Raw genomic sequence first — 72,089 nt, forward strand, 5'->3', positions numbered from 1 at the left:
ATTTCTGCCATTGAATACTCAAGTTTCCAGGATGCAGATCATTGTACAAGTACTGCTAAGTATTGAAATTACTAATAGCAATAAAAATATAACAGAATTTGTGCCAAATTCTGCATCGATTCCTTGCTGTAGTTAAAAAAAAAAAAAAGATTAATGGTATAGAAAGTGAAACCATTTTAGAATCCAAAATTGTCACATCTGCAGACCCCATAAATTACAGAAATACAGATCATGCTTTGTGAAATGATTTTCCTTCGAATGGTGCAAATTATTAGATTGAAGGAAGGCCAACTGATTGTCAACATCACAATGGATCATTTGAAAATTTGTGTCTAAAATTTCTGAATGCTAAACAAGGTTCTGTAGCCAGAATATATTTCTACGGTGCAAGGCTAATGAACATTATGAGAGGGAATGGCTATTATATTCTCCATCAGTTGGCTCTGTATATTGTTTTTTCCAAAGTATTCAGTCCTAAATCATTTAATTCTCGATTTGGTACAATCGATTTAACAATTAGCAAAACTCGAAAAGGATTGATAAACATGAAAACAGTTGAATTCACAGAGATTGTAGGTTGTCATATTTAAACTGAAGACCTGGTCTTGACTTAACTCATGAACTGGAAATACAAATTAATGAAGAATGTCAATATTGGAAAGCCGTTTTGCAATGTGTTGTCGCCGTCATTATAACAATCGCTGAATGGACCCTCTGAGAAAGAAATGAAGTGTTTGGGTCCCCACAAAATGGAAAATTTTTAGATCTACTTGAACTTGTTGCTCAATTTGATCCATTTTTAACATATCTCAAAATATGGTAATGCAAGAAAGGGCAACCCATCGTAAATGTCAAAAACAACACATGAAGAATTAATAAACTTAAGCGATAAAGTTAGATCAATTATTTCCAGTGAAATAAGTAAATATAGCTTGATATTTCACTTTGTAGATTCCACTCCTGATCTCATACAGATCAGTGAAGTGTTGTTTTAAGACTTCTATCTCCAACAGATGGAAAACCTGTCAAGTGTCTTACCACGTTTACTAGCTTAAAAAGTCATACCAGTGAAGAAATTGCAAATCAAGTACTTCACTATTTATATGAAGTCTGCAAATGACAATGCTGCCAATATTCCAGGGCGTCATAAATGCATGCAACAGAAATTTTAAAACATAATGAATATGCCATTTTCATACCTTGTGCTGTGCGTTCACTTAATCTTATAGGATGTAGCACAGTATGTTGTTGTCCAGCTGATCTTTTTTTCTACTATTCAATTACTCCACAAATTTTTCACTGCCTCTAATCATCAATGGGCAATTTTTAAAATATACTTAGACAATGATCAAGTACTAAATGTCTTTCTAATACACGTTGTGAAGCATATGCTGTAGCCACAAGTATAATCCAGGAATTGTATACTCAGATTCTAGATGCCTTAGAAAATATTGCTGAAAACATTGCCAGCAAAACACAAACAGCACAGTATATATCTACGCTGGTTGTGTAGAATAATATATTGCAGCATTTTCATCAGATGAGTCAAGCTGTCCAAGATTCAGAAGTAGATTAAAGACACGTACAGATCTCTACCAGTTATTAATAGGGTATTCACGTAATTTAAGAGATTTTGAAAATGCAACAAAACAAATACAGCCAAATACTGATTATCAAGCAGCTCACCATTGCAGATGCATTAGAAAGAAGAAGTAGATGACGGAAGTGTTCCAGAAGTATTGCTGAGTGCCAGAAATCAATTTCATGTAATCACATAAAAAAAAAAAAAAAGAAGAAGTAGATGACGGAAGTGTTCCAGAAGTATCACTGAGTACCAGAAATCAATTTCATGTAATCACATACTACACCATTATTGACACACATGAGTTTTGCATGAAAAGAAGGGCAAATGTATATGAAGTGCTTTCAACTAGGTTTTCCTTCTTAAACAATGTGAATATACATGATGAAGAATACATGAAGGCATCCAAAAACTTACTACAGGCTTATCCTGATGACTTAAATACAAACCTTTACAGGGAAGTACGACAATTTCATTCTTACATAAGAACTAAATTTACAGATTCAGGAAAGACAAATTTTACTCAGGTAGGCATGTGTCATTCCAAGGTAGCAGATACAATGCAATGTGTATTTTCCAATATTGAAATTGCGTTACACATATTCCTAATCTCATTGCTCACAAACTGCACAAAAAAAAAAAAAAAAAAACACTGATTTTCCTCCCTAAAGAGACTCAAAAACCCCGTGCATACAACAACGATTCAAGAACGACTTGACTCATTACCCTTATTATGTATGGAAGTAGATACTGTTCATCAGCTTAATTGCGATGAAATCATTAAAGAATTTGTAACAGCATAGAATAAAAAAAAGTTCCTAATATAATATGTTAGAGATGACTCTTCTGAAAATATAGTAATTTGTTATAATATTTGTTTTCTGATCATTAAATTTTATGACATCTTTTCATTCGTGCATTTATAACTATATCATTTTACAAACCAAGCATCAAAATTAAAGTATGAGCCATTTAAAGCAGAACTGGTGAAAGTCAATTTTTCACATGCAGAGATCAACAGAATTTTACATTGATTGTTGAAATAACTAAGTTTACTGACTGATTTTCTTTGTTGCAGAATATGTAGAATATTCTTTTTGTGGAAAATACAGTATATGGTAAAAATCTTTGTATCCTACAGGCACTAAAAATTTTATAATCCGATTCATCTCATTCATTTAAAATGGCATACGCCACTTTTATGTTCAATCACTAATATTGTAGTCACATTCAAAAAGAAGTTAAATTATGGCTAGTTAAGACACTTGCATATATAAATACACACATCTGTATATATACCTCGCATATCCCATTCGAATGCATGAGTAAGCAGAGGAGGGGCACTACAGATTATGGGTGTTTAGGGCCCTCATGTGTCTTAATCCCGCCCTGCCCCAGGCACTACAAAATGAACTTGGAGGTAGAACAGAAGCACTAAACACAATATTAGGCCAGTTACCTAGGACATCCCATGAAGCCATCAAATTAACAACAGCAACTCGAAAGCCTAGATATGAAATTTAGGGGCAGTGAGTTTCTGTTAATGGTGGAGGAGAAATTTGGAAAAAAGATGAGAACGGTCGTAGGATTTGAAGAATGGAAGCAATGTCACTGAATTTTACATGTAGAAATTTTTGAATAGGTGTACTTTCTGCTGCTTATATTTTTAACAACAAAAAACGAGACAAATTATTTAAAATTTATTTATTTATTAATACAAGTTGCATTAGTTAGCACTGCGTTCCTGAGAAGCAATGAGCAAAGGTAGCGGAGAGCTTCAGGGCAAATTTTCCACGTGGTTAGAACTAGGCTGCAGTAAGGAAGAATCGATATTATGCTAGGGAGGAAGGGGGGAGCTGCATTTTGAAGTAAAGATATTGAATATATGTCAGAGGCTTTCTGTTACTTTGCTAATTTGTAACAAAAGATAACACAAATGGGGAAGGCCTCTTTATTTCAGATATTAACTAAACATTAATTAACTTCTCTGACTAGCTCATAAACAATGACTTACACATAAGCAATTGATTTGAGAACTTGGGGAAAGAAGACCTTATACGCTGATGGTGCAGTTTACAGGACAGACTTGAATGCCTGCTAGCAAATATAGGGCCTAGCACCATGATGGTCTGCAAAGGTCTCTTAGATAAGTCACTTACATTTTTGGGCTTATGAGTAAAATAAAACGGTAGGTACAGAATTTATACGTACTTTTGGCAAATGTTTCTCCACTGAAGATCTTTTTATTACGTTTTAAAAATGCATGTTTTATCTTTGCCTAGCAAATAAAGTGTACTTTAAATCAATATCTATCTTTCTCCATCCATATTTTTTCAAAAGCATGTGCATACATCATTTAGAACGCTTAATTATCATGAGATAGATAACCAGGCTTTCCATACTGAATTGATATAATTTCTTCCCTAAAATATAAAGATGCTATTTTATTTAACCCATGTAATGATGCTGAGATTCTCCTTAAGGCTTTTAAACATTCGGATAATGTGTCGTGGGGATTTCATTTACTTTATTGGATTTTCATGAAGGTTAATGAACAGTTGCAAATTTTGTAAACATTTAAACACAGTCACTGAAACCAATAAGAATTTTCAATGTTGGAAATTTTGCTAACACCATCATTATCATCATTACCGCTATCATCATCGTTTATCATTTTTCTCTAGTTCTGTCTCATGCACACCTAGACATAGAATGGGTTTCACATAACTATACAGACTGCTTTGTCTTTCCTAGGAACGGATCAGCTTTCCTGAACTGCTCCATAGGGTTTCCAAGGAGCAGCCGGTAGACTCGAACTGCCAACCTTTTGGTTAACAGCCGAGCTCTTAACCATTGTGCCTCCAGGGCTCCACTTTCTACGTTTAGTGGATGTCAACTTCCTTAAGACTAAGCTAAAAGAGTCATCCCCTTTGAATAATGTTACCCTGGACCTCCTGGATGCTCTCTGTATGCTCTGATTTTTTGTTTTTGTATCTTTCAATGATTTAGTGCTGGAAATATATGTTGAGCATTAATCCTTTCATGGACCAGAGGAGATATATGACCGTGTTACATTTTGCCACCCCTAGAGGTTTATTGGCAGGCATTTGAGCCACTTCAGTACGTTTTGGCATCCTGGTGGATACTGGCACAACTGCCTAAAAACCAAGGAAGTTGGTTTGTGCCATGTTTGAGTGCTGAGAGCCATTTGTATAAGGGGATGCTTCCCAGAGGAGTGATTGTATGAAATTTTTGTGTCTTTTGGCTTCTGTACAGAGAGATAAGGATTACAAGCATGTTAACTATTTCTTTTGTGTTGTTGGGAAGGTACAGTTACTAGCATTCAGAGATACTCAAGTAAATGAGTTATTTTGGGAGTGAAAACAGTTTGTGATACATTTTCTGGGCCATAAGACCAATATGTCACAAGAGTGGACTTTATGGAACGTAGTACTGACATGGCCTCACTCTAAATCAAACTGTTAACAATTAAGTGCAGCAAGTTTGCAATGTTTATTTAGTATTTTGTGTGTATTTTTGGAAAGTTAAGTAAGATATTGTATGGCTCAAGTGTAACCAGAAAGCGCGATGTGCCATAGAACTGGTATGTCCAGCGTGTGTAACGTACTTCATGGAGCGTGGGACTGATATGTCCTGATTGCAATTGGCACCCTATTTTTTCAAATAAAAAAAAAAAACTACAAACAATGATTCAGCATCCATTCCATCTAACCCCCCCCCAAAAAAAAAAATCACCCGTGAAGGGGTTAACTAAGCGTCAACCTTTTGCTAGGGGCTGACACAACAGGCATACCACCACAATCATATAGATAATTTGCAAGAGTTTATAATTCCACATGAGTATCTCATGTGCTTGAGTGGCCTGTTGGTCCCCAAATTATCTGTTCACACAACTGGAATGGATGTTCAGTTTTGGATTAGAACATTGCTTGTTTTCTCCGTACCCTTTCATCTCCCGCTGCATTTGCCATTAGGAGATGCTCAGAAATGATTGTTTCATTGACGGAGGAATGAAAGACATGCTACTGCCTTTCCTTTATAATTTACAGTTGCTGTCTAGTCAGCTCCGAATCATGGTGATCCCATATGTGTCAGTGAGTAGAACTGTGTTGCATAGGGTTTTCAGTGCCTGATTTTTCAGAAGTAGGTTGTGTGGATTTGAACCTCTAATGTTTTAGTTAATGCCAAGGATGTTAACTGTTCTCACCTCCCAGAACCAAAAAACAAAACAAACCTGTTGCTGTCCATTCCCATTCACAGCGATTCTATAGGACAGAGTAGAACTGTCCCATAGGATTTCCAAGGAGCAGCTGGTGAATTCAAACTGCCCACCTTTTGATTAGCAGCCTAAGCTCTTAACCACTGCACCACCAAGACACCACACCACCCAGGGACTCCTTTATAAATATACTTTTACATAAAGAAAGTAGTTTCTTATACCTAAAGTGTCAGATCATTCCATGTCTCTCTTTTATATATCTGCTGGAAAGTAATATCCTGGGTATTTTTGCTGAATGTTTTTCCTCAGCACTTCACTAAAGAGGTTTTTGCCATTTGTTTCTATCTTCTATGCTTTCGCTTTTAAAAAGCACAACCTCTGGAGTCAGGCTTGAGATTTAGCAGGGACTCCTTGTTCAACTTTTGATTGTGAAATGCAGGCTTTGTCTCCAAACTTGCCTCATCTGATTTCCTCCTGTGCTTTTTCCTCCTGGCTTTTTAAATTAAAGTGCTAGTCCCTGGGGTTGCTTCTCTTGCCTGAAGCTGTCATCCTGTCTGGAAAAAACAACACTGTATTTACCATGGCAAAAAAGAGAAAATAACTGAGAATGAGAGAATGTTTGACTATTAGTGATAGTGTCTTTTCATTATAAAATAATAGATTGCTTATCTGATAGATAGTGCGAGAGATTACAGAGTTTATAAACCCATTTCCACACGTACGCTTATAGTTTATTCCACTTTGGCTTCAATAATAAAGGGCACTTTAATCAACACAAGTGATTAACTTCTGCTTAAAATGGAAGTTTCATAATAACCTACAAAATTCCAAGTATGATTGGATCTATATCTTTAAAAGAAATAGCTCTGGGGAGGGAAGACAGATTGCAAAATGGATGTTTTATTTTTTGAGTTCAGAGTTATCAAATCTCTAATAGATTTAATTAAAGGTATATTTTATTGAGACAGCCCCACCATATTGTATTAAAAATCCTATTTTCTTTGCTTGGCTTCCTCCCCCCCAGCTTTGCATTCAAATTCTGCTTTTACGTAAACCCCCTTGCACCTGTGTAGCATGATTAAAAATGGTGCTGACGTAATTTATATGAACTCCCTACTTGTACCCTCTTTAAAAGTAACTGGCCTGCCTGCCTTTGGCAAGCAGTCTTGGCGGCAGCAGCTCCAACTGACTTCCTTCCCTAGTACAATTTTCCTGTTCTCCCACCTCTGTCTCTCTTTTACCAGCCAATATGAGTCATGTCAAGCACGAACCTGGGGTTTCCACCAGGTAGCATTTCTGGTGAGCCAGCCAGGAGCCATCTCCTCAGTTCCTGAGGTGGATCAGAAAACAGACTGGCCCCGATGTCTGGCACCACCAGGAGATTTCTCCTGAAGACCTTGGAGTAGCTCTGAAAGCCAACCCCTCCTGAGACCTAACCTGTGGCTCTGTGAGAGAGACAAAACTTGCCTGGGTTGTTTGGTAAGTGCCTAGGTAAGGCCTTAAAGAGTCCCAAGAAGCAGGAGAAATTGACCACTGAGGGCATTAGGAATTTGAGGTTATTTGGTAAATAACAGGGTAATTTCTAGGTAAGGCCTTAGAACAGTCCCAAGAAGCAGATGGAATTGACTGCTGAGGGCATAAAAGGCTCAGGTACCTGTCGAATTGGTGCACCAGATTAGGTTGTGTGAGTGTGTAAGTGTGTGTATCCAGAGAATGGGGAACATTCAAGGGATCCCAGAACGTGGCCCACTAAGATGCATCCTTATGAACTGGGAACAGAGAAACTTGAACAGACATGACCTCTGGCAGTGTGCTTCTTCCTTTCCTACTTTTGCTGCTTTAAATATATGCCAAATAAAGCTTTCTTTTTGCTTTACTAAACTTCATGGTGTTTTCACCCTACAAGAGTTAATGGTGTAGTTGTTGCAGGGATTCTAAAACCATGAATCCAGTCGACATTGAGGAGACCTGGACCGTGGAGTAGAAGCCATCAAAAAGAGAGGTCCTATCTTCTGGACATAGAGGTCCTATCTTCTGGACCCAAGCATTTGCACTCCATGTCCTTTCATCACTAATGGGATTAGTGCTCTGGGAAAATGAGATTTTGCTTATTCCTTTTTGTTATTTTTCTCATGTTTTCTTAAGTATTATTTGGCATATTTGTTTGAAAAACTGGTTGTTTAAGGAGAATCTTTCCTACATTTTTGCTTAATTTTTTAAGAATTATATCTAGTAACTCTTGGTGAACTGCAGTTTAGGTCTCAATTCAGGTATTTGAAACATTAAAGATGTAATCCTATCTTCAAAGAGCTCTGAGCCACTATAAGCTGCAAAAAATTGGGCATGGGTCAACCAGTAAAACCAGTTAGGGTGTTTGCTAGCAGTCATCATGGGCATTAAAGACTCCTGTGGTCAGGAGACAAGCTAAAGCACTAGGCTGCCTGCCACCCACAAGTAAACTCTAGAGCAACAAAGATATGTATTGGTCTAAGAGAAACATTATCAAAACCCCATGGCATTCCTCATTAGGTTTGTGTGTGTGTGTGTGTCTCAGAGAAAACCTGGAAAATAGTGCTCTGTTTTGCCAAATTTGCAGAGGGAAGTGGCAGCTTCTGACTTGTTTTATAAAATTCTCAGGGAGACGTGGTAGCTCCATACCTGTTTTATGATACAGTTTCTCAGTAAAGAATCACAATAATATTCCTCCATCTGCCACTTTGGCAAGTTAATAAGTTTTATTTAAAACCTGTTATTTCCACTGAATTGAGTTGATCTTACCGAAAATTGATATACACGCTTTAAAGACCTAGAATCCCCACATTCTTGTGTCATGGATTGAATTGTGTCCCCCCAAAATATGTGTCAACTTGGTTAGGCCATGATTCCCGGTATTGTGTGTCTTTCATTTTGTGATTGATATAATTTTCCTATATGTTGTAAATCCTAATCTCTGCCTGTGTTTAATGAGGCAAGATTGGATTATGTTGAAGAGTATTAGGGTGGAATGTAACACCCTTGCTCAGGTCTCATCCCTGATCCAATGTAAAAGGAGTTTCCCTGGGGTATGGCCTGCACCCTGTTACAAGAGATAAAAAGAAACGGAAGAGAGCAGAGAGAGGGGAACATCCTACCACCGAGAAAGCAGCACTGGGAGCAGAGTGCATCATTTAGACTGGGGTCCCTGTACCTGAGAAGCTCCTTGACCTGGGGAAGATTGATGAGAAGGACCTTCCTCCAGAGCCAACAGAGAAAGAAAGCCTTCTGCTGTGGCCGATGCCCTAAATTTGGACTTATAGCCTACTAGACTGTGAGAGAATAAATTTCTCTTTGTTAAAGCCATACACTTGAGGTATTTCTGTTACAGCAGCACTAGATGACTAAGACATCCTGTTTTGTATAGTGTTATTTGGTTTGTTTATGTGGTCTTTCTGTCCTGTTTTGTTCTGAGAGCTTGCTTCTGGTTTAGAGCGTCATCTCTAAGTTTCTGTCTTGTATCAAGTTGGAGGTTATGGCTGAAAATTGCTGTTTTTTGTAAGGCTGTCTTAGAACCTCAGTTCTTTCCTCATCCAAGAAAAACTGTCTTCTGTCTGTCTTATGATTTAGATTTTTAGTAGCTACACTGAAAAACTTTATGTTTAAGTCAATCTTAAAAGCAAAACCTTTCTAAGTAATTTAAACTAGACGTTATATGAAATGTGTTTTAATTAAGGAAAAAGAATAATTTTGTCTTAAAATAAAACCAGTAGTTCCAGAGTGGGTTAAAAAAAAAGAGAGAGAGACATAGGACAAGTCTGAGGTGCGGGTGGAAGGAGGCTACCCAAGAATTGATGGATTCATTTACAAAATTGCTAAAGAGCTTTGGTATTTACTGGGTAGATAGCTTTAAGAATTCCTAGGACAATTTAAACATATGTAAATGAATTGGAGTGGCCTAATCTTGTGTTCTACCATGAGTCAAAAATAGGGAGAGTGGGGCAACATCAAGCCTCCCCGGCGCCAGTCTCCAAGGTCATATAGCTTCAGGAAGCTTACTATAATTACCGAAAATTGAGTGGATTCCAATCATAAAAGAACTATAAACAAGTTCTCTCTATTGTAGGGGAACTTTGAGAAACCAAAAAAAAAAAAAAAAGAAAATCACAATGGGACACATCTGAAATGGCCTGGAAAAAGAATTGGTCAGTTGAGCAGAGACTTTGTGATTTCCAAAGCCAGCTGATAATATCTTTAAGAGCTAAAATCAGATTGGAAACATAAGAGAAATAGTAAAAGTTGAATGAAAACTTGGAATGTTTAAACAGACTTTCTTTCAACAACAGTTATGTTTTAAGGTATACAGGCTTAAAATAATTTCTAAGACCTTTTAGGTAATTTATTGATGTTAAATTGAGTTAGTAGATATTTGTCATAATTTAAGCTTACATACTTTTGCTTTTTATGCCACAAGAGGAAGGATATTTATGTATGTATATTTAAACCTGCTAATGGATATATTCTTCCCTGCCATTTTAAAGGAATGTACTATAAAAAGAGATATGCAACAAAAATATTTAAAAGTTTTATTAAAAAGAAATATATTTGATATGGTTAAATATTTTATCTAACTAAAGTTTAATGGTTTAATTTGTTAGATTTTTAGGAGATTTAACATTAAATACAATATAAAACAAAGAATTGGGTTTCTTGCTGTTAAAGTAACAAAATTTTCTTTGATTTCTGAGTTAAAGGATTAATTTTTTTTCTTTGTATAATCTGCCTAGAAGACAAAGTTTCAGTCTCTCATTACAATAAGATTTCTGAGTTGAAATCTTAGTCACATGGCTTCAGGGAAAAAAAAAAAAAAAAACTAAGGTTTTTACCTTTATGATTTTTGGTTAAATAACTTAAGTATTGTTTCTCAGTGACCTATAATAAACTCTTGACAACTTTGAAACTTCATAGAAAGCCACAAAAACAAAATTATAAAGAAAATGTGCTAAAATATTTTATTTAATAAATTACATGAAGCATGTTGTCAACATCAAGAGAAATGCCTGATGCTCTTTGGTTTAAAATTTGTCTGTTATTATTTCCTCTTATGTTTAATATTATGTCATAATTTTATTATTATTTCTTAATTGCTAACTTGGTTTCAACTTTATCAAAGCCAACAGTTTGGGGAATTCGCATCATTTACCTATGAAGTTCTCTTTCTTTTTTTTCTTTTTTGTTACTATTCAAATATGTAGAGATTTGGTAATCTTCGTATATTCTTAGTATATCATGACTATATGGTATTATGTCTTAAAAGTATTCTGTATTATATCTGAAGGTCTTTATAAATATGTTTAATGGTTATATTTAGAGATAATTTTATCTAAAGTTTTTTTTTTTAACAGATTTTATTTGGCCTTTATAACTTAATCATGGTCATATTAAGTTTTGTCATCTGCAGATAAGTTTTTACTTTGCTGATTTACTGAAAACATTTGACCAAAATATCTGAACAAAAAGATGGACTATATTGGACTTGTGGAAAGGACTGTGACTAGACTGAATAAAATTTTCAGAACTCTTATGCAGCAGCTGACAGGTTCACAGACTGTGGCTGATCCAGAATCACGTGGAACAGAAATTAAATACATAAACTAAGGAAACAAAACAAAACAAAAAAAAACTATGGGTTTTATGTGGGAACACTGCTGATGTTTTAAGATCCTACTTTCTGGATATAAGAAGCTATTTTTCTTTCTCCTAAATTATCTAACTTGGGTTTAGATATTGTAACTCTTAAACTAGAAGTTCTTGTTGTTAAACTTGGCAAAGTTTTAAAAATCATGACTGGATAAGTGTCTAAAGTTTGAGCTAAGATTTTACAAAATGGCATATTAGATTTCCTATTAGTTCTCCTGAGGAGTTGCTGCGTTTATATTAATATTCCATCTGAGGTTTTGCAAACTGTAGTTGCTGCTGAGGCACACGAAGAGCCACTACTGATGTTGCCTATGTGTAAAAAACACCTCATGAGATTTCTTTCCAGGGTTCAAAGACCTTAGGGTCATGGTTTCATTGGTTATTTCAGACAATTGGCCTAATATTATTGTTAGTGTTTCTATTCTACCTCCTATTTCACTGTATGGTGCCTGGGATCTTAAAAGACAGATGGTGCCCAATTACCATTTATTGATCAAAGACTCTGTAACAAGATTATGATCCAAAAGAAAGAATGATAAGAGAGTTGTAATTCTCCTGGAATCCAGATTTCTGGCTTTCATGGAGGTTAGGGAAACCCACACAGGCCATTGCCTTCGGGTGTCCTTTTGAACCTTAAACTTCGAAGGAAAAAAAAAAAATCCTTAAGAACTTTATCAATCATTATGGGACAAATAACAGAGGAAGTTGCTAATGAGATGAAAATACAACAGTAATCTCTGACCTCATTAGCCAAGGTGACATGAGATAACAAAATAGCCTCAGATTTTTTTTATAAGCCCAAGATACTGTAGTCTCTGCTGTAACAAATATCTCTTGTTGCATTTGGATAAATAACACAAGAGAAGTAGAACAGGATATACATAGAATTAGACAGCAAGATACTTGATTACACATTGTAATGCCCTTATAAACATCAGGTTTATTTGGTTGGTTACAGTTAGGAATAAGCACATGGACTAGATCACTACTGCAAGGGGTAGTAATGTTCTTAGTCTGAGTCCTGATAGTATTGGAATAATAAAATTTATCTTCAATTGTCTTACACACTTAAAAAAGTCTCTGGCTTAAATGTTGATTTACGTTTAGTCTACTCACTTCGGCAATGGGATTGTTGCTCTTACTTAAGATCCTGGTGAAGAACCAGATGGTATCTGGAGTTTAAAGAGCCTGCCATGGCCACCATCTAAGGGCTTGACTAAGTCTAAGTATTAATATCTTCAATCTTCCATCAAAAGAAAAGAATGATTTAGTAGGTAATATTGGAGTTGTTATTCCCTGTCCTTGAGCATAAAGAATGTGACCCAGCTAGAGCTGGACTCATAAAGACATATCAGCTTGTCCCTGAGGTATAAAGACAATAGCTAAGACAATCTGAAAAAAAAAAAAAAAAAAGAGAGAGAATCTTTTAGGGAGATGTTCACATAAACAGGCATAAAAGCCATTCGTTTTCTTTTAATATTTAGTAAATGGTCAGTTATAAACCAACAAGAGATCAGTAGCCACAACAGAAGGCCTAGGACCAATATTTGCCCCTCCCAAAAATATCCCAAACAATTCTGAGCCAGGCTATAGTTCAAAATGTACACTGGTTTTGAATGACCAAAGTCCAAAAAAAAAAAAAAAATGGAAGGAGTGACATAGCCCTCATAGTATGGTACTAAAAATCCCATTGTGTTTGCTTGGCTCCTTCCTTCCCAGCTTTGCATCTGAATTCTGCTTTTATGTAAACCCCATTGCACCTGTGTAGTATGATTAAGAATGTGGCTGACTAATTTGTACGAACTCCCTACTTGTAAACCTCTTTAAAGCAAATGGCCTCCCAGCCCTTGGCCAGCAGTCTTGGCAGCAGTAGCTCCCACTGACTCCTTTCCTTGTACAATGAAACAAAGGTGCCTTTCCTGTTCTCCCACCTCAATCTCTCATTTATTGGCCAATACGAGTCATGCTGAGCATAACCTGGGGTCTCCACTGGTAACATTTTGAACTATGAAAATACATAGAAACTAATTGTAATTGTAGATGCTCAGAGGGTTAAAAAAAAAAAAAAAAACTAAATGAATACCCATATTTAGAAAATAAAATTCTACCAATTACATTTCTTTTTTTTTTTTTAATTGGGTCCAGAAATGTGTTAGGTGTATTTAGAAGTATTTTAATTGCAAACAAACTGCCAAAGACATTTCTACAGGTACTCATTTGATTTCTGCATGCTGCTTTTATTTAATTTCACATTCCAAATATTTTTGAATGCATAACAAGGCACACTGCCAAATGACAGGCTTAGAGGATGGAGCTATACTCTGTATAATGTATTAGAATGATAATGTCTAAGAATATATATTACAATTGAGATAATAAAAGCATAGGGATATACTATTAACAGGGCTGATTATGAAGAAAGAAAATTCACAAATAAACTAAAGGATATTATTTTGGCCTCCCTGAACCGAAGAAATAATTACAAAAGAATGCCTTCACTTGTCTCTGAAATGACACTCAACTCTGCTTTAATGTCTGCACTTTAACCAAGGTCAACACTGGGTGGTTAATCTTAACAATAGTCAGTGTACTGGGTACTTAGGATTTAAGACCATGGTTTAATTAGTCAACCAAACCAAGGCTCTTCTGAGAGTGAAAAGGTTCAGTATTGATAAAAGTATTAATAATTATGCAAAGACAAGGACAAAACCTGGAATATTCCAGGCAAAGAACAATGGTCCCACTAGGCTCTTGTGATAGCACAGAAATTAAAACTATCTCCAAAATTAGCAATAAATTAGCATTACCAGGGTCTAAGAAGCAGTATGTAAGTGATGCCTCTTTAAGCCTATTTAACGGACACAGTTTTAGTTGTTTGTCCTGACGTTTAACATTAGGCAAAAATACCTGGACAGTATTATCCTTGGTTAAAGATCGGACTTTAAAAAAAGACTACATAACAAAAAAATATAATAACATGAAGGGTGAGCGGTGTGTATGTGTGTGTGTATGTGTGTGTATTCCTGATACCTGAGTTGGGGAAGAATGGAAGAACATTATTTCTTCAACGTTAATTCATTACTAAATTAAGAATTATAGAAACTCATAGCTATTCTTCTTATTATTACCAAAAATAGCACCAGACTTGAAAACATTAGACTTTTTAAGCAGACATATTTAAACCTGACAATAGCACAGCTACCACCTCCATCACCACCACCAACATCTCCAACAATATCCACGATTCTACTATACTTATACCGTGGTGAAGCCTGCAGTAGTATGACACGTCATTCAAGACAATTCTGTGTCCCTCAGAAACTTGTCATTTCATGAAACAGTCATACTGGAAGTGTCAAGCAAAAGGAGGCTGTGAGCTAGGGCATCAGGGCTGGTGTCACATAAAATTTAGCTTTGAAGAAAGAGACCTGGTTTTCAGCCCTGGCTTTGTTCCATATTAGTTGTGCGAACTTAAGAAATCCGCTTAAGCTACTATGGTTATGGTAAAAAAAAAATGGTAGTTTCTATAAAATGGAATAATAGTAACAACTTACCTCACAAGACTGTTGTTAGATAACACGAAATAAACTATGAAACATACTTTCCCCTCCCACCCCCCCAAAAGAAAACCAAACCCATTACCGTTAAGTCAATTCCAGCACATAGAGACCCTATAGGACAGAGTAGAACTGCCCCATAGGGTTTCCTAGGTTGTAGTCTATATGCAAGCAGACTGCCACAACTTTCTCCTGCAGAGCAGCTGGTGGGTTCCAACCTCTGACCTTTCTAGTTAGCAGCCGGACACTTGATCACTGTGCCACCAGGACTCACACTAGATAATGTTAACACTGTTTTATTAGTGAGACTTACAGTCAGTTCAGACAGTGCCCATTGTCTTCTCCCTCACTTTATCCCCAACTTCACACATACACACACACACTCACACACACACACACACACATACACACGACAGAATGTCAGCACTTGAGGAAACCAGCTGGCACAGCAATGTGGAGGAACACCTGACTTGAAATCAGCAGCTGTGGATTTTAATCTTTATTAGACGCCCCTATAATGTATATACATCTGTCTCTCCCATCCCAGCCTTCTCAGGCACCCACATGAAGGCCAGCACCCAAGCAGAGCAAGCTCTAGGCAGCACAACCTTATCCATGACCTAAGTCTTATGCACCTTTGTCTCCTTCCAAGTTACATTTGAATTTTGCCTTGATGTTGAGTATCTAGACTTGGAATACTGTTGACTCCATCTTCCCCTCATAAATGAATGGGGTTGGCAAATATATCTGTAACATAAGGGTTAGTATCCTGGATGGAAATAACCAGGATACTGTACAAGGCCTTTCAAAGTTTATATCAAGTACTTTGAATCAATTTGGATATATGTACACTTCAAAGCCACATTCTATTATTTTCCCTGTCTCCAAAAGTGAGACAGTCAAGTTGAAAGTGCTAGGTGAAAAACTTCATTTAGGCCATGATGGTAGGAATGTGCTTGCTTTCTTGATTTCTCACTTGCTCAATCCAGTTTCAGTCAGTTGAGAGTGCCTCTCCCTTTTGCTCCCTCTCACCCTAATGACTAATACAATTAACGTGACAAATCAACCTTGCTCTACTCCTCCTAGGAAATCAGGAGGCAGACCTACCCTAGGCTTTTAGGAAAAACTCTTTCCCATCTTTGTCTTTTAGAATTAATATGGGCATTGCCTTAGGATGGATAGCTGTCTTGGTACATTGTCAGTCTTGTAGATTTTCTTCCAACCCCAGCCAAAGCCCTATTTGATTCTCCCCAAATCACTAGTTTATTATTTGAATTTTGTAGTAATTGTCCCAAAATATTATTTTGGTCTTGTCTCCTTAAATGCGTAGACTTAGGACTTTTATCAAACTATGTCTGATTTTTAGCTATGCCGTTTTATTTAACGACCACTCCCAATTGTTTAATATTTGTCAGTTATTAATGCAGGTGTTAGGATTTTCAAATTCTATAAGGCGTGGTCCCCCTGGTGGTATAGTGGTTAAGTGCTATGGTTGCTAACCAAAGGGTCGGCAGTTGAAGTCCGCCAGGTGCTCCTTGGAAACTCTATGGGGCAGCTCTACTCTGTCCTATAGGGTCACTATGAGTCGGAATCAACTCAATCGCACTGGGTTTTTGGGCTATAAGGCGTGGTTTCTGCCCTCAATGGGGTTAGCATGTAGTAGATTAAACAGAGAAATGAATAACTTTTTATTATTATGTTTTACAAAGGCTAAGATCCGTGCAAGGTATTATGGGAACACAGAGGTTGGACATCTAAATCACATCATACGATGGTAGTTAGGGATGACTTTTCCAAGAATTACTATTTGGAGGATACATAAAAAAGAACCTATAAGGACAATGGGTAGGAAAAAAAACTCATTCTAGGCACAGAGAATAGTGCTTCCTACCTTAATTACTTTAGGCATGTTTCCTAACTTCTCTGAGCTTCATTCACGTGCAAAATGGGAAACAGAATACCTAGTTCATACTATGTCACTCGAATTTAAGTGAAACACAAAGTTCTTGGTTCTGTGGCTAAAATCTGGGATTGAATAAAAAATACCAGATGCCTTCTCTCCTTTCATTTTGCAATAAATCATGCTTGTGCATAATGTCTTACCATCGATCATCACTAATTTCTATAACATGTACTTTAGACTCTGAAATTACATATGAGCATATTTTCCTAAGATAAGAAAGAGCCATTTAAAGCTAGAGTTAAGCAACTTTAACTGGAAATTAACTAAGAGTAATAGATGTAAGCCAAATGTCTGTTACAATTTCATTGCTGAGGTTTGGAATTTAACATGCTTGAAAATTTCTCAACAATGTCAAATAGCCAACATTTTCAGAGACAAATCCATTTTTTTACTTCTTTCTACATTCGATGAAAGCTCTGGCCTGCTACTTTCTTTAGATCATAATTTAGATGTCAATCTTTGCCACATTAAAATAGTGGCCCCGGAGTTTTAGCTCTACTTAAGACTCGCTTCCAAATATAATAAAAATAACTGTGAAATCAGAAACCTCTTAGTAATTCTACTGGCTCACAGCAGGACCACTTGAAAAGTCACTCAATATTGGAAAGAGATAAAATGTGCAAGGTACAGAAGATAGTGCCAAAATGAAGTAGAAATGGTTGGAAATATTGTTTTATATCACTTCAACCTTAACCCTTTCATAACATTTCAATGAAAAGTTATCTTTGAAGTTCCTAGTTGTATTCTCTAAAATATTGCAAGTAACATTCAGGATATTTCTTCTAAGTAAGTGACCTTCTGTTGATTCAGAGGCATAACCTAGAACAGAGAACTTTCCACCAAAGTGTGGCCAATTTGATGCTCTCTTTGAGCAATGTGGCTCATATTCCCAGAACATGGCCTTCCCACTGAACCTTGTGCTTTGGAAGATGATCTAGGTCCATGTCCACATTTTATCATAAAAAGGGGCAATGTGGCACATCCATCAAGACAATACTGTGTCCTGCACTATCCTATCATTTTCAGAAAGCAGTCGTGTTGAAAGTGAGGAGAAGAGAGAGGCCATGCAACAGGGTAGTGTGCGTACACCCAATGCCTACTGTGTTTGCAGGCAGAGGCTAAACACCTAGGAATAATAGTCCAGCACCTTTTTCCTTCACAATTAGATATTTTAACAATGTTAAACAGGAAATGCTAGTTGAGGTCTACATTAAATGCAGAATGTGCCTGTTTCATGATTATCTTTCATAATAAATTACTAATGCCAGACGCTCCTCGGAAACTCTATGAGGCAGTTCTACTTTGTCGTGTAGGGTCGCTATGAGATGGAATCAACCCGACGGCACTGGGTCTGGGTAATGGCCTTGCTGCATTTAAAAGTGATTATTTGTTTCAGGTAATTCTGAATTAGTTCATTGGCATTAAAATAATCTACTTTGTTATTTTTGGTGAAAAAAAGAGTCTAAAATCTATACCAGAATTCCTTAATTCCTTATATTTTATAAATGCAGAAGAAAAAATGCGGATTTTGGAATGAGAAAGTTGAGTAAAAGTCCAAGCTTCCAAACATAGCTAGTTCAGTGATCTTTGGCAAATCCCTAATTTCTCTCAATTTTATCTTTAAAATGTGTAGAGCAGAAATGACTATTTTCCAGAATTTTTGCTGATATTAATAAATAATAAATATTTTTAATAGAAGTATGTTGTGTATATTTTAATTATTATTATGACAGTTAATTATTACACTATGGTTTAGCAAGTTCATAGTATCAGAACACACTGAGGCATGGTGGTCAGTTTTCCCTGATATTATATAACTCCAAATAATATATGTCTACCTGTTTGTGGAAAACCCTGGTGGTGTAGTGGTTAAGAGCTACGGCTGCTAACCTAAAGGTCGGCAGCTCAAAACCACCAGACAGTACTTGGAAACAGTGTGGGGCTGTTCTACTCTGTCCTATAGGGTAGCTATGAGTCAGAATTGTTTGTAAGTGTCCCTGGGTGGCACCATGTGTGTGGTAAGGGCAATGAAATGTAGTCCGTCAGGAGTCAACGGATTAACATCATGGTGAGTGATGCAATGAAGGCTCAAACAGATTAAATTAGCAAGAGACATACTGTTTTAAAGTTTTGAATAAAAAGGGATGTATTTAGTTTTGACTTTGAGAACTTGTTGGGCACAGAGTATGGTCTGTTTTTTTTTTTTTCAATTTTTGTTTTAATTTTCTTTTTTGGAATTTATGAATACCTTTGTCTCACATGTCCTCTATATTAGCATCACTGAGTGAAGTTGCCACCCATCACCCTCTTGATGTATTAATGTAGGATTAGAGTCACTTTACCTATGGATGTTTGAGTCCTCAGTGGATCTGTCTGTCCCTTCATATTGCCCCAAAGGGCCTAATCTGCCTAGACAGAGTGACTGGATTTCATCCATTGGGGGACAGAGGAAGGACAATACGTTCACGACCAGTGGACCTTGAGCATAACAACACAAGAGCATTACTAAAGAAATTATGGAGGGTTTTCTTGGCATACTTATGTGAGTAATTACTTCAAGCATTCATGGCACACAAATATAGAAAATAAAATCAAAATTGGGTGGCCTGGTGTCGGGGTGGGGAAGGGTCAATGCCAAGTGTTATTTAAGATTTTGTTTCTATAAGTGACATGAGACTTTTTTTTTTCTCTCTCTCACACATCACTGCTTTTGAATGCAGCACTATTCCAACACAGTTGTTATGCATCCCTATATTCAGATTGAGTTTGGGTGGCAAAACAGTGATCTACACTTTTGGCAAGGGCTGAAGGTTACATTTTAGGGTATATTGGTGATGAGATATAATGGAGAAAGAACCCTAAGATAATAAAATTTAACTACTAGATTCACCATGCATTGCTGACATACTTTTAAAGATAGAAAATAAAAGCTGTAGCTATTAATACTAGCTAGATTGAAGTCACTCCAAGATAGAAATCAAATTTGTCAGCTGTAAGTGGTTCAGGTCATTATTGAAAGATTTTTTGAAGTTCATTAAAGTTACAATTTTAGGTACAGTTTATTGAATTATATGTTGTGCTTCCAGATGAAAACATCAAAGATTATATATATATATGCTTAAGACATGATAGTATCTACTTTGGACCCTGCTTTTAGAGGACACACGTAGCATACATACATACATGACACAATATCTGTCCTCAAACATTTCATTCAGGAGATGAGGCATAAACATGTGACATATTAAATAACAGTATCTAAACAAATCAAAGATGTCATAAGTCATTATTTGATAGGTTGCAAAAATACGTGATATACAGTAATGTCAAACAGAAGAATGTCATCTAAATCTAGAAGTGGATACAGTATAAACTGACTCTGACATGATATATGGATTTAAATATTTATAGGCTTCAGCTATCTGCAAATATGTCCTCAGAGATTTTAATATCATTTATCACACTCTGTTGTAATTGTCTGTTACTCCATTCATCTTCCTACTGGATTTTGGGCTCCTTGAGGGCAGAGACCACCACTCATCTGTCAGTTTGTCTTACTGTGGTGGCTTGCAAGTTGCTGTGATGCTGGAAACTATGCCTTTGGTATATCAAATACCAGCATGGCCACCCATGGTAGGCAGGTTTCAGCAGAGCTTCCAGACTAAGAAAGACTAGCAAGAGGGCCTGACAGTCTACTTCTAAAAGAATTGGCTGATAAAAACCTTATGAATAGCAATGGAACATTGTCCAATATAGTGCCAGAAGATAAGCCCTTCAGGTTGGAAGACACTCAGATGAGGACTGGGGAAGAGCTGCCTCCTCAGAGTAGAGTCAACCTTAATGATGTGGATGGAGACAAGCTTTTGGGCCTTCATTTGCTGTTGTGACATGACTCAAAATGAGAAGAGACAGCTGTAAACATCTATTAATAATTGGAACATGGAATGTAAGAAGTATGAATCCAAGAAAATTGGAAATTGTCAAAAATGAAATGGAATGCATAAACACCGATATTCCAGGAGTTATTGAGCTGAAATGAACTGGTATTGGTCATTTTGAATCAGACAACCATATGGTCTACTACGTCAGGAATGACAAACTGAAGAGGAATGGCATCATGTTCATCATCAAAAAGAACATTTCAAGATCTGTCCTGAAGTACAACACTGTCAGTGATAGGATCATATTCATAAGCCTACAAGGAAGGCTAGTTAATATGACTATATTCAAAATTATGCACCAACCACAAAGGCCTAAGGTGAAGAAATTAAAGATTTTTACCAACTTCTGCAGTCTGAAATTGATTGAAAATGCAACCAAAATGCATTGATAATTACTGGCGACTGGAATGTGAAAGTTGGAAATGAAGAAGGATCAGTAGATGGAAAATATGGCCTTGGTGAGAAAAAGAACACAGAGATCACATGATAGCATTTTGTAAGACCAACAGCTTAGTCATTGCAAATACCTTTTTTCAACAACATAAATGGCCACTATACACTTTGCCAGATGAAATCCACGGAATCAAATCCACTACATCTCTGGAAAGAGATGATGAAGCTCAATATAATAGGTCAGAACAAGGCCAGGGACTGTCTGCAGAATAGATAATCCATTGCTCTTATGCAAGTTCAAGTTGAAGCTGAAGAAAATTCAAACAAGTCCACCAGAGCCAAAGTACAACCTTGAGTATATCTCACCTAAATTTAAAGACCACCTCAATAATAGATTTGACTCATGGAACACTAATGACCAAAGACCTAACAAGTTGTGGATTGATACCAAGAACAGCATACATGAAGAAAGGAAAAGGCTTTTTAAAAGACAGGAAAGAAAGAAAAGACCAAAACAGATGCCAGAACAGACTCTGAAACTTGCTCTGGAATGTAAAGTGGTTAATGTGAGCAGAAGAAATGATGAAGTAAAAGAGCTGAACAGAAGATTTCAAAGGGTGACTTGAGAAGACACAATAAAGTATTATAATGAAACCTGCAAAGGCTTGGAGTTAGAAAACCAAAAGGGAAGAACACGTTTGGCATTTTTCAAGCTAAATAAACTGAAGAAAATAATCAAGCCTTGAGTTGCAATATAGAAGGATTTTATGGGGAAAATATTGAACAACACAGGAATAAATACACAGAGTCACGGTACCAAAAATAATTGGTCAACATTCAACCATTTCAGATGGTAGCACATGATCAAGAACAGACGTAGTGAAGGAAGAAATTCAAGCTGCACTGAAGGCATTGGCAAAAAACAAGGCTCCAGGAACTGACAGAATACCAGTTGAGACGTTTCAACAAACAGATGCACCACTGAAAGTGCTCTCTTGTCTATGCCAAGAAATCTGGAAGACAGCTACCTGGCCAACCCACTGGAAGAGATCCGTATTTGTGTCCATTCCAAAGAAAAGTGATCCAGCATAAAGAATGCAGAAATTATTGAACAATATCATTAATATCATACAGAAGTAAAATTTTGCTGAAGATCATTCAAAAGCAGTTACACTAATACATTGACTGGGAACTGCCAAAAATTCAAGCTGGTTACAAAAGAGGACTTGGAGCTAGAGACACCACTGTTGATGTCAGATGTATCTCGACTGAAAGCAGAAAACACCAGAAAGATATTTACCTGTGTTTTATTGACTATGCAAAGGCATTGGACTGTGTGGATCATAACAAATTATGGACAACATTGCAAAGAATGGGGATTCCAGAATACTAAATTGTGCTCACAAGGAACCTCTGCATAGATCAAGAGGCAGTCATTTGAACAGAACGGGTGAATATTGCATGGTTTGAAGTCAGGAAAGTTGTGGGTTAGGGTTGTATCATTTCACCATACTTATTTAATCTGTATGCTGAGCAAATAATCTGAGAAGCTGGGCTATATGAAGAACTCAGCATCAGTACTGGAGGAAGACTCATTAATAACCTGTGATACGCAGATTACACAACCTTGCTTGCTGAAAGTGAAGAGCACTTGAAACACTTACTGATGAAGATCAAACACTGCAGCCTTCAGTATGAATTGAATCTCAGCATAAAGAAAACAAAAATCCACACAACTGGACCAAAAAGCAACATCATGATAAACAGAGTAAAGATTGAGATTGTCAAGGATTTCATTTTACTTGGATCCACAATCAACGCCCATGGGAGCAGCAGTCAAGAAATAAAAGAGTGTATTTCATTGGGCAAATCTTTTGCAAAAGACCTTTTTAAAGTATTAAAAAGCAAAGATGTCACTAGGAGGTCTAAGGTGTGCCTGACCCAAGCCCTGGTATTTTCATTCACCTCATATCATAAGCTGGACAATGAATAAGGAAGACTGAAGAAGAATTGATGCCTTTTAATAATGGTGTTGACAAAAAATGTTGATTATACCATGGACTGCCAGAAGAGCAAACAAATCTGTCTTGAAAGAAGTACAGCCAGAATGCTCCTTTGAAGCAAGGATGGCAAGACTTCATCTCATGTACTTTGGACATGTTATCAGGAGGAACCAGTCCCTGGAGAGGGACATGATGCTGGGTAAAGTGTCCTTTATAAGAGGAAGACTCTCAAGGAGATGGACTGACATAGTGGCTACAATGATGGGCTCAAGTACAACAATGAGGACCAAACGGTGTTTTGTTCTGTTGTACATAAAGTCAACCAACTCAATGGCACCTAACAACAATAGCAAGGCAGGGAAGAAACCCTGCACAGTGGTTAAGTGCTCAGCTGCTAATCAAAAGTCAGCGGTTCAAACGCACCAGTTGCTGTGCGGGAGAAAGATGTGACGGTCTGCTTCCATAAAGATTACTGCCTTGGAAACCCTATGGGGCAGTTGTACTTTGTCGTTATAAGTTGGAATCAGCTCAACGGCAATGGGTGTTTTGGTTTTATGGAAAGGGTTATGTCTTAATGACTTTTGTTGTTGTTGACCCTTAGTATTCCAAAATCCTAATTTTGCATTTGACATACTGTAGATCCTAAATAGATATTTGATAAATGACTATGTCATGCAGGCAGAGAAGTGTGGATCAAGTAACAGCCATTACAGATTCACTTTGTCCAAGAGTATGAAAAATATGAAGGCAAATAATGACAGGGTCCTGAGCAACATGCTTACTCTGCAGTTCTTTCTCAAAAATAATGAAAAGAGTCTTCAAGATGAGGATAAATTCATGAAGAAGGTATCACTCTGAGAAAGACTGGTATTGGTCTGGAGACTGGATGTCGTAGATTGAAGAGGAACTAAATATAATAATTTCCTAGACCCTTTATAGGAGTCCCTGGGTAGCACAAGCAGTTAAATGGGTGGCTACTAACTGAAAATTAGTCAGTTCGAACCCAGCCAGAGGCCCTTTGGAAAAAAATTCTTGCAATGTGCTTTCAAAAGATCATAGCCATGAAAACCCTATGACATGCAGTTCTACTCCGCAACATATGGGATTGCCATGAGTTGGAATCAGATAATGATCTGGTATTGACTTTATGACAACAGATTTTGTTTTGGTTTGACCCTTTATATGGTTAAATATGGAATATCCTGGAACCCTGGAATATCCCAACTTTCATACAGTGCCGATCGTAGAGAATCCAGATGTGCACAGCACATAAGGATCTATGAATGTTAATGATTCTAAGCAAGCATCAGAAAACAAATAGACTTTATGGTCTCCACCATGCCACCGACAATCCTTGGCTTGTGGCAAGTAGGAGTTGAAGCATGTATCATTTCTAGGAGAACAAGGGGTAGCCTAGTGCGTTGAAAAGGGCACTAGATTTAGAATAAGCACTAGATCTATTTCCAGACAAAGTTGTGCCTTTAGCAAGCCATGTGACTCAGTTTTCTTGTTCATAGAATAGGAATGGTGAGTTCCACTGTCCCTTTTAGATGTTACAGATAGCTCTATGATTCTGGGAACTAAGGTGATTACACAGTCATCAAAAAGGAGGGAAGTGGAAGTCCACAAAGGTGACTAGACAGTCTCCTCTCTGTTAGAGGTGTTTTCATGTCCTGAAACTATAGAGATACTCCTGGCAGGTGAAAGACAGCACAGTAAACTAGTTAATAGCATTGATTTTAGAATGAAAAGAATCTGGGTTCTGGGTTCAAATACTGCACCTACTCCTTGTCACTGATGAACCTCTGTAAAGTGAGAATACTCAGTGGTTTGCTCTGAATGTTAAAATGGGTTCATCATGTAAAGTGCCTATCACAGTGTGGGAAACACAGTGAAGACACATTCATTGCTGGTTAGTTCATTCTCCCCTGAGATGGCCATGCTCCTCTCATGCTGTGATCCTCCTACCCATTTCCTGACTATTTCTAGGAAGAAACACTATATAATTTCAACTCTCCTAAGTACTGAAGAAATATAATGCAAAGCATATGTGGTACAGACAAGAGAGGAACTATTTTCTTGCTGAAAGGAGTTATATCAGGGACACAGAGGATGAGGCTGTTTACTTAGACTCTAAGTTTTAAGGTTCTTTTATATGCCCTTGTCTATTAAGGAACCTTAAGAGGGAGCAGAGCAGAGAATGGAGGCTTTCAGATGATGCTGAAAAAAACAAAACAAAACAACCCCAGAGCTCGGAAATAAACATAAGTTTATTTAAAAACAAAAGTTGCCATCGAGTCAATTCTGACTCATAGCAAACCTCATATGTTTCACAGTAGAAATGCTCCATTGGTTTCTCAAGGCTGTGACCTTTCAGAAACAGCTCTCCAGACCTTTCCTCCAAAGTCTTTCTGGGCGTGTTTGAACCATCAGCCTTTCATTTAGTAGTCAGGCACTTACCATTTGCAACACCCAGAGACGCCATTAAGAGTATAGCCCTGCTCCTCTTGCAGCCCACCGTCTACTTGTCTCGAGGCGGGGGCCAAGATGGCGGACTAGGTGGACGCTCCCGCGGATCCCTCTTGCAACAAAGACTCGGAAAAACAAGGGAATCAATCACATACATAACAATCTACGAACTCTGAACAACAAGCACAGACTTAGAGACGGAGGACGAACAAATACGGGCAGACAGCGACTGTTTTCAGAACTAGGAGCCAGCGCACCAGCTGACTACTTGGAAAATCTAGTTTCCCAGTGATGGCTCAGAGACAGCAGTCCATATCAAACCACATAAAGAAACAGACCATGACAGCTTCTCCAACCCCCCAAACAAAAGAATCAAAATCTTTCCCAAATGAAGATACAATCCTGGAATTATCAGATACAGAATATAAAAAACTAATTTACAGAATGCTTAAAGATATCACAAATGAAATTAGGATAAATGCAGAAAAAGCCAAGGAACACACTGATAAAACTGTTGAAGAACTCAAAAAGATTATTCAAGAACATAGTGGAAAAATTAACAAGTTGCAAGAATCCATAGAGAGACAGCAGGTAGAAATCCAAAAGATTAACAATAAAATTACAGAATTTGACAACGCAATAGAAAGTCAGAGGAGCAGACTCGAGCAATTAGAATGTAGACTGGGACTTCTGGAGGACCAGGGAAACAACACCAACATAGCTGAAAAAAAATCAGATAAAAGAATTAAAAAAAATGAAGAAACCCTAAGAATCATGTGGGACTCTATCAAGAAGGATAACTTACGAGTAATTGGAGTCCCAGAACAGGGAGGGGGGACAGAAAACACAGAGAAAATAGTTGAAGAACTCCTGACACAAAACTTCCCTGACATCATGAAAGAAGAAAGGATATCTATCCAAGATGCTCATCGAACCCCATTTAAGATTGATCCAAAAAGAAAAACACCAAGACATATCATCATCAAACTTGCCAAAACCAAAGACAAACAGAAAATTTTAAAAGCAGCCAGGGAGAAAAGAAGGGTTTCCTTCAAGGGAGAATCAATAAGAATAAGTTCAGACTACTCAGCAGAAACCATGCAGGCAAGAAGGGAATGGGACGACATATACAGAGCACTAAACGAGAAAAACTGCCAACCAAGGATCATATATCCAGCAAAACTCTCTCTGAAATATGAAGGAGAAATTAAGATATTTACAGATAAACACAAGTTTAGAGAATTTGCAAAAACTAAACCAAGACTGCAAGAAATGCTAAAGGAGATTGTTTGGCCGGATGACCAATAATATCAGGTACCAGCACAATACAAGGTCACAAAACAGAACGTCCTGATATCAACGCAACTCAAACAGGGAAAGCACAAAAACAAACAAATTAAGACTAATTCTAAAAAATAAATAAATAAACAAAATAATACACACAACAGGAAATCATGGAAATCAATAGATAAACGATCACAATAATCAAAAAGAGGGACTAAATATAGGAGGCATTGAACTGCCAGATGGAGAGTGATACAAGGCGAAATAGAAGGATACAAGTTAGGTTTTTACTTAGAAAAATAGGGGTAAATAAAAAGGTAACCACAAAAAGGAATATCAATTCCATAACTCAAGAAAAAAGCCAAGAAAAACGTAACGACTCAATAAACACAAAGTTAAACATTATGAAAATGAGGATCTCACAAGCTACTAAGAAAAACGTCTCAGCACAAAAAAGCATGTGGAAAAATGAAATGGCCAACAACACACATGAAAAGGCATCAAAATGACAGCACTAAAAACTTACTTATCTATAATTACGCTGAATGTAAATGGACTAAATGCACCAATAAAGAGACAGAGAGTCACGGACTGGATAAAAAAACACGATCCATCTATATGCTGCCTACAAGAGACACACCTTAGACTTAGAGACACAAACAAACTAAAACTCAAAGGATGGAAAAAAATATATCAAGCAAATAATAAGCAAAAAAGAAGAGGAGTAGCAATATTAATTTCTGACAAAAGAGACTTTAGACTTAAATCCGCCACAAAGGATAAAGAAGGACACTACATAATGATAAAAGGGACAATTGATCAGGAAGACATAACCATATTAAATATTTACGCACCTAATGACAGGGCTGCAAGATACATAAATCAAATTTTAACAGAATTGAAAAGTGAGATAGACACCTCCACATATATAGTAGGAGACTTCAACACACCACTTTCGGAGAAGGACAGGACATCCAGTAAGAAGCTCAATAGAGACACGGAAGACCTACTTACAACAATCAACCAACTTGACCTCATTGACTTGTACAGAACTCTCCACCCAACTGCTGCAAAATATACTTTTTTTTCTAGCGCACATGGAACATTCTCTAGAATAGACCACATATTAGGTCATAAAACAAACCTTTGCAGAGTCCAAAACATCGAAATATTACAAAGCATCTTCTCAGACCACAAGGCAATGAAGCTAGAAATCAATAACAGAAAAACTAGGGAAAAGAAATCAAATACTTGGAAAATGAACAATACCCTCCTGAAAAAAGACTGGGTTATAGAAGACATCAAGGAGGGAATAAGGAAATTCTTAGAAAGCAACGAGAATGAAAATACTTCCTATCAAAACCTCTGAGACACAGCAAAAGCAGTGCTCAGAGGCCAATTTATATCGATAAATGCACACATACAAAAAGAAGAAAGAGCCAAAATCAGAGAACTGTCCCGACAACTTGAGCAAATAGAAAGTGAGCAACAAAAGAATCCATCAGGCACCCGAAGAAAACAAATAATAAAAATTAGAGCTGAACTAAATGAATTAGAGAACAGAAAAACAATTGAAAGAATTAACAAAGCCAAAAGCTGGTTCTTTGAAAAAATTAACAAAATTGATAAACCATTGGCTAGACTGACTAAAGAAAAACAGGAAAGGAAACAAATAACCCGAATAAGAAACGAGAAGGACCACATCACAACAGAACCAAATGAAATCAAAAGAATCATATCAGATTACTACATAAAATTGTACTCTAACAAATTTGAAAACCTAGAAGAAATGGATAAATTCTTGGAACAATACTACTTACCTAAACTAACACATTCAGAAGTAGAACAACTAAATAGACCCATAACAAAAAAAGAGATTGAAACGGTAATCAAAAAACTCCCAACAAAAAAAAGTCCTGGCCCAGATGGCTTCACTGCAGAGTTCTACCAAACCTTCAGAGAAGACTTAACACCATTACTATTGAAGGTATTTCAAAGTATAGAAAAGGACGGAATACTACCCAACTCATTCTATGAAGCTACCATCTCCCTGATACCAAAACCAGGTAAAGACATTACAAAAAAAGAAAATTTTAGACCTATATCCCTCATGAACATAGATGCAAAAATCCTTAATAAAATTCTAGCCAATAGAATCCAACAACACATCAAAAAAATAATTCACCCTGATCAAGTGGGATTTATACCAGGTATGCAAGGCTGGTTTAATATCAGAAAAACCATTAATGTAATCCATCACATAAATAAAACAAAAGACAAAAACCACATGATCTTATCAATTGATGCAGAAAAGGCATTTGACAAAGTCCAACACCCATTTATGATAAAAACTCTCACCAAAATAGGAATTGAAGGAAAATTCCTCAACATAATAAAGGGCATATATGCAAAGTCAACGGCCAATATCACTCTAAATGGAGAGAACCTGAAAGCATTTCCCTTGAGAACGGGAACCAGACAAGGATGCCCTTTATCACCGCTCTTATTCAACATCGTACTTGAAGTCCTAGCCAGGGCAATTAGGCTAGACAAAGAAATAAAGGGTATCCAGATTGGTAAGGAGGAAGTAAAGCTATCACTATTTGCAGATGACATGATCGTATACATGGAAAACCCTAAGAAATCCTCCAGAAAACTACTGAAACTAATAGAAGAGTTTGGCAGAGTCTCAGGATATAAAATAAACATACAAAAATCACTTGGATTCCTCTACATCAACAAAAAGAACACCGAAGAGGAAATAACCAAATCAATACCATTCACAGTAGCCCCCAAGAAGATAAAATACTTAGGAATAAATCTTACCAAGGATGTAAAAGACCTATACAAAGAAAACTATAAAACTCTGCTACAAGAAATTCAAAAGGACACACTTAAATGGAAAAACATACCCTGCTCATGGATAGGAAGACTTAACATAGTAAAAATGTCTATTCTACCAAAAGCCATTTATACATACAACGCACTTCCAATCCAAATACCAATGTCATACTTTAAGGGAATAGAGAAACAAATCACTAATTTCATATGGAAAGGAAAGAACCCCCGGATAAGCAAAACATTACTGAAAAAGAAGAAGAAAGTGGGAGGCCTCACCCTACCTGATTTCAGAACCTATTATATAGCTACAGTAGTCAAAACAGCCTGGTACTGGTACAACAACAGGCACATAGACCAATGGAACAGAATTGAGAATCCAGATATAAATCCATCCACGTATGAGCAGCTGATATTTGACAAAGGACCAGTGTCAGTCAATTGGGGAAATAATAGTCTTTTTAACAAATGGTGCTGGCATACCTGGATATCTATTTGCAAAAGAATGAAACAGGACCCATACCTCACACCATGCACAAAAACTAACTCCAAGTGGATCAAAGACCTAAACATAAAGACTAAAACGATAAAAATCATGGAAGAAAAAATAGGATCTACCCTAGGAGCCCTAATACAGGGCATAAACAGAATACAAAACATTACCAAAAATGATGAAGAGAAACCAGATAACTGGGAGCTCCTAAAAATCAAACACCTATGCTCATCTAAAGACTTCTCCAAAAGAGTAAAAAGACCACCTACAGACTGGGAAAGAATATTCAGCTATGACATCTCAGACCAGCGCCTGATCTCTAAAATCTACATGATTCTGTCAAAACTCAACCACAAAAAGACAAACAACCCAATCAAGAAGTGGGCAAAGGATATGAACACACATTTCACTAAGGAAGATATTCAGGCAGCCAACAGATACATGAGAAAATGCTCTCGATCATTAGTCATTAGAGAAATGCAAATTAAAACTACGATGAGATTCCATCTGACACCAACTAGACTGGCATTAATTCAAAAATCACAAAATAATAAATGTTGGAGAGGCTGCGGAGAGATTGGAACTCTCATACACTGCTGGTGGGATTGTAAAATGGTACAACCACTTTGGAAATCCATCTGGCGTTATCTTAAACAGTTAGAAATAGAACTACCATACAACCCAGAAATCCCACTCCTCGGAATATACCCTAAAAATACAAGACCCTTCACACAAACAGATATATGCACACCCATGTTTATTGCAGCTCTGTTTACAATAGCAAAAAGCTGGAAGCAACCAAGATGTCCATCAACGGACGAATGGGTAAATAAATTGTGGTATATTCACACAATGGAATACTACGCATCGATAAAGAACAGTGACGAATCTCTGAAACATTTCATAACATGGAGGAATCTGGAAGGCATTATGCTGAGCGAAATGAGTCAGTTGCAAAAGGACAAATATTGTATAAGACCACTATTATAAGATCTTGAGAAATAGAAAAAACGGAAAAGAACACATACTTTTGTGGTTACAAAGGGGGGAGGGAGGGAGGGAGGGAGGGAGGGAGGGAGAGGGCTTTTTATTGATCAATCTGTAGAAGGGAACTGCTTTGGGTGAAGGGAAAGACAACACTCAAAACAAGGAAGGTCAGCCTAATTGGACAGGATTAAAAGTAAAGAGGTTTCCGAGATAAAATGAAAGCTTCAAAGGATAGCGAAGCAGGGGCTGGGGTCTGGGGAACTTGGTTTGAGAGGACTTCTAAATCAATGGGCAAAACAATTCTATTATGAAAACCCTCTGCATCCCACTTTGAATTGTGGCACCTGGGGTCCTAAATGCCAACAAGCAGCCATCTAAAATACATTAATTGGTCTCAACCCACCGGGAGCAAAGGCAAAGGAAGAACACCAAGGTCACACGACAACTAAGAACCCAAGAGACAGAAAGGGCCACTTGAACCAGAGACCTACAATATCCTGAGACCAGAAGAACTAGTTGGTGCCCGGCCACAATCGATGTCTGCCCTGTCAGGGAACACAACAGACAACTCCTGAGGGAGCGGGAGACCAATGGGATGCAGACCTCAAATTCTCATTAAAAGACCACACCTAATAGTATGATTGCGACTAGAGGAATCCCAGAGACAATGCTCCCCAGAACTTCTGATGGCACAGGACAGGAACCATCCCCGAAGACAAATCATCAGGCATGAAAAGGACTGGTCAGTGGGGGGGAGAGAGATACTGATGAAGAGTGAGCTAATTAAATCAGGTGGACACGGGAGAGTGTGTTGGCAACTCTTGACTGGAGGGGGGATGGGAAGATAGAGAGAGAGGGAAGAAGGTAAAATTGGCACGAAACGAGAGACTGTAAGGGCTGACTCAATAGGGGGAGAGCAAGTGGGAGAAGGGAGTAAGATGTATGTAAACCTACATGTGACAGACTGATTGGAATGGTAAATGTTCACTTGAAGCTTAATAAAAATTTAAAAAAAAAAAAAAAAAAAGAGTATAGCCCTCTCGTTCTTCATTATTACTGATAGAGAAGCATGCACCTATCCCTTTATGGCCTGGCTTCTCTGCCTCTGATATAAGTTGTTAAGAGGTCCTCTCCTATTTAACCAAATCCCCAACATAGTCCTCATGGCAAATTAGAATGATTCCAAACTTCTCCCCATAACCAAAAATGCTTTGTCTGGTGTGGCCTCTGGTTTCCTTTTGATCCCATCTGCCAATTCTTTCCAATTTGCTGCTGCGCCCTGACTGCACTGACCTTGAAAAGTGTTCCTCAGATGTGCTAATCCACATGTTATTTCAAGACCTTTGTAGTTGTTGTGCCCCCAGCCTGGAAGGCTTTTCTCTCAAATCTTGGCACGATAGGTTTCTGCTCATCATTCAAGCTGCAGCGAAAAGGTCGCTTCCACAAAGACTCCTTCCCTGGCTCACTTCTCAGAAGCAGCCTCATATCCTGGACATTCTCTAGGTTCAAGGTTCTGTCACTTTCACATCACTTTCTCTTTTCTGAAGATCATTCGGCCAATTGAGGCATTTGTTTGTTTGTTCACTAGTTTCTGTCTTTCCTGCGTGATGGCAAGCTTTACTTTGTTCACTGCTGTATCTGATGAACGTGAGCTGATGAGTGTTCATTTCAGCACTGTCCTACCTTGTTTCAGAGGTAGGGAATCCATCCCCACCAGTCTCACCTTAAGCCCACTTCCTTGAGCAGATCTGGGAAGCAAAGAAAGAAGTAGGACATTTGCTGAAAAGTGGTTATCCACCTGGCTACAAGATAACATTATTTAGGGAACTTCGTAGTGGTTAAGTGCTATGGCTGCTAACCAAGAGGTCAGCAGTTCTAATCTGCCAGGAGCTCCTTGGAAACTCTATGCGGCAGTTCCACTCTGTTTTATAGGGTCCCTATGATTTTTTTTATGAGTCAGAATAGGCTCTACGGCAGTGGGTGGGTTGAAATACAGATGCCAGAGCTCCATCTCACCAGCTAAATCAGAATCTGTATGGGTAGGGCCTGAGCACTGATAAAAAAATAAACAATATAAATAAGCACAATAAACCTCCCTCAGTGTTTTTAAATGAAACTAATTTTGACAACTGCTGGCTCACCTTTAGAAAAAAAAAAAAAGTTGTTGCCAGGTCAATTCTGGCTCAGGACAACCCCATGTGTGTCAAAACAGAACTGTGTTCCACAGGGTTTTCAATGGATGATTTTTTGGAAGTAGATTGCCGGGACTTTCTTCCAAGGCACCTCTGAGTGGACTCAAATCACCAGCCTTTGGGTTAGCAGCCTAGCACCTTAACCATCTGTGCTACCCAGTGACTCCACTGGCTCACTTAACTCACTGCACAAAGAGCTGTACGTTAATCTGTTTTTAAGACACCATGAAGTAATGTTTGGAAATAAAATTTAAAGTCTACAGTTGGTATTAGATGGGATGCTACAGAGCACAAGAGAGTAGAAAAGACTCGATTCTTAAATAAAACAGGAGATGGAAGGGATTTTAAAGCCCGAGGTTGATTGAGTTGAATTGTCCACTTCAGATATCCTGTCCTTGATCTGGCCATACAGTTCATTAAACCTTTAGGTCTTTTGCAGCTAGCCATTGCCTTGCAATTGATAAACCATTTGTTCCGTCTTCCATCTTTCTCTAAGAATTGCTAAGGTTTCCCTTTCCTAAGCACTGGTACAACAGAGCTACCTGGATGAAAGTGGCGTTGCACACTAACATATTTAGGCAGATGAACACTGATACAATGTGAATGGGAGTTGTGTGACATTGCTGAAGAGTTTAGTTGTTTGAAGTGACCATGGCAGAGACGTGAAAGAGTAAAACCATATCAAACCCATTGTTGTTGAGTCTACTCCCACTCATGGTGACCCCATGAGTTAGAGTAGAATTACTCCATAGGGTTTTTTTTTTTTTTTTTTGGCTGTAATCATTGTGGAAGCAGATCACAATGTCTTTGTTCAGTGGCAAATCACCAGCCTTTAGGTTAGCAGTTGAGTGCAAACCAGTTTCACTACCCAGGGACCTCCTAATAAAAGAATAAAGGGCATTTGAACTGAGGAAACAAAGGCACCAATCTCTGCAGAGATGGTAAGGTACACTTGTATTATCTCAGTATCAGATTCTTGCACAAAGTTCACAGGCATAAATTCTGTTCCACGTGAATGTATATGTACTGCTTTATATTGACCATTAGAGAAAGAATCAGTTCTATTTCCATACGAATTAATCCAGATGCAGTGGGCCACTGTAATTACATAATATCTGGAATCCAAATGTTGGTGATTGGAATTCTGAAATGGCGATTTATTAGAAGAGCATAATGAGTCAAAATGATTTCCTCTGGAGAATCCCACCATTATTAATCATTAGCTAAATTTGCTCCCTAAGAGGTCCCAAAGGGAGATTGGAAAGGAAAAAAAAAAAATCAAAAACTGAATAAAGAGTCAGAGAAAGATATATTGATGTAATCGTAGTTAATGTGCTATGCATCCTGACCAAGGAGAGCTTTTTATAACTCATATTAAAAAAGAAAAGTGCTAATTTCATTTTAAATATCCATGAAAAAAATTATGAAGCAGAAAACTGCAAACAGATATTGCCGAGCATGAGATCTCATCTCTTTTGTTACATGAATTTATTTAGAGGCTGGCTTCCTCCACGCCCTGGCCATAACTTTTCCTCAATGGTGCTACAACCACGCTAGGTAGGATTAAATAACTATGATCCAGGTGTATGTCTGCCCTGCTCTGAAAAGACACACCACATAGGGGCTTGGATCTGATCATACAGGAGGTCTCCTGTGGTCCAGCCATACTGGGTTGAAATCAGAGCAAAGGCTCACATGATTATATATGTGTCATTGTTAATTGAGCACTAATGTCAGTGTTCTTTAGGAACAAAGAAAAATGTGATCTGACAGCTAAGGCTTAACGTCCCCATTCACTGCATAACATTAAGTGGTACCTGTGCTACCCAAATCACTGTGTAGTTTCATGACAAGGAGCGTATTGTATTTATGTGTAGTTATGTTTTTTCAAAGGCATAAATTTGGACAGAGGGCTGGAAAAATTACTGGAACTCCATCCAGCAATATCAAGTAGCCATTTACATGGAATTAGCTTAGCATTATCCTTTTTGCTGGATGAATGCTGTAATAAGCACGGTATAAATCATAGTTGGTAATTTGTACCTTCACTCTCACTGGTGATCAGGGGCTGATTTTCTTGGCATTTGAGACTCTCACGCCCATGAGACCCCCACCCTCAAAGCTTTTGTGACAAATGGTTGAGATTGTTTCTCCCAACAGTACCTATCCTGCCATGACCCTCATCCCTAGTACCAATGGCAGATATGAGCTATCAGCTGCTTTGAAGCATTGCCCTGCAAGGCTGTGATTTGGCACATTTGAAGGAAGCACTCTTTCTGATAGCAATGGGTGATACAAGCTCCTAAATATAGGGATGTGTCTAGGCTATCAGGTGAAGTCCACCTCCCCTGGAACAACGTAAGGCAGGATTGTGATGAGCTCTTTGTCAAATGTTTTTATGATGAATGCTGCCGTTTGGGCTGTAAAAGTGAAAACAAATATCACATCCAGTTCTGAACTCAGCCTGAAGTCACAACAATAAAATGGCTTGGTTCTGGGTGGTCGGGGAGGAGAAAGGAGGATTTATAGATCCATTACATGGAGGGAAGATGTCAGGAAAGATTCTGTCTGTGAAAGGCCATAAAACTAGACGATGCCAAAGATTGTCTTTGAATGCTCCAGTAGTAAAGGTGGGAAAAGAATGGTTTTCTTGTAACTCTGTTTGAATTGTGATTAGTTGACAAGCTTTCCAAAGGGAAAAGTTGAACTTCCTGGAAGCTTGGGGTGAGGTTTAGGGGTGAGTGGGGTGAACCATGATAAATTAGCAAAAGAGTCGGAAATGTGTGACTGTGCTAGATTTCTCAGACTGTTACCTATCTGCTCAAAAGAGAAGAGGGAAATTACAGGCAGAAAAATAGCAGGTATTTCCTAGATTGCTAATTTCTGGCTTGTCTGAACTACTTTAAGAGATTGAACAGCAGGGGGAGTCATTGGGATTAGGGGAGAATAGAGCAAAGTAGGTGAGGGGAAGAGAGGGGAGCGGAGGGGACTGGAATGCAGTGGAGGGGAGGAAAGGAGAAGGAAGGAAAGGGAAAGAGAGGGAAGGAAAGGAAGGTGGAGCAGAGGAGAGGATGAATGGATTAAAAAAAAAAAAAAAAAACCAGTTGCCGTCGAGTTGATTCTGACTCATAGCGACCCTATAGGACAGAGTAGAACTGCTCCTCAGAGTTTCCAAGGAGCACCTGGTGGATTCGAACTGCTGATCTTTTGGTTAGCAGATATAGCTCTTAACCCACTATGCCACTATGGTTTGGGGATAAATTAAATGTGGTACGTATATACAATAGAATAGTACTCAGCCAGTAAGAGAAACAAAGTCTTGGTACATGCTACAATATGGGTGGAGCTCGAAGATATTGTGCTAAGTGAAATAAGTCAATCACAAAATAACAAATATTGTATTAATTCACTTATACAAAAAGCCAAGATGAGGCATAGGTACAGAGATCAAAGTTCATTAGCATTTGCCAGGGTAATAATTGTTGGTTATTCTGTATGAAGTACTTGAGCTTCGGGTTATGATGATGGAAAAATTATGTTGATTAAGGGTAGGGCTGCACAGCTGATTAATGTAATTTCTGTCACTAAGTTGTACACCCCCAAATATCTGTCAGTTAGTCGTACTGTAGGGGCTTGTGTGTTGTTGTGATACTGGAAGCTATGCCACCGGTATTCAGATACCAGCAGGGTCACCCATGGAGGACAGGTTTCAGCTGAGCTTCCAGACCAAGACAGACTAGGAAGAAGGATGCAGCAGTCTACTTCTGAAAAGCATTAGCCAGTGAAAACCTTATGAATAGCAGCAGAACATTGTCTGATATAGTGCTGGAAGATGAGCTCCCCCAGGTTGGAAGGCTCTCAAAAGATGACTGGGGAAGAGCTGCCTCCTCAAAGTGAGTAGACCTTAATGACGTGGATGGAGTAAAGCTTTCGGGACCCTCATTTGCTGATATGGCACGACTCAAAATGAGAAGAAACAGCTGCAAACATCCGTTAATAATTGGGACCTGGAATGTACAAAGTAGAAATCTAGGAAAATTGGAAATCATCAAAACTGAAATGGAAAGCATAAACATCGATATCATAGGCATTACTGAATTGAAATGGACTGGTATTGGCCATTTTGAATCAGACAATCATATAGTCTACTATGCTGGGAATGACAACTCGAAGAGGAATGGTGTTGCATTCATCATCAAAAAGAACATTTCAAGACCTATTCTGAAGTACAACGCTGCCAGTGATAGGATAATATCCATACTCCTACAAGGAAGACGACTTAATATGACTATTATTCAAATTTATGCATCAACCACTAGGGCCAAAGATGAAGAAATAGAAGATTTTTATCAGCTGCTCCAGTCTGAAATTGATCGAACATGCAATCAAGATGCATTCATAATTACTGGCGCTTGGAAGGTGAAAGTTGGAAACGAAGAAGGATCAGTAGTTGGAAAATATGGCCTTGGTGATAGAAACAATGCTATAGATCGAATGATAGAGTTTTGCAAGACCAATGACTTCTTCATTGCAAATACCTTCTTTCGCCAACATAAACGGCGACTTTTTTCAAGGACCTCACCAGATGGAACACACAGAAATCAAATTGACTACATCTGTGGAAAGAGACAATTGAAAAGCTCAATATCATCAGTCAGAACAAGGCCAAGGGCCGACTGTGGAGCAGACCATCAACTGCTCATATGCAAGTTCAAGCTGAAACTGAAGAAAATCGGAGCAAGTCCATGAGAGCCAAAATAGGACCTTCAGTATATCCCACCTGAATTTAGAAACCATCTGAAGAATAGATTTGAAGCATTGAACACTAGTGACCAAAGACCAGACGAGTTGTGGAATGACATCAAGGACATCATCCATGAAGAAAGCAAGAGGTCATTGAAAAGACAGGAAAGAAAGAAAAGACCAAGATGGATGTCAGAGGAGACTCTGAAACTTCCTCTTGAGCTTCAAGCAGCTAAAGCAAAAGGAAGAATTGATGAAGTCAAAGAACTGAACAGAAGATTTCAAAGGGCCTCTCAAGAAGACAAAGTAAAGTGTTATAATGACATGTGCAAAGAGCTGGAGATGGAAAACCAAAAGGGAAGAACACACTCGGCATTTCTTAAGCTGAAAGAGCTGAAGAAAAAATTCAAACGTCAAGCTGCAATAGTGAAGGATTCCATGGGGAAAATATTAAACAACACAGGAAGCATCAAAAGAAGATGGAAGAAATACACAGTCATTATACCAAAAAGAATTAGTGGATATTCAACCATCTCAAGAGGTGGCATATGATCAGGAACCTATGATACTGAAGGAAGAAGTCCAAGCTGCTCTGAAGGCATTGGCAAAAAACAAGGCTCCAGGAATTGATGGAATATCAATTGAGATGTTTCAACAAATGGATGCAGTGCTGGAGGAGCTCACTCATCTATACCAAGAAATATGGAAGACAGCTTCCTGGCCAACTGACTGGAAGAGATCCATATTTATGCCTCTTCCCAAGAAAGGTGATCCAACAGAATGAGGAAATTACAGAACAATATCATTAATATCATACACATGCAAAATTTTGTTGAAGATCATTCAAAAACAGCTGCAGCAGTATATCAACAGGAAACTGCCAGAAATTCAGGCTGGTTTCAGAAGAGGATGTGGAATCAGGGACAACATTGCTGATGTCAAATGGATCCTGGCTGAAAGCAGAGAATACCAGAAGGATGTTTACCTGTGTTTTATTGACTATGAAAAGGCATTCGACAGTGTGGATCATAATAAGCTATGGATAACATTGCGAAGTTAATTGTGCTCATGAAGAACCTTTACATAGATCAAGAGGCAGTTGTTTGTACAGAACAAGGGGATACTGATTGGTTTAAAGTCAGGAAAGGTGTGCGTCAGGGTTGTAATCTTTCACCATACCTATTCAATCTGTATGTTGAATAAATAATATGAGAACCTGGACTATATGAAGAAGAATGGGGCATCAGGATTGGAGGAAGACTCATTAACAACCTGCTTTATGCAGATGACACAACCTTGCTTGCTGAAAGTGAAGAGGACTTGAAGCACTTACTGATGAAGATCAAAGACCACAGCCTTCAGTATGGACTGCACCTCGACATAAAGAAAACAAAATCCTCACAACTGGACCAATGAGCAACATCATGATAAATGGAGAAAAGACTGAAGTTGTCAAGGATTTCATTTTACTTGGGTCCACAATCAACAGCCATGGAAGCAGCAGTCAAGAAATCAAAAGACGCATTGCATTGGACAAATCTGCTGCAAAGGACCTCTTCAAAGTGTTGGAGAGCAAAGGTGTCACCCTGAAGCCTAAGGTGCGCCTGACCCAAGCCATGGTATTTTCAATCACATCATATGTGTGTGAAAGCTGGACAATGAATAAGGAAGACCGAAGAAGAGTTGACCCCTTTGAATTGTGGAGTTGGTGAAGAATATTGAATATTATCATGGACTGCCAAAAGAATGAACAAATCTGTCTTGGAAGAAGTACAACCAGAATGCTCCTTAGGGGCAACGATGGCAAGACTGTACCCTACATACTTTGGACATGTTGTCAGGACTGATCAGTCCCTGGAGAAGGACATCGTGCTTGGCAGAGTACAGGGTCTGCAGAAAAGAGGAAGACCCTCAATGAGGTGGATTGACACAGTGGCTGCAACAATGAGCTCAAGCATAACAACGATTGTAAGAAAGGTGCAGGACTGGGCAGTATTCATTCTGTTGTGCATAGGGTCACTATGAGTCGGAACTGACTCAATGGCACCTAACAACAACAATGGCAACAACAACAAGTTGTACACCTGTAAAACAGTTGAACTGGTAAAAATAGTGTGGTAGATATATTTACAACAAAGACAAAAAAATAAACAAAAGAGTAGCTGCTGAGGCTGCTTATGTACAACCAAACACCTTATAGGATTTGGTTCCTTGGTTTGGAGGTTTAGGGTCATGGTTTCATGGGACATCCCAGTTAATTGACTTAATGCCATATTTAGTGCTTCTGTTCTGCCTCCTACTTTGTTGCATAGTGCCTAAGCTCTTGAACGCTAGCAAGTGGCCATCCAACAGTTTTTATTTGCCTGGAGCAACAGAGGAAGTAGAGTCAAGAATAGGAGGAAGAAATGGAATGTGTGGCTAATTGCCTCCATAAGCAATTGCCTCTTTTCCATGGCACCAGAAGAACTGGATGCTGCCCAACTACCATTACTAAACATTTGATGAAGGATTCTACAGAAGAATTCTGGTGAAAGGGAAAAATGAAGAATAGAATTTCAAATTCTTATGAAATCCATAGTTTCTGGAGCCATGAAGGCTGGATGAACCCCTGAGATAATCTTGAAACCTTAAACCAAAAAGATCGCCTGAAGTCTTCTTAAAACCAAACAATAATTTAGCTTAACTAATAAAGAATCTCTGCCTTGAGCATTGTGCACTTCTAAAATCTATCTACATAGTATCAAATAGAAAACAGTAAATGGAAAGATTAGATAGGAAGCTTAGTGTCAGTAAGTTTATGTTAATAGGGATGGGACAATTCAGAAAAGGAGTGTGAGAATAATTGCATAACCCGAAGAATATAATCAATGTCACTGAATTGTACATGTAGAAATTGTTGAATTGGTGCATTTCTGCTGTGTGTATTCTCAATAAGAACAACAAAAGTAAAATAAATTATTAAAACAAAAGATTTTATATCCTTGTTTAAAAAAGAAAAGAAACAATTAAAAAAAAAAAAAAAAAAAAAACAGGTCCGTTGTCTCTTCCTCACAATCAATAACCCACTGAAAACATACTTCAGGAGTAACTAACTACCTGGGTTCTCAAGAAGGCTGTTTACTGGAGGTGCCATTTAAAACAGGCTGCAAATTGTAAGCAAGCCTTTTCCAGAGGAGAAGAAGATGGAGGGCATCCCAGACAAAGGAACAGCATGTGCAAAACCAGGGAGGCATGTGTTGGCCTATTTGCTGGCGAACACACGAGCAACTCCGTGAGGAAGATTATAGTGTGCCTGGAGGGAAGTATGGCAGGAGATAAAACTGAAAACGTATCTTGGAACTAGATTTTGAAGAGTCTTAAATGTCAGGGTAAGATATTTGTACTTCATTGTGTAAGAAGTAGACAACCATCACAGGTTTTCAAGCATGGGGCTGCCATGATTGTATCGATTTATAAAGATAAACCTGGCTGTGTGTGGGTGATGGACCAGAATGGAAAGAGACAAAAGGGAGAGAAAAATGATCGAATTCTCCTCTTGAGAGCATAGTGCCGTAATTATTGGGTGAAATATTGATTTATCTCCTTGAGCCTTATCTTGTAGCTCTGAACACTCCTCATGTTAGTTTAAATGTGAGTGCTGCTTTGAAAATGAAAGACTTTTAGCTAGCTTGTTATGTATTTTAATGAAATAAAAGCTAATTTACAAGGGCAATCTTTAGAATACTTGAAAAAGCAAGCACTTTGATGAGCCTGGTGGGTAAGTTCATATGCAGGGCACAAGAAACTAAAATTGTTAACATCCATACAGATATTTCACAAGCCAGTTGTTGCACACTTAAAGTTAGCTGTTTGAGAGCCCTACATAATTTAGCAGCAAGGTAAACTCGGGTCAAGGCCTCCACTAGGTTAGTGGCCAAACACATTGCCATTGAGTTGATTTCAAGTTGTTACACAATAGAACTGCTCCATAGGGTTTTCTTGCTGTAATCTTTATGGCAGAGCCCTAGTGGTGCAGTGGTTAAGAGCTCAGCTGCTAACCAAAAGGTCAGCAGTTCAAATCTACCAACCCCTCCTTGGAAACGCTGTGGAGCAGTTCTACTCTGTCCTATAGGGTAGCTATGAGTTGGAATCAACTCGATGGCAACAGGTTTGGATTTCTTATTTTTATCTTTATGGCAGATCACCAGGCCTTTCTTCCACAATGCTGCTAGCCAGGTTTGAACCACAAACCTTTAGATTAATAGCTGATTACAAACTTGTGCCGCCCATGGAACTCAAGTTGGTAGCTAAGGGGAATCTTGCAGATTCTGCACTTTACAAGGGTTTAAAAAGAGCAGTCAGGAGTACGGGTGTTAAACTTTTCCTGATCAACAACGCAAGTGCACGGGAGACGCAGATGGAGATGAAGGATGCTAAAAAGAGGAAATTAGAGAGACAAGTGCCAATTAATCTCAGACTGGAGAGTGCACAGCACAGTGAGAAGGAAATGGGTTTGTTGCTGAAAAGATTGAGGGTAAAAACACAGCTTTACCACTACAAGTTATTATTTACATTTACTAAGAACTTTCTAAGGAACCTTAGTGGTACACTGGTTAAACACTCAGCTGCCAACCATAAGGCTGGTGGTTCAAACCCACCCACTGTGTCCACAGGAGAAAAGACCTGGCAATCTACTCCCGTAAAGATAGCAGCCTAGAAAACCCTATAGGATATCTCTACTCTGTCACATGGAGTTGCTATGAGTTGGAATGACTTGATGGCATAGAAGGAGCACTTTCTGCATGCCCATGTATTCCTCAAATTTGAATAATATTTAGATGAGCCCTTTTAAAAGGAAGAAGAAAAAAAAAAAAACAGAACCAATAAAGATTTAAATGAATTTCAGTATAAGATTACTTACGGGACAAATAAAACAAATTATAAACTTCACAGGCTTATAGCTAATAACTACAAAACCACAAATTTATAATTAAATATAAACAAAACTATATATAAATAAAATTCACATTAAAAAGCATGAATATTTCTTGACAAGTGATTTTTTTTTCTGAAATAAATTCCCTGCTTGCCACGCAAATGCTATAGCATAGTTTTTTTTTTGCAATTGAAATGTCAGTTTTATCATATACGCTGGGGAATTCAAACTCTAATCATTTTTCTCTATTCAAATTATTGTGAAATCTTTATTTCTTTAGAGTGGAGTGATGCAGTTTGACCTTTATTTGGCATGTTTATATCACTCATGTGTCAGAACTGTCACAGCTCTTTCTTAATTACTTCCTAACAATTAGAACAGTGCTGTTACTGACCAGAAACCCTGGTGGCATAATGGTTAAGCACTCAGCTGCTAAACCAAGGGTCAGCAGTGGGAATCCACCCAGTGGTTCCTGGCTGTGTGCTCCCATAAAGATTACAGCCTAGGAAACCCTATAGGGCAGCTCTACTCTGTCCTGCAGTGTCACTGTGAGCTGGAATTGATTTGATGGCACCTAATAATAACAATTACTGACAATTATATAAGCAGGAATGTAAATATGAGTGCCGAAATGATGTGAGAATATTTTGTTCATAAACTGATCATCCAAATAATACAGAATATACTGATATTTAAATTTTCTAAGATACTAATTTTGGATTTTTTTTTTTAGTTTTTGTCTTTAGATTTTTGTGGCATGTATTACTGATGGTTTCTGAGACACGTTCTCCCATTCGTTGTTTGTTACAGAATCACACTTTTCAGCTGAGCAAATTGCAGCCTATTTCTCAAAGCTCCTTGCAGCTAGAGGAGGCCATGTGCCATGAAGGGAGGTATAACTGGAAGTTGTTTGAAGTACAGTCAAGAAGGATCTCGAAAAAGAAGGGGGACAGGCCTTTTTTTTTAATATACGTACCCTGGTAACTGGATACAGAGCTGATGGCCAGAGTGCTGGCAACCATCTTGTATCATGAGGGCAAGACTCATACAGTAAGGATGCTAAAATAGAAAACGGAGATTCTCGTGAACCCCCATGACCATGGAGGTGTCACATGAGTCCTGGATTGCATTTACATGAGGGCAAATACAATTTTATCTTATGAGACTACTATTTTTCAAGTCTCTATTTTTCGGGTATAAGACCTCTAATCCTTATAAACATTTATGATTTAGATCTATTTGTGTTTTATTATTTTATCCATAAATTCCATAAAATTCCTCAAAACCTGTATTCTCTTCAATTATTCACATGGAAGGTAGGAAGTTAGAAATCTGTGCTAGCGAATCTGATTAAAAAGCCAGGCTCTGCTTTAAAAAAAAAAAAAAAAATTAGCTGTGCAATCTTGGGTAAGTTTCTTACTTTCTCTAAGCATTAGTCTCCCAATCTGTAAAATGGAGACAAAAATAGTACTGTTGTGAAGATTATATATGATCATGCATATGAAGCAATTATCAGCCCAACTAGCATAAAATAAGTAAAGAAAGCTTTAAAATAATTGAATACATGCATAATGATGTTGATGATGTCTGCATTAACAGGGACAATTACCTACAATTACATTTCCCATCCGACCCAAAGATGGAAAATTGCATAAGAAACAAGGATAACAATTTTTCAGAGGTTTTGAAGAGTTGCCTGAGAAATTCTGTACATATCACAAGAATAAGCAGTTTGAGTGTTTATTGGATTTTAATACAAAACTATAATCTTCCCAATTGTACAAGAAAAAATCCAATTGTACAAGAGAGGGTGTAAATTCCTCTTTCAGTCCATGATTTTTCCCGTATAACTCCCCCAGAGAGCAAGTGCTTTATGAAGCGTTCCAATACATATGCTGATGGCCTGGCATGTCCTTAACAAGCACATGAACCCTGTTTCACTGCACCTTGAGGAACTGAGCATATGGTCATCAGTATCTCTGGATTGTCCAGAGTGCAATTTGACATGAATCTCTGTTAAATTGCAACAAATTAAACATTGCACAACGTGCTATCGCATCTAATGGAATTAAGACGGTATCCTATGGTACACACTGATGTCCTGGTCTCCACATGATCACCTTCCCCCCATCCTCCAAACATGTCCATCATTCCTGCTGACTTAGGTTTGGGACAGGCAAATTTCATTAGCTTTCCAAAGTGTATCAGGAAGAGAAAACGTGCTGCAAGGATCTACTGGATTTCAGCATTTTACAGCTCTGGTATCAGATGACCGTTATAGAGCAGGCTCACTCAGAGATCAGATGACTCCAGTTTATTAAATGAAGACACGAATGTGCCAAATTAATCATTTCTACACCTCCAAAAGTTTGGGACTAGAGGGGAAGAGAACCGTTTTTGTATGCTTTAATGTGGTAGATATGCTATGCCGAGTGATTTACAAACAAAATACTACCCTTTTTACTATTTAAAATACTTGTGAGGGAGGCCTTATTTTGCCAATTTTATAAAAAGTTTATTGATATATAATTGGCCAGGATTTTACATCTAGTAAATGATGGAGGCAGAATTGAAATGGGTTGTTTTGAATTCAAAGATTTTATTGTATGTATAACATGAAAGAAAATGCTTTAAGTAGCAATTGAAAGATAACAAGACAGAATGAAGTCTCATTTTTATTACATTCTAATGCAGAGTTTTTATGGGTGTAATAGAGCGGCGGATAGGTCTGAAGGAGCAGACATGCTGTACTTAATGGCTTATTAAACATTTTCTGAGACATTTTCTTAGATAATCCCCAAAACAATCTCCCAAACAATGATGTTATGATCGTGCTCCATTTACAGATGAGGAAATCAAGATGATAGCCTGGTCATACCCAGCACATTTATGAACAAATCTATCAACCTCCCAAAGATTTCAGGACTAAGAGTTCACCATGCTAGGAGGTGGATCTTATCCTGTATGTCAGGCGCGCTGTTTGCTTGCCTTTGCCGTCACGTTGAAAAGCATATGCCCCAGATAACCCACAGGTCCCAGGAGAATGAAGCAGGACTGTACCCAAACTTTAGCTTGCTGAGTAACTCAGACAAGCTTAGTCTAGATCAACTGACTTGTAGCTGAACTGCTGGACCCAACTGATCTGTAGAAAAGTTAGTGAATACATGTGATTCTGTTGTAAGCCGCTGTGATGAGTGTGTTTATAGTTGTGTGTGTGTGTGTGCGTGTGTGTAGATTTCTGGCACTGGGATAGGAACTGGTAGACTTCTAGAGAGGGAGACCACTGCACACAGTAGGGGGTTTTGTCCCTACCTTCAAAGGAATTTCAATATTTTGGGGTTACCCATACCCTTATTGCCATCCAGTTGATCTCAACTCATAGTGACCCTATAGGAGAGAATAGAACTGCCTCACAGGGCATGCAAAGAGTGCCTGGTGGATTCGAACTGTTGGTCTTTTGATTAGCAGTCTAACTCTTAACCACTACACCACCAGGGTTTCCATTTTGGGGATAGGGGATACCAAAAAAAAAAAAAAAATTGCCGTCAAGTTGATTCTGACTCATAAGGATCCTATAGGACAGAGTAGAACTGCCCCACAGGGTTTCCAAGGAGCGGCTGGTGGATTTGAACTGCTGAACTTTTGGTTAGCAGCCAAGCTCTTAACTACTGTGCCACCAGGGCTCCAAAGCGGGTATAGCATCTAATATTACCTCTTTTCAGAGAAAGCACCTTTTCAAAAATAGCGATGGAGTTGGCTTTAATGAGAAAAAACAGCATCCTGAAACCAAAGCATTGAGCTGTCAAAAAGAACCTTGAGAAATCTCTCATGGTCCCACTTACTAAGAGGAAAGCCATAGGCTAGACAGTTCAGGCCACAACAATCAATTCTTTAAAATAACGTAATCACATTTTCTCACAAAACATATTTAATTCTGTTGTGAGCCAAGTAAAATCAGGAGTTGTTTTATTGTTAAATTGGCTAATTACATGCCACTCTTTTTTTTTTTCCTGCTGTTTTTAAAATGCATGCTTACACACATACTCCCCCCAAAATATTCAGTACTAAAAAAAGTAAATTAATTAAAACAAAAAAAACACTTATTACCTGAAGTAGTCAAAAAAAGACTTGATGAAACACAGTGGTATTTTAAAAGTTCCCTGTCAGCTTTTGTTGCTGTTAAAAGGCTTTAAGAAAATGGTATATATATATATTTTTTCCTCAGCAAGGGAGTAATATGATTCAGACATTTGTTACCTACTGAGTGACTTTTGTTGGCTTGGACACTTTTCTTTGTGCTGGCAAAGATTGAGAGGCCCTTAGACGTTCTCCTCATTGGTTTGTGGTTTTCTGTGTGAGGCTTGTCAACAAAGTCATCCAAGTCTTGAATTTAACTCTTTCAAGGGATCAGGGTTTAGGTAGTAGATGGGGAAAGGGAGATTTGCATGTGTGAGTCCTCTGATCAGTGGAAACAACTGTCCAGTTACTCAATACCTGAAGCACTTGCTTCTCAAACATCACCTTGCTTATGAAGCACCTGAGAATCTTATAAAAATGCTGATCCTGATTCAACAGTTGGAGGACCGGACCTGATAGTCTGCATTTCTAATGTGTCCCAAGATGATGCTGGTGTTGCGAGTCCATACACCACACCTGGATAGCATGGCTTTCGGTCACTCTTGTCTACATTCATGAGGCAGGTCATATCTTAGAGTACATGCCTGCTGTTCCTGTTGTATTCATCATTTTATACATTCCACAAATATTTATTGAGCTACTAATATGTGCCAAGAACAAGTCCAGGTACAGGGATACTTTAGTGAAACATACAAGATCCTTGTTCTGCCAAAATTTGTATTCTTTGGGGGTATAAGGAGGAAGAAAAAAAATGTGGTAATCAGAATAATGTCCACACAAAAATGTTCTGATCTTTATCCCATAATCTGTGAATATGTTTCTTTACATGGCTAAGAACAATTAGGGTAGTGCAAATGGTTAAGTACTCAACTACTGGCCCAACTGTTGGTAGTTCAAACTCACACAGAGCTGCCACAGAATAGAGGCCAAGTGATCTGCTTCCAAAAGGTCAACACTGAAAACCCTATGCAACAGTTCTACTTTGCACCATGGGTTGCCATGAGTTGAAGGCAAGTGACAACAAGATTGCTAATCAGCTGACCTTAAAATATGGACAGTAAATGGAAATGGAATGCATAAAGAGCGATATCCTAGGCATTAGTAAGCTGAAATGGACTGCTATTGGTCATTTTGAAACGAATAATCATATAATCTACTATGCCAGGAATAACAACTTGAAGAGGAATGGTGTTGCATTCATCCTCAAAAAGAACATTTCAAGATCTATCCTGAAGTACAGCCCCTTTAGTGATAGGATAATATTCATACACCTACAAGGAAGACCAGTTAATATGACCATTATTCAAATTTACATACCAATTACTAAGGCCAAAGATGAAGAAATTGAAGATTTTTACCAACTTCTGCAGCCTGAAATTGATCCAACATGCAATTATGATGCACTGATAATTACAGGTGATTGGAATGCAAAAGTTGGAAACAAAGAAGAAGGATCCATAGTTGGAAAATATGGCCTTGGTGATGGAAACGATGCTGGGGATTGCATGATTGAATTTTGCAAGACCAGTGACTTCTTCATTGCAAATACCTTTTTTCACCAACATAAATGGCGACTATACACATGAACCTCAACAGGTGGAATACACAGGAATCAAATTGCCTACATCTGTGGAAAGAGATGATGGAAAAGCTCAATCTGATCAGTTAGAACAAGGCCAGAGGCTGACTGTGTATCAGACCATCAATTACTCATATGCAGGTTCAAGTTGAAACTGAAGAAAATTAGAACAAATCCACAAGACCAAAGTACAACCTTGAATATATTCCACCTGAATTTAGAGACCATCTCAAGAACATATTTTAGGCGTTGAACTCTAATGACTGGAGACCAGATGAGTTGTGGAATGACATCAAGGACATCATACATGAAGAAAGCAAGAGGTCATTGAAAAGACAGGAGAGAGAGAAAAGACCTAAATGGGTGTCAGGAGAGACTCTGAACTTGCTCTTGAATGTCGAGTAGCTAAAGCAAAAGGAAAAAATGATGAAGTAAAGGAACTGAACAGATTTCAAAGGGCGGCTCAAGAAGACAAAGTAAAGTATTATGGTGACATGTACAATGACCTGAGATAGAAAACCAAAGGAAGGAACATCCTGAGCATTTCTCAAGCTGAAAGAACTAAATTAAAAATTCAAGCCTGGAGTTACAATAGTGAAGATTTCTATGGGGAAAATATTAAACAACGCAGGAAGCATCAAAAAAGATGGAAGGAATACACAGAGTAACTATACCTAAAATAATTGATTGACGTTGAGCCATTTCAGGAGGTAACATATGATCAGGAACCAATGATACTGAAGGAAAAAGTCCAAGCTGCACTGAAGGCATTGGCGAAAACCAAGGTTCTGGGAATTGACAGAATACCAACTGTGATGTTTCAACAAAAAGATGCAGCACTGGAAGTGCTCACTCATGTACACCAAGAAATTTGGAAGACGGCTACCTGGCTAACCAACTGGAGGAGATCCATATTTGTGGTCATTCCCGAGAAAGGTGATCCAACTGAATGTGGAAATTATCGAACAATATAATTAATATCACATGCAAGCAAAATTTTGCTGAAGATCATTCAAAAGCGACTGCAGCAGTACATCAAAAGAGAACTGACAGAAATTCAAGCTGATTAGAAGAGGACGTGGAACCAGGGATATTATTTCTGATGTCAGATGGATCCTGGCTGAAAGGAGAGAATACCAGAAAAATGTTTACCTGTGTTTTATTGATTCTGCTAAGACATTCAACTGTGTGGATCATAACAAATTATGGATAACATTGCAGAGAACTGGAATTCCAGAACACTTAATTGTGCTCATGAGGAATCTGTACATGGATCAAAACACAGTCATTTGAAAATAAACAAGTGGTTACTTCAAGATTTAAAGTAGGGAAAGATGTGAGTTAGGGTTATATCCTTTCACCAAACCTATTCAATCTGTATGCTGAGAAAATAATTTGAGAAGCTGGACTATATGAAGAAGAAAGGTGCAGCAGGATTGGAGGAAGACTCATTAACAACCTGCATTATGCGGATTACATAATCTTGTTGCTGAAAATGAAGAGACTTGAAGCACTTACTAATGAAGATCAAAAACCACAGCCTTCGCTATGGATTACACCTCAACATAAAGAAAACAAAAATCCTCACAACTGGACCAATAAGCAACATCATGATAAATTTAGGTTGTCAAGGATTTCATTTTATTTGGATCCACAATCAACACCCATGGAAGCAGCAGTCAAGAAATCAAATGCATTGTATTAGGAAAATCTGCTGCAAAAGACCTTTTTAAAGTGTTGAAAAGCAAAGATGTCACCTTGAGGACTAAGGTGTGTCTGACTCAAGCCATGGTGTTTTAAACCACCTCATATGCTTGTGAAAGGCAGACAATGAATGAGGAAGACCAAAGAAGAATTGATGTCTTTGAATTATGGTGTTAAAAAAAAATATTGAATACACCATGGACTGCCAAAAGAACAAACAAATCTGTCTTGGAAGAATTGCAGCCAGAATGCTTCTTAGAATCAAGGATGGTGAGAGTATGTCTCGTACACTTTGGACATGTTAGAAGGAGGGGTCAGTCCCTGGAGAAGGACATCATGGTTGGTAAAGTAAAGGGTCAGCAGAAAAGAGGAAGGCCCTCAATGAGATGCATTGACACTGTGGCTGCAACAATGGGCTCAAGCATAGCAACAATTATGAGGGTGGCACAGGACCAGGCAGTGTTCATTTCATTGTGCATGACGGCGCTATGAGTCAGAACCTACTTGACGGCACCTAACAACAACGACAACACTACACCCCTGTGTTCGAGGTTTTTTTTCTGAGGGCTGAGGAAGGCTACCTTTGCACGCTCATTCTGCAGTCTTTGGTGCTTGTCAATTGAGCTCTGATGGAGGAGGAACAGCTTTCAACCAGTTATGGTTGGGAGTTACTATATAAATAGGACAGCACCCGTGTACCTCAGGTGGGATAACTCTGAGATATATATTTTATAATTTTCCCCTAAAATTTTGGAAACCCAAACACTGAGGCATTTAGCATGCTGCTAGAGAAGAAAGCTGTTGAAGAGGAAGAATCCGTAGACAAGTGCACCTAATTAGATTTGGGGGTTAATAAGTCAGACATGATGGAAAGTTTACAATCATTCCATGAGAGAAATAGAAAGCACACATGCAGGTTTAAAAGGGGCAGGTTGAGTTCAGCCTGCAGTAACTTGTTAGGTTTAATTAGCAGGCATTTGGGCAGTTGAAAGAAGTTTAGGAGAGGAAAGGACTGTTTTTACTGCTCTCCAAATAGGTAGTGGGTAAAGCAATTCAAATTTAAGCACACTCACACTTGTAAACACACATAAAAGAAATCTGTGTTATATTATAGTGAATTAACCTACCACACATTGGGCAATAATCACACACAAGTCAATGTAGTGGACACTGTTGATGTTCCTTCCAGATTCCATTAGATTCTTTTCATCTTTTCTGTGCATTTCTCCTCCATCGTGGACGTACTTTAGCTTCCAAAGGCTTGTACCTGTGACTCTTAATAGGCTGGCCCTTGAGTCATGTGAGGAATTTGCTTGGCAATCACAGAGAACAGGAAGTGTCCGGCACTGAACTCCCCTCATCAATGGGGGTTCTATTTGATAACCGGATTATGAATGTTCTGCTCTCTCGTCTCAGGGTGGGACAACTGTAAGGCACAATCCATACTCCAGAGTTACTCTCAAGTTCATGTTGACACTACTGTGCACAGGACTTTGCCCAAATCACAGTCTTGCTTGATGTCTTCTCCTCTCTTCTGCTTTCTCCATGCGTATATCATTTTCTTATGGGAACTCTTCCTTAATAAATTACTTGCCTGGATCTTCCTTCTAGGTCTGTTTCTGAGTGACTTGATCTAAGATATTTATAGTCTATATTATGCTGAGGTAACAACACCAAAATTGCGTATCTTTACACCACAACAGTTTTTCTTTTCTAATGTGGGTTAAGAGATCACCTTGCTTTACGAAGTATAAAATTGCTACTCAAATGTGTTCTAGATAAAAGCAGTATCGGCATCACGTAGGAGCTTGTTAAAAATGCAGAATGCCAACCCTACCCCCAGGACCTACTGTATCTACATTTTAACATAGTCCCTGGTGATTAGTATGATTTGTATTTTTGAAAAACAGTTCTCCACCACTGTTCAGTACCTAAGGAGAGAATCCACTTTCTTGGTGTACTCATTGCTGTCGAGTAGATTCTGACTCATAGCAACCCTACAGGACAGAGTAGAACTGACCCATAGAATTTCCAAGGAGCACTTGGAGGATTCAAACCATCAAGCTTTCGGTTAGCAGCTGTAGCTCTTAGCCACTGCACTGCCAGGGATTCTTAAAGCTGTAATCTAATTCTATTTAAAAAATACCTGTATGCCTGCCAACAAAAGTAAACAAATACCAACATTTTCTACTATTTGCTTTAATAAATTTTATAAAGTCACACTCTGCTCCTTCCTGGGAGAAAGGTGGAATTTTGAGGAAGTTTTCAATCATTAAGATCGTGGTATAAGTTTATTTTCAACAAATGGTCATTAATATTTATACAATACCCAAACCAAAAAACCAAACCCGATGCCATCAAGTCGATTCCAATTCATACTTACCCTATAGGACAGAGTAGAGCTGCCCCATAGAGTTTCCAAGGAGTGGCTGGTGGATTTGAACTGCAGACCTTTTGGTTGGCAGCCGAGCTCTTAACCACTGTGCCACCAGGGCTCCAATGTTTATACAATAGGACAGTACATATTATCAATACAATAACATCAATCACTTATGAAGTTACAAATGATGTGCCTTTTTGAATGGAAGGTAAAAGGAGAAGCATTAAGTGCAGAATGTATATCTGTACCTGTTGCTGTCAGGTCAATTCCAACTCATAGGGACACTACAGGACAGAGTAGAACTGCAGATGTGGGAATATGTTGTTTACAGGTTTTGCAATCTAGCAATGGATGTTTAGAGAACAACTGGTGTCCCTGGGTGGAGAAAACTTAATGCACTCAGCTGCTAACTGAAAGGTAGGTAGTTCAGTCCACCCAGAGGCAACTGGGAAGAAAGGCCTAGGGATCTACTTTGAAAAATCAGCCACTGAAAACCCTATGGAGCAGTTTTGCTATGACACACATGGGGCCACCATGAGTCGAAATCAACCTGATGTCAACTGGTTTACTAGTTAGAGAACAAGTATTACTATTATACTATCGATAGATATTGAAATTTCTAATTGTAGAATTTATTTCGTTGGTAACTATTGTTAATTTTGTTAACATCTATAGGACTTATAGGAGTTATTGCATGAAAAGGCAAAAATTATATTAAGAACCTCTGAGAAAGGAAAACACGTATTTCTCTTCTACCTCAGAAATCTACCTTTCTGTAAGTGAAGTAGTATTATCAAATCTGTAAAAATCTGTAGGCCTTGTTTTATTACACTGATGTTTGAAACTTGAAGTTTTGCCAAAAAGGACAGAAAAATACAGACTTAATGAAAAATTGTTTTGAGATCTCACTTTTTCAACCCTGAAGTTTCTTTCTGGAAGATTTTCTCCTTTAGAAACTAAGGTAACATTAAAAACTAAGGGAACAGATTTTGCAGGCTGGTCCAGTGTATTTCAAGACCAGTATCCTAATTTGCAAATGGGTTAATATGCCTTTATTCTCAAACCATGAAGATGGCTACATAGATTCTGTAACAAACCACCTTCTCTTTTCCTTTCTGTGCTTTAACATGTCTTCAACGATTTTCTCTTCTAATTTTCTTTGTGAGGTAGAATCTTCCCATATAGCTGTCATTGAGGCCATGGATGACATCTTATCCTATTTCTGGTTTTCTAGTACAATACCCATCAGGCATGCAGTTCTTCTTAATTAATAGGCTCCCTCCTACCTTGTGGGTTCTTAAAGTCCTCAAACTTAACCTCAATTTGCCTAGCCAGCAGTGCTCACTGTTACTGATCACAGCCTTAGGGTTTATTTATTTATTTATTTTCTGATTACATTAACACCCAACTTTACTTGTCACACTAGCTCCCCTCTCTACTGTTTCCTAGTTTCTTTTTTCCTGTGCATTTATGGATTTTCTTTGGTCTTCATTTGGTTTTGTTCTTTGCACCTGCGTCTCTGACCTTGACTTATTGCTCCTATTCTTGAGTTTGTTAGTAAAACTCAGTCCAGACAGCCCTAGGCTCAGGTGCTACCTCCACACCTATCTCACCATACTACTCCCATGAATGGTATTGCAGCTCAATTTGCTTCAGCGTCAGAAGTGGTCCCCTGGAAGTATCTGTTGAAAAAAGAGATAAAATACTTATTCATCAAACAAACCTATATTAAACATGATACCCCATGCCAAGTACCCATATTCTAGTAGCAACAGTTTCTCTACTTGTCTTTAGTTGCAAATTTCCTACTCAGCTCTCAAAACCTCAAATCATCAAGCTCAGCTGAACTCTACATTCTTAGAAACACACTATTTTTTTCTTCTGTATTTTAGCCAATGATATGATAAATGTGTCGATATGAATAAATGTACCTACGAGACATTAGTGTATTTCCATTGGTCTACACTTGAAGCTGAAACTTAGCAATGTCTTGTTTATGATCTCACTTTATTTTGACACAAGGCTTATTATGTGTTCCATATTATTATGGTATAAATTATGGGGGCTTATGAAAAAATCAATTTACACAAATTGACTCTATGTAGTAGAAAACCCTCTTTTTCACTACATGAGCTATTCTGTAATGCATATGCATGTACAAAGACATCTAAGGTTTTTTTTTTTTTTTTTTTCCCAGCCCCACTTTTCAAGGCACTCAACCATTACAGTTTGAGACAGCTAAGCTCCTGGCTTCTTGGGTCTACCCGGGTATCATATTTGTGCATTAATATGCAGACAGATGATTAAATGCAGGCATGATAAAATGTGACACCCCATAATAAATGAGAAAGAAAAAATGAATTTATAACCATAAATCATGTATTAAAATTTATGTCACAAAACTTACATTGATGAAGACAATGTAGAAATAAGAAGATACGATATAGACCTATTTAAAAAATTATAATGAAAGGCATTTAAATTTTATGATTATTTCAACCCTTTATCTTAGGTAGAAAATTTGACTTCTTGCCCCTGAAGGTAGACTGCTTGAACTTAGTGGTTTAGAATAAGACATTGGACAGTTACTAGTTCCATTATAATGCAAATTTTTAACTTCAGCATTTTAAATATGAGTGCTTTTATGCATCCAAGACAATGAGCTACTTCCATCTTTTCGGGAAAAGAAGAAACAAAAGTATTTTAAAAGGCACAAATTTACTGAAATTTAGTCCTGCCGCATTTTTGTTTAGTTAGGTACTGTCGAATTGTTTCCAACTCACAGGGACCCTACCTACAACAGGATGAAATGCTGCCAGTCCTTCTCCATGCTCACAATCATTATGCTTGAGCCCATTATTGCAGCCACTGTGTCAATCCATCTCATTGAGGGTCTTCCTCTTTTTTGCTGACCTCTACTTTACCAAGCATGATGTCCTACTCCTGAAACCATGTCCAAAGTACCTGAGAGTAAATCTTTCCATCCTTGTTCTAAGGAGCATTCTGGCTATAAAAATGGTGTGGGGGTGGCTTCTGACCTCCTCTAACTTCTCGAGGGGGAAGAAGAATCAAGATCAACACCCCAAGGCTTACTCCTAGGAGGTGAAGGTCAGACATGCCTCCTATCTCTGCCATCTTTACCAATTCTGACACCAACCATCCCTCCCACAGCACTCTCTACTTCTCTGCTGAGTTCGATAAGACATTGTAGTGGCCACACAGAACTCACAGACCATACTTACAGTTAAAGGATTTATTAGGGAAGTAACAGGTTACAATTTAAGATCAGGAACCGTCAGGATACAGTTCTTCAATCAGGACAGCCTCTTGTCAGCCATGCCCACAGGCATACCTCTCCTGGCTCCTCGGCCTCTCCATTTGCTTGGGCAAGGGTTACAAAGGTTTTTTTTACCTCTCTGATAAGTGCCCTGAGGCCTCCCACTCCACCAGTAAACTCCAGCTCGAAGGCACTCAGCTCTAGATTCACGGGTTGGCAAACCTACCTCCACCAAGTGCTGGGAGGCACTCTACTCTGCCAGCAAACTTCCTACCCTAAAATGCTCAACTTTCTTGCTCTGTGCCATCCTCTGCCGGCCTCTCCTGCTGCCCTTTTCCTGGCACCACTTCTTGCAGTTTTCAGTGTTACAGCTCTGTTTCTCTCAGTCTCCTGGCTCCAGGAGCTTCTTAGTGCAGGGATCCCAGGTATAAAGAAGGTCCTCCACTCCTGGCCCTTCTTTATTAGTAGTGGTGAGATCCTCTACTTCCACCTCTGTGATGGCTCATTTTAAGCCTAAGGGGATGGCAAAACCAACAAAGCCCCTCATTAGGGTTCCACATACATTATTAGCATGGTCTCACCTAATCATTTATTGGGAGTGACAAAGGCTGTGGCTAGAAGGTTCATACCACGGCAACTGTACTTCTTCCCAGACAGGTTTATTTGTTCTCCTGGCAGTCCATGGTTTATTCAATATTCTTCACCAACACCGTAATTCAAAGGCATCTGCATGTCACAGGTTGTTAGTGCGTCTTCCTCCAATCCTGATACTGAGTTCTTCTTCATATAGCCCAGTTTTTGCGATTATTTGCTTAGCATATAGATTGAATAAGTATGGTGTAAGGATACAACTTTGATGCATACCTTTCATGATTTTAAACCATGCTAAATGACTGCTTCTTAGTCTATGTACAGGTGCCAAATGGACGCAATTAAGTGTTCTGGAATTCCCATTCTTTCCAATGTTATCCATAATTTGTTATGATTTGCACAGTGAAATGTCTTTGTGTAGTCAGTAAAACACAGGGAAACATCTTTCTGGTATTCTCTGATTTCAACCAAGATGTATCTGACATCAGCAATGATATCCCTCATTCCACGTCCTCTTTTGAATCCGGCTTGAACTTCTGGCTGTTCCCCTGTCAACGTACTGCTGCAACCATTTTTTAATTATCTTCAGCAAAATTTTACTTGCACGTGATATTAATGACATGGTTCATTAGTTTCTGCATTCTGTTGGATCACCTTTCTTTGGAATGGGCACAAGTATGGATCTCTTCCAATTGATTGGTAAAGTCTTCCAAATTTCTTGGCATAGGTGAGTGAGCCCTTCCAGTGTTGCCTCTACATACTTTACCTGAAAATAATTTGACTATACTATTATTATGTGCCTTGGAGCCCTGCTGGTGCAGTGGTTAAGAGTTACTGGGAGCTACAGCTGCTAACCAAAAGGTCGGCAGCTCAAATCCACCAGCTGCTCCTTGGAAACCCTATGGGGCAGTTCTACTCTGTCCTACAGTGTCGCTATAAGTCAGAATCAGCTCATCGACAACAGATTTTTGTTTGTGTATGCGTGCTTTGTTGTGTAAAGTTTTGCAATAATTGTAAAACTTGTAAATTTAAAAGAACAAAACCTTAAAAATTAAATAATATGAAATCTTTGACTAAAAATATGAAATGTAAACCTGAATGAAACTTTTCATAATCCAAAAAAAGTCCAGATACCTCATTTGAAAGCTGCAACATCAAGGGCATCCTTATAAAAGAACAGAACTTATATTTCAATAAATTAGCCAAAATTTAAAGTTTCAAATAAGTGTTTTCCCTTTAAGTGTATCTAATTTGAAAAAATATAAAATTACTCCAGTGCTGTGGAAACAATATTTTAAGTCAATTACGTATAAAATACCTAAGCTGTATTAAAACAAATAAATGTTAGAAAAAAATTGTTTTATGATTTCAGGGAAGTAAAGAAATTATTTTTATCATGTGTTAATACCTGACCACATCTTCATTCTTTTCTAATTCCCTGTGTTGAAGGCCTGCCTTGTAAAGTGGAATAAAGTTGGTGTCCTTCAAAGGTGCTCTCATAACAGATTTTCTGAGCCTTTATTTAGTACCTATTGTTTGTTAGTTGCCCTTCTCACGATTGTCGGTATGTTCGAGTCCATCGTTGCAGCCACTGTGTATTTTGAGTGTCTTCCAACCTATGGGGCTCATCTTCCAATATGATATGAGACAATACTATCTTGTGATACATAGAGTTTACATTAGCTAATTTTTTAAGTAGTCACCAGGCCTTTCTTCCTAGTCTTTCTTAGTGTGAAATCTGTGCTGAAACCTATTTATCATGGGTGATTCTGCTGAAATGCCAGTGGCATAGTTTCCAGCATGTTAGCAACACACAAACCATCATAGAATGACAAACTGACAGACAAGTAGTGGATTTATTATCTACTATATAATGTGGTGTGGAAACCCTGATGGCATAGTAGTTAAGTGCTACGGCTGCTAACCGAAAGGCTGGCAGTTCGAATCCACCAGGTGCCCCTTGGAAGCTCTATGGAGTGATTCTGCTCTGTCTTATACGGTGGCTATGAGTCAGAATTGAATCAACAGTAAAAGATTTGATTTTTGGTATTTTTAATGTATAAAATAATTGTAATCTCCTTTGCCTGTGTCATACTGAAAAGTCACAGGCTTAAATGACCTCTCTCTATTTAGTTGTTACCCAGTAGGCTGATCCCAGTGTACTAGGAAACTAGTAAGTGGACGACAAATATCTGTTAAATTTAGATGTCAGCTTAAACCCTGCCCTTTAAAAGCCAAAAGAAGACTACTGAATGCACAGTAGAATCTCAAGTCTACTCTTATTAACTCTCCAGAGATTTAGGGGTTAGGAGACAGAGACATAAGGTAATTTTTTAACTACCCTTTTCTTTCTGAGGTATTGCTTCTACTAAGTTAACAGATGGCTTGCCTCCTTGTCTCCGTAAATAGATGTTATTCTGCACGACATTGCCAACAACATAATACATTTTCCTAAATTTTTTCCAACAATACACTAGGGAAGGCAATCTTAGAGTTTGAGATGACAGAGAATAATTGGGTCAAAATAATTGCAATAGAGCAAAGAGCACCAAACTGAATACCAGGTATGGAGACATTTAGTAAACTTTTGTTCATTTTGGGCAAGGAAATTTCTTAAATTTGGCTTCCTCCTTATTTACTTAAAAATAGATTTTTGGCCCCCACTATCTTGTTTGCCTTCCAATTACTCTACAATTTTACAGCTTCTTTATATTTTTATCTTCGGGTTCTCTTTTCTTAGGACTTGCTGGAAATTAACTTACTCGAAATAATTAGCTGTTAATTATTTGCAGATAAGCTTAGCTCTGTACCCATCATCAGACCTGCCTATGAAATCCAGAACAGGAGCTATACTAAACAATGGTCATCCGGTTTTGTCATTTCTTAGCCACACGGGGAAAAAAAAAAAGACCAAGGCTTCTAAATCTGGATCCGTCTCTAATTCTTTGTAGGGAAGGTAATTTGGGAGTAGCATTAAGCAATATTTTTCTTTACTTATTTTTAATGAAATAAATTGTGCCACTCCACACAGAAGTATAGAATAACTAGAATTAATTTGGAATTTAAAGAGAAAAAAATCCCTGTTTCTTTAACAAATGCACAGCATACTATTTTGACAACTGGATTAGCAAATACATAATAATAAAAATTAGTGTGTAGATGATTGAATCAGACAGACCTGAATTCAAAGGGCAATCATGATATTTATCACCTATGCAACCTCTGGAGTAAGTTCTATCAATCTCTCTTCCTCTTTTTTTTTTTTTTTTCATTTGTAAAATGAAGTAAAGCTTGATCTCTCAATATGTTGCTGGGGATTAAATGAGATACAGCACCTAATGCTGTTGAAAGAAAGAAAAAAGCTTGTGACTGTCCCATGAAAAGCCTAAGCCTTCCCATTTTCATTTAGATTTACTTGTAGCATTGATTTAAAATCCTGTGTGTCTGTGTACACACTTGTTTTCTGTTATGATTTCTATGTGGGGCAAAGTTATATTAGCTTAAGAGAGATGCACAGAACTTTAAAAATAATTCAAAAGCATGGGTTCAGGCTGCAGACTTGTATGAGGGTGTGGGTGTACCCACGGGCATGGGAAGATTTGTGAAATAAGACAAACAAAACAAAGAAAAAAACGGTTCTTACTATCCTGTTATAGATTGAATTGTGCCCCCCCAAAATGTGTGTCAATTCTAACCTCTATATGCCTGTGGTTATAATCCCATTTGGGTGTGGGTTGTCTTTGTTATGTTAATAAGACAGGATTAGCATAGGGTGTGTTTTAAATCAAACTCTTTTGAGATAGAAAAGAGATTAAACAAGCAAGCAAAAGAAGCAGAGATGGAGGATTGGAGACACCAAACCACATGAAGATAGCCCAGGAGCAGAAGCTCAGAAGAGACAAGAACCTGCCTCCAGAGCCGATGGAGAGAAAAAGCCTGCCCCTAGAACCAGCACCCTGACTTCAGGCTTCTAGCCTCCTGAACTGTGAGAAAATAAATTTCTGTTCGTTAAAGCCGTCCACTTGTAGTTTTTCTGTTATAGCAGCACTAGATAACTAAGATATCTCCCATGTTAACATTTATACTTTCAAGAACATGGTACAAATGGTAATATTAGTTGAGCAAAACAATGCAATTTCAGCTACTCTGGAAGCTGGCTGACAATAGGTAGTCCTTGGAGGCAAGATTCTTCACAGCAGCATTGTTCAGTACAATATTTGTTCAAAAGTGAGAAGTGATTTGTTAGATCTCTCCCTTCGGGGAGAAAAAAAAAGTGATATTGATTCCATGTAGTTAATACAGAAAAAAAAAAAAAAGATAAAAAAAAACCCCTCAAACCAGTGAAATGATGAACATAATACCATTTTCCATTTTTTCTTTGAGTGAGATTCATTTCGTAGCATGAGAAGTAATCTCCAGTGCGATTCAGCTGAAATATAGTAATAAAAAAGGTTTTTATAGGAGGAGCTCTGGGGTTTTAGTAATTATTTATTATTTCTTCAGCATTTTGAGTTCCTTTGAGTTTGATCAAAGAAGGAACTTGTTTAAACACCTTTGCTGAGCCCCACGTTAGACACCGAGGGATCTGTTTCCTGTGGTGTTTTCTGTGTATCTACTGCTCACCCTTCTCTGCGAACTATCTGTCATTGTTGTGTTATTCCTAGGTTACGGAAGAGAAGCCAAGTATCAGGTAAGTTAAATGGATTTCTCGTGGCCACGTCTGGTAAGCAGCAGAACTTGGGTGCAAAAACGCATGAATGCTTTGGTCTCTTTCAGATTGCAAAGACCAGAAGGAAGCAGCTGGGGTTTATTTTAAGGGTAGAGGGGCCAAATGAGAGTGCCTAGAAAAGTGTTTGCCTACAGGGTCTTTTCGAGAACATCTTTCAAGATACCACAGCAAAGTGTTACCTTTACCTTTAATGGTTGTGGCAGGGTCAGTTCCAATTCATGGCGACCTGTATCTGTCAGAGTAGAATTGTGTTTCAGATGGTTTTCAAGGGCTGGTTTTTTAGAAGTAGATTTCCAGGCCTTTCTTTCAAGGCACATGTGGGTGGACTTGAACCTCCAAACTTTCAGTTTAGCAACTAAATGTTTTAACCGTTTGCACCACCCAGAGATGCCTAAATTGGTCGACAAGAGGCAGGGTAGTAGAATGGCTAAATGTCTGAGTTTCTTAGAGACGATGTAACAAACTACTACAAAGTAAATGGCTGTAGAGAACATACACTTATTTCCTTATATTTCATGAGGCTAGAAGTCAAAATTATGGTTTTTGGCCATGTTGATTTCTTCTGAGGGCTTTGAGAGAAGACCTGTTCTAAGTCCATCTCCTAGATTTTGGTGGCTGCTTGCAATCCTTGACATTCTTTTGTTTGTAGATGTGTCCTCACATGGTGTGTTCGTCCCGTGTGTGATTATTTCAATGTCTGCTCTTCCCTTTTATAAGACACCACTCAAAAGGGGTTACAGTTAGTACCCATTCTAATCCAGTGTGGCCTTGTTTACTTCACTGATAACAAGAAAAAATCAATTTGTATAGGTACAGAGGTCGGGGCTGCAATACATCTTTTTTGGGGGAGGGGGGTGATGCAATTCAATCCATAACAGACTGCTTGGTTTCAAAGCTCAGCCTTCCATGTATTTGATTCATAAATTTGAGGAGGATTTTTAATATGCCTGTACTTGTATTTCCTTCTGCATAAAAGTGGAATGATGAAATGTTAAGGGTAAGTTCATACATGTTCAGAAGAGTACCTGGCATATTGTAAGTTTTCAACAGCTGTTAGCTATCATTAGTGTTGTTACCTGAGTCTTTCCTATCACAACTAACTCAAGATTTGGTCTTTGGATTTTCCTTCCTTGTTGCTTTTGCTTACTTTCTTCTCACCATCTGTCTCAGCTTTTATGGATGTTCTTCATCCTGCTGTATGCCTTGTATTCAATTCCTCAAGAAAGAGTGGAGGATTGATTAGTCACTATCAGATACAGACCATTTTTTACTTTTACATTTTTTGTTTTTACTTTTACTACTTTTTTTCTGTAAAACTACTTTGGAGGCTCAGATTTCAATCACTGGTTGATTAATTCCCACCAAGATAGTGTTACTTTATGGCCCAAAACATGGCAAAATACAGGTAAGTAAAGCCAGTAGCAGGCTTTGCAAATTCGTACCTCAAGATTTGCCACTTTCTCAGTACATTTTGCCTTCCTTGGCCCTTGCCCTAGGAAACAGACTGCAAATAATAATCTCCCCTGATGGACATCGAAGAGGGAAACAGCCCTTTTGTACTTTAAACCCAAGGTCAAATGGGAAACTAGTAACATAAAGAAGAAATCATGTTAAGCCAAGCAAAGACTGTACTTCCAAAGCCAGTGGTGAGATATACATTACCAGACTAGTTGACTGGATTTATCCTATATGGTATTTTCTGGAGCAGAGACTATAGTGACTATGATTTCATGTATCAAGTATGTTGATGCCTTTGGCTTGCCTGTAGCATTGTAGGTGTTTGTAATGGCAAAAACAGAGATGTTCCTAATTTCTTTTCACAAAATAGAGAAGGAATGTTCCTCAACTTCCTCAAATCAGGATTTGTAGAGTCTCAAACTGGCTCATGAGTTCAATGTGACTCCTAGCCAAACTCAGCTACCTACCTCCTCACAGGTGCCATAAGCCTGCAGTTCTCAGTGTCATGCTTTGTTTACCTGCAGATTCTTGAGTCCCTCTCAAGGTTTCTTGGCAAGTAATTGTGCATATGTCCTGCCTACTGTGTATGTGCCTTTTCGCTCTCTAAATACATTGCTGTATTGATTCCGACTCATGGTGAGCCCATGTGTTACAGAATAGAACTGCTCCATAAAGTCTTCTTGACTGTAATCTTTATGGATGCAAATCACCAGGCCTTTTTTCTGTGGTGCCACTGTGTAGGTTCGAACCACCAGCCTTTCAGTTAGTACTTGAGAACAAACCATTTGCACCCCCTATGGACCTATTTTCCTTCTCTAGTACCCCTGATATTTTTCTTTGTTGCTACTTATATTTAAATGCATTATTTGTTGCATAAACTGGAAACAAAATACTTGTGCTTGTTAACCACAACCAAGGAGTAAAGCTATGTGATTCAATTAGGTACTTTTGAAAGCAGCAGTAATTTTTTGTTAAAAGTGACATAAACAAAACTTGATTTATTTTTCTGATTTAGCAAGAAGTCTGCTGGTAGATGATTGCCGACAGCAATGGAGTGGTTTATTGATGTATAGGCTGGCAATTTTGATTCTCTTGATCTTTCTTCGTGTTTGTACTTCAGAGTCACAATACAACTATTGGAGTTCATGTTTGTAGCTTAAAAAAAAAAGGGAGGATGTAGTGATATCAGTCATATATTTCTCCGTTTTAGGAAAGAAGATGATATTCCAGAAATCCTGACTTGTTTTTATCTCATTGATAAGAGCTGTGTCCTTTGGCCTCTCTCTTATCTACAGGGTAGAGTGGGAAAGTTAAAATCTCTGCTGGTATTTATTATGCTGTTTTCCTCAACCAAATAGGTTTCTGTTTTCAAGAAAGAAGTCAGTAATTGTTAGTGGGTAGGAAACTGGAAATATCTGTTACATTATGAAGATAGAATGCTGTGTAAGAAAAACTCACACTTCGCAAAAGTTGACAGTATAATAAATGGTCAAATTTGCTATAACAACTGAAACATTTTAAAATCTCAGTGAAGGAGTCCATTTGTGATGTCTGAGTCATACAGTGAAAGCTGCATCTAAAAATCAGCCCTGTTCAGAGAAGAGTTAACACCACTACTACTAAAGGTATCTCTGAGCATAGGAAAGGATGGGATAGTTCCAAACTCATTCTATGAAGCCAGCATAACCCCAATACCAAAACCAGGCAAAGGCACCACAAAAAAAGAAAATTACAGACCTATATCCTCCATGAACATAGATGCAAAAATCCTCAACAAAATTCTAGCCAATAGAATTCAACAACATATCAAAAAAATAATTCACCATAACCCAGTGGAATTCATACCAGGTATGGTTCAACATTAGGAAAACAATCAAAGTAATCCATCACATAAATAAAACAAAAGACAAGAGCCACACGATCTTATCAACTGATGCAGAAAAGGCATTTGACAAAGTTCGACACCCATTCGTGATAAAAACTCTCAGCAAAATAGGAATAGAAGGGAAATTCCCCAGCATAATGAAGGGCATTTATACAAAGCCAATAGCCAACATCATCCCAAATGGAGGGAGTCTGAAAGCATTCTCCTTGAGAATAGGAACCAGACAAGGATGCCCTTTTCACCATTCTTATTCAACATTGTGCTGGAGGTCCTAGCCAAAGCAATTAGACTAGAAAAAGAAATAAAGGGTATCCAAATTAGTAAGGAAGAAGTAAAAGTATCTCTATTTGCAGATGATATGATCATATATACAGAAAACCATAAGGAATCCACAAGAAAACTACTGAAACTGATAGAAGATTTCAGCAATCAGGATACAAGATAAACATACAAAAACCAATTAAATTCCTCTACACGAACAAAGGGAACGTCAAAGAGGAAATAACCAAATCGGTAACATTTACAATAGCCCCCAAGAGGATAAAGTACTTGGAATAAATCTAACCAAAGACTTAAAAGACCTATACAAAGAAAACTACAAGGCACTACTACAAGAAACCAAAAGAGACCTATGGAAGTGGAAAAATATTCCTTGGTCATGGATAGTAAGACTCAATGTTACGAAAATATCTATTCTACCCACAGCAATCTACAGATACAATGCAATCCCAATCCTAATTCCAATGCCATTTTTTAATGAAATAGAGAAATAAATCACCAACTTCATATGGAAAGGGAACAAGCCCTGGATAAATAAAGCATTATTGAAGAAGAACAAAATGGGAGGCATCAGAAGAGAAACTAGATAACTGAGAGCTCCTAAAAATCAAACGCTTATGCTCATCCAAAGACTTCACCAAATGAATAAAAAGTCAACCTACGGACTGGGAAAAAAAAAAAAAAAAAAATTTGGCCATGACAAATCTGAACAGCATCTAATCTCTAAAATCTATAAGATACTGCAAAACCTCAACAACAAAAAGACAAATAATTCAATTAAAAAATGGGCAAAAGGTATTAACAGGCACTTCACCAAAGAATACATGATGCAGGTGGCTAACAGATACCTGATTTTAGAAACTATTGCACCGCCACAGTAGTCAGAACAGCTTGGTACTAGTACAACAAATACATAGACCAATGGAAAAGAATTGAGAATTCAGATGCAAATTTATCCACCTATGAGCCTGCTGATATTTGACAAAGGCCCCAAATCCATTAAATGGGAAAAAGACAGTCTCTTTAATAAATGGTGCTGGCATAACTGGATATCCATCTGCAAAAAAGTGAAACAAGATCCATACCTCACACCATGTACAAAAACTGACTCAAAATGGATCAAAGACTTAAATATAAAATCTAAAATGATAAAGATCATCAAAGAAAAAATAGGGACAATGATAGGAGCCCTAATACATGGCATAAACAGAATATGAAACATTATTAACAATGCACAAACATCAGAAGAGAAACTAGATAACTGGGAGCTCCTCAAAATCAAACCCTTATGTTCATCCACAGACTTCACCAAATGAATATAAAGACAACCTACAGACTGGGAAAAAAATTTTGGCTATGGCAAATCTGATCAGCGTCTAATCTCTAAAATCTACAAGATATTGCAAAACCTCAACAACAAAAAGACAAATAACCCAATTAAAAAAATGGGCAAAAGATATTAAGAGGCACTTCACCAAAGACATGCAAGTGGCTAACAGATACATGAGGAAATGCTCAGGATCACTAGCCTTTAGAGAAATACAAACCAAAGTTACAATGAGACACCACCTCACCACAACAAGGCTAGCATTAATCCAGAAAACACAAAATAATAAATATTGGAGATGTTGTGGAGAGACTGGAACACTTATACACTGCTGGTGGGAATGTAAAATGATATAACCACTTTGGAAATAGATTTGGCACTTCCTTAAAAAGCTAGAAACACAAGTACCATACGATCCAGCAATCCCATTCCTTGGAATATATCCTACAGAAATAAAAGCCCTCACACAAATAGATACATGAACACCTATGTTCACTGCAGCACCATATACAATAGCAAAAAGATGGAAACAACCAAGGTGTACATCAACAGATGAATGTATAATCAAATTATGGTACATTCACACAATGGAATACTACACAACAATAAAGAACAATGATGAATCTGAGAAACATCTCTTAACATGGAGGAATCTGGAAGGCATTATGCCAAGTGAAATCAGTCAGTTGGAGAAGGACAAATATTGTATGAGACCACTATTATAAGAATTCAAGAAAAGGTTTACACACAGAAGAAAACATTCTTTGATGGGGAGGGAAGAAGAAGGGTATACACCAACTAGATAGTAGACAAGAATTACATTAGGTGAAGGGAAGGACAACACACAATACAGGGCAAGTCAGCACAACTGTACTAAACCAAAAGCTAAAAAGTTCCCTGAATACAACCAAACTCTTTGAGGGACAGAGTAGCAGGGGCGGGGACCTGGGGACCATGGTTTCAGGGGACATCTAGGTCAACTGGCATAACAAAGTTTATTAAGAGAATAACCTCTTGGGAGTGGCATCTGGGGTGTCAAAAAGTAGCAAGCAGCCAACTAAGATAAATCAATTGGTCCCAACCTACGTGGAGCAAAGGAGAATGAACACTGAAGACACAAGGAAAATACGACCCCAAAAGACTGAAAGGGCTACATAAACCAGAAACTCCATCAGCCTGAGACCAGAAGAACTAGATGGTGTTCAGCTACCACCAGTGACTTCCCTGACAGGGGATACAACAGAGAGTCCCTGATGGAGCAGGAGAAAAGTGGGGTGCTGAACTCAAATTCCAGTAAAAAAACCAGACTTGATGGTCTGACTGCCACTGGAGGGACCCCAGGAGATGTGGCCCCTGTACTCTGTTAGCCCAAAACTAAAACCATTCCCGAAGTCAACTCCTCAGACAAGGATTAGACTGGACTATAAGAAATATAATGATACTTGTGAAGAGTGTGCTTCTTAGCTCAAGTAGATACATGAGACTAAAAGGGCAGCTCCTGTCCAGAGGTGAGATGAGAAGGCTAAGTGGGACAGGAGCTTGTTGAATGGAAGTGGGAAATGCTGGGTGGAAAGGAGGAGTGTGCTGTCACATTATAGGGAGAGCAACTAGGGTCACATAGCAATGTGTGTATAAATTTTTGTATGAGAAAGTAACTTGAACTGTAAACTTTGACTTAATGCACAATTAAAAAAAAAAAATTAGCCTTGCGTGGACTTCTTGTGGTTTGTGTGCTGTCAAGTCGATTTTGATTAATAGCGACCCTATAGGACAGAGTAGAAACTGCCCTATGGGGCTTCCTAGGCTGCAAATCTTTGCAAGAGAAGATCTCCAGATCTTTTCTCCCACAGAGTAGCTGGTGCGTTAGAACAGGTGACCTTTCGTTGAGCAGCTGAGTGCTTAACCGTTGCACCACCAGGGCTCTTCTGCATGGACTTACACAGGTGATAAAGCTGTATAGATTTTTATCCATCTAAATGCATATGTACACATACACCCTCATAAGCCAATGGTCTTCAATTAGTTGTGGTTTCCTGAATCAATGTATTAACCCTTTCATGACCCTATTATTTTCTGCTTTAAATTTTTTGTTGATACCATGTGTTTTCATTAACGGAAGCATGCTGAATCATTGAGTGTGTCTGAATTTTTGGTAGGTAGCATGGATTTTTTTCCCCCCCCAGAATCCCCCCAAGAATTGACAGGGACATATGAGACCCAAATAAAAACTTTTAAAATTTCTATTTTCCTGCTAAAAATGTACACACCTCATAAAATACCCTGTAAAAACAGCAATTTGCAGCACACACCCTTTTTTTTTTTTTTTTTCAGTTTCGAACTGTTACTCAGGGCCCCGCCTGGTGACAGCACACACTATTAGTGGAAAAAACAGCTCCCCAAAAAACCTGAGAGGAATAAAATGTAGCTAATTGGGTGTGCTATGGCCCATAGGCCATTCATGTGTGTTCTGAGATTTTCTTCAGGCAACCAAGGGAAAGCATGTTGTGATCCATTATTGATTGCTGTCATTGGTGTGGAAAGAGGAAAGTTATTCATGTAATCTCTAGTTATAGGGATGCAACTGACAGTGCACTGACTTAGCACTTGTGACAATTTGATCACCCAAGTACCACCATGGCCAATATAATACAACATAACACAATGAAATACAAGGCGATTATCTTGCTCTGAATTGACCTCCATGATTTTGAAAACACTAAACATTTTCTCCTCAGGCAAAGATTCAAGGAAAGATGCCCCTTTCCTGATTGCAGGACTTATAGCACAAGGCTAAAAAAGGTGCTGGACATCTCAGCAGGTAAAATTTAAAATGTGTAGCCCTGTGAATGGTTTGGGAGAACACACCTTGGCACACCAAGCAGAGGGGAGAAGGAGTTAGTGTGGGAATTTGAGTAATCACGTATCTCAAATGTGTCTGCTCAAAATCCCACCTTAAAATTTAGAAGGATGCTAACCAACTGCTTCTGTGTTTGTTCTGCTGATGTCACAGCTCCTACGTCTCTTCTCTGATGTTACAGTTTGCCACTGGGTCTGTCAATTTTGCTGCAACAGGTGTTTCTTCCAAGGAAGGCACAGTATTTTATAGTAACACTGCAAAAACAACCACAAAGCCTGACTATTTTCTTCAAATTGAGGCAATTGACACCTATTTAGCACACAAGGTATACCAGCCTCTGTGCTAGACAGTTTGTAATGTCTCACATCTATTAAGTCCTGGAGCTGGTATTTGAATCCAGAATTCTCTGACTCTTCAGTGATCTTTATATTTGACACAAGATTTCAAAGCTAAACTGTACACACACACACAGACTAATTTAACTGTTTATATCCATATCTTATCCCATCTTAATTCTAAACTCCTTGATAACAGAGATCATCCCTGTTCATGTTTGTATATCCAAAATGTCCAACACCAAATTTAGTAAATGAACAGCCTCAATAAAAAATTCAGTTCTACTGTTTTCCAATGTGTAATGTAAAAACATTCACAGTCTATGTGGTTACACGGGTATGTTTAGTTTGTAAAAATTCATTATGCTATATATTTATGGGGTATGCATATAAAGTATGTTTATTAAACAACAATAAACATTTTTAAAAGGTATCCAACTTCTGAAGTCATTTGTATATTAATCAAAATACAACATACCACACAAAAAGAACAATTTTAGGTTAAGAAGCATGCTACAATTTCACAATGACATGTACAGAAAAAAGTTGTATTAAGTACTGGGTGTTTTTGTTCGGTGCTACCTAGTCAATTCTGACACAGCTACCCTGTGTACAACAGAAAGAAACAATGCCCGGTCCTGTGCCATCCTCATAATCCTTGCAGGTTTGAGCCCATTGTTGCAGCCACCGTGCCAGTCCATATCACTGAGTGTCTTCCTCTTTTTTACTGACCCTCTACTAAGCATGATGTCCTTCTCCAGGGACTGGTCCCTCCTGATAGTATGTCCAAAGTTTGTGAGAAGAAGTCTTACCATTGTCGCTTTTAAGGAGCATTCTGACTGTACTTTTTCCAAGGCAGATTTGTTTGTTCTGGCAGCTCATGATATAGTCAATATTCTTCACCAACACCATAATTCAAAGGCAGCAATTCTTCTGTTTTCCTTTTTCATTGTCTAGCTTTCACATACATATGAGGCGATTGAAAATACAATGGCTTGGGTCAGGCGCATCTTAGTCCTTGAAGTAACATCTTTGCTTTTCAACACTTTAAAGAGGTTTTTGCAGCAGATTTGCCCAAAGCAATACATCATTTAATTTTTTGGCTGCTGCTTCCATGGGCGTTGATTGTGGATCCAAGTAAAAGGAAATCCATAACGACTTCAATATTTTCTCTGTTTACTATGATGTTGCATTTTGGTCCAATTGTGAGGATTTTTGTTTTCTTTATGTTGAGGTGCAATCTATACTGAAGGCTGTGGTCTTTGATCTTCTTCAGTAAGTGCTTCAAGTCCTCTTCACATCAGCAAGCAAGTTTGTGTCATCTGAATATTGCAGGTTGTTAATGAGTCTTCCTCCAGTCTTGATGCCTTTTTATTCTTCATATAGTCCAGCTTCTTGGATTATTTGCTCAGCATACAGATTGAATAAGTATAGTGAAAGGATGCAACCCAGACACACACCCTTCCTGATTTTAAACCACTCAGTATCCTCTTTTTCCATTGGAACAACTGCCTCTTAGTCTACGTACAGGTTCCGCATGAGCAAAATTAAGTGTTCTAGAATTCCCATTCTTCACAATATCCATAATTTGTTATGATCCACACAGTCAAATGCTTCTGCATAGTCAATAAAACACAGGTAAACACGTTTCTGGTATTCTGTGCTTTCAGCCAAGACCCATCTCACATCAGCAATGATATCCCTCATTCCGCGTCCTCTTCTGAAGCCAGCTTGAATTTCTTACAGTTCCTTGTCAATGTACTGCTGCACCAGGTTTTGAATTATCTTTATCAAAATTTTCCTTGTGTGTGATATTAATGATATTGTTTGATAATTTCTGCATTCTGTTGAATCACTTTTCTTTGGAATGCGCACATATATGGATCTCTTCCGGTAAGTTGGCCGGGTAGCTTTCTTCCAAATTTCCTGGCATAGACACGTGAGAGCTTCCCCCATTGTATCTGTTTGTTGAAACATCTCAGTTTGTATTCCGTCAATTCCTGGAGCCTTTTTTTTTTTTTTGCCAGTGCCTTCAGTGCAGCTTGGAGTCATTCTTTCAATACTATCAGTTCTTGATCATATGCTACTTCCTGAAATGACTAAAGATCAAACAAATATTTTTGGCACATTGACTCTGCATTTCTTCCATTTTCTTTTGATGCTTTCTTCATCATTCAATATTTTGCCCATAGAATCCTTCAAAGTTGCACTCCAGGCTTGAATTTTTTCTTCAATTTTTTCAGCTTGAGAAATGCTGAGCATGTTCTTCTTTTTTGGT

The sequence above is a fragment of the Loxodonta africana genome, chromosome 21 (genome assembly GCF_030014295.1).
Source record: "Loxodonta africana isolate mLoxAfr1 chromosome 21, mLoxAfr1.hap2, whole genome shotgun sequence".
Classification (NCBI taxonomy): Eukaryota; Metazoa; Chordata; class Mammalia; order Proboscidea; family Elephantidae; genus Loxodonta; species Loxodonta africana.